Source organism: Haliotis rubra, unplaced genomic scaffold, assembly GCF_003918875.1.
Source record: "Haliotis rubra isolate DU_JTF1 unplaced genomic scaffold, ASM391887v1 Scf647, whole genome shotgun sequence".
Classification (NCBI taxonomy): domain Eukaryota; kingdom Metazoa; phylum Mollusca; class Gastropoda; order Lepetellida; family Haliotidae; genus Haliotis; species Haliotis rubra.
In genome coordinates, this window is record NW_025767354.1 from 99,785 (window position 1) to 171,663 (window position 71,879).

The 71,879-nt window shown below is 41.6% G+C and overlaps 1 protein-coding gene across 1 annotated transcript; it reads left to right on the forward strand.

Moving 5' to 3' along the window:
• Nucleotides 1-8,971: 8,971 nt before the first annotated feature.
• On the forward strand, nucleotides 8,972-53,642 carry LOC124256987. The gene is made up of 24 exons (XM_046690953.1): nucleotides 8,972-9,039; nucleotides 32,972-33,040; nucleotides 34,153-34,250; nucleotides 34,597-34,692; nucleotides 35,157-35,264; nucleotides 36,770-36,927; nucleotides 36,959-37,022; nucleotides 38,688-38,817; nucleotides 39,932-40,106; nucleotides 40,969-41,641; nucleotides 42,323-42,487; nucleotides 43,830-43,942; nucleotides 44,541-44,735; nucleotides 45,221-45,257; nucleotides 45,747-46,013; nucleotides 46,989-47,036; nucleotides 47,322-47,500; nucleotides 48,629-48,815; nucleotides 49,023-49,142; nucleotides 49,617-49,771; nucleotides 50,249-50,377; nucleotides 50,917-51,031; nucleotides 51,663-51,756; nucleotides 52,598-53,642. The coding sequence occupies exons 1-24, from the start codon at nucleotides 8,972-8,974 to the stop codon at nucleotides 52,731-52,733; spliced, it is 3,579 nt and encodes a 1,192-aa protein (XP_046546909.1). The 3' UTR covers nucleotides 52,734-53,642.
• Nucleotides 53,643-71,879: the final 18,237 nt, after the last annotated feature.

The window sequence follows — 71,879 nt, forward strand, 5'->3', positions numbered from 1 at the left end:
GGCTCGCTGACATAGTTGACACATGCCATCGTATCCCAATTGCATAGATCGATGCTCATGACGTTGATCACTGGATTGTCTGGTCCAGACTTGCCGCTATACAGCAGGAATATTGCTGAGTGCGGTGTTAAACAACAAACAAAACTCTGCGAAGGAATAATAATACTTTCCAAAAAGGCGATTTTTCATGGAGACAGGTGATGTGCGATCCCTGCATCAAACAAGTGATAATTATCTTCGAAAAAAATTAGAATTTTTTATTTTAAATGCAATTAATAAAATATATTGCCATTGCACCCTGTCCATATACACTTGAGAATCATAAACTGAGTTCAGAATAAATTCATATCGTAGGGCTAGTCTAGTTCGCTCGTCACGCAGGAAGCCAATGTTCGCTTCCCCCATGCGCACAGTGTGTGAAGCCCATTTGGTGTCCTCCGCCGTGATGTTGCTGGAAGATTGCTTAAAAGTTAACTCACTCACTCACTCACATCGTAATTTCGGGACTGGAACTGCATTGACTGAACTCCGTGCGATACAGATTCCTGTAATATATATGGGTGACTACTGAGGGGAAACAACTACTGCGATAGCGATAGTCTATAACAACATACTATTGCGATAGCCATGCTATTGTGACCAATCTCCTTGACTTGTTTCATTTGAAGTCATTTCCCAAATTAATGTATAGTATATATGAAAAAAAAAGAAGTTGAAGTAGTTTAAATCTCATTTAATAACTGACCAGAAACTTGAAACCCAGATCAAGTAAACAGTTAAAACATAACAGGGGCGGATAACTCTAAATCAAAGTGAACTAATATAGTACTTCCTGTATTTTGTGCTGCGCCTTTATCAACGGAAGTCGATTACTAAACTATCGATAGCCACACATGCTATCAATGCATCGATAGTTTTTTGTTTCTGTCATCGATTAATTGCTAACGGAGACTCAACAATTGCAATCCATCGATAGTTCGATACATCGTTACAGCCGTAGTAATATATGTTCTGAATAAACGATAACGTAGGTTTTGTTGATTGTGTTTTTATGACTAGGAAAATGTGTATTTCCTTGTGGTAGGGCGTAGGGGTAGCCTAGTGGTTAAAGCGTTTTTACGTCACGCCGAAGACCCGGGTTCGATTCCCCACATGGGTGCAATGTGTGAAGCCCAATTCTGGTGTCCCCCGCCGTGATATTACTGGATTATAGCTAAAAGCGGCGTAAAACTAAAATCACTCACTCACTCCTTGTGGTATTTGATTTAATGTCAAGCAATACATGCTCGTAGAACAAACAGCATTAATCAACACACGAGAATCTGCCTTGTATTTTCTTTCTGTGACTCTTGGTCGTTGCTTGTCACGCGTTGTGTTATGCTTGACTAATATCATGATGAATAATAACTGATAGCCGTATAACGAGGGCTATACGTGTCCATATGCGTGTTGCGTTATACACTGTTTTGGCTCGGCGCAAGAGATTTATTGTACCGCTCAGAAATCAAATGTAACCTATTCATTTGTGACGGCAAATTTCAGAGATATAATCACCAGGCCAGAAAACTTCCTCCCAACAGTAACGGTCGATATGTTGACAACGGTCGATCTGCTGATCTTCCTATTGACACTATATTGTTTATCGAGATGTCATAGACCGTCAGTGACAAGTGTTCCTTGTCAGTCAGGCGGCCAATCACAATTTGGTTGGCGTGCACACCTAGTTTTCAGCGACCCATTTATGTCAATATATATTCACCGTTAGCTTGTTTCATAACCTGACTTGAATCTGTGGATCTGAACATTATCGAGATTGTCATTCTCTGGTGTTATGTTTAGATTTGCCGAACGTCCCTTTTTAGGATAAGTTAAAGTCATAAAGTGACCCGTTAAAAGTTTTAAAGTATTTTTGAGTGTAATTACAGTGAAATACTCCAACTTTGGATGTTACTAATGGCATCCTTGTGTGGTATACGGGTGAGATGATAGAGGTTCAAAGTCGCCTTCACGATTCTTGCACATAAACCTCAAGGTAGGAGAATGTGGCACTGCAAGAGATAAAAGATTCCGTACATGCGAATGTTCTCAATTAATTGCCGAATATTATTTCAATTATTCAATGTTTCTACCAATATATATATGCATTCTATGATATTACTCACCTGTTTGTGAACCGACATCCTCGTTCAGCGGAAAGTTCCCGAGAAGTTATCAATCCTCTCTGTGACTAAAGGTGATTGATTACGTCACGGAACTCCGCCTATACATTTTACAGTTGTGAGGCAAGTTTCCCAAATTAATAAAACACATGAATGTATGGGAGTTGAAGCCAATCGGTGCATATGTGAGTGAGTGAGAATGGTTTGACACCGTCTTTAGCAATATTCCAGCAATATGACGCTGGGGACACCAGAACTGTGCTTCACACATTGTACGAACCCGGGTCTTCGGTGAATAGTTAAATAATGATGGTTCTATTACAGGGTACCTTATAGGCTTAGTACTACGTAATTCCGCTCCCAGCGCCTTGTATAAAATAGTGATTTTCGAGCAGAGACATCATTCAATGTACAGCCGAGCTCGCCAGCCAGACCCGTTAAACCCGCAAAGTGACTATAATTTTTTCAGCAACCACAAATCAACTACTGACTAGACCTCGACATGCCGAGTGGAGTTTCTTTTATTGGGGGTCTCGGAAACAGTCGAGGTCTAATCAGTGGTTTATGTGCGTGTGTCCGTACGCGTAAGTCGTGACGGCGTCGATGGCGATCCACCGTTTGGTATCCATCGGCGACATGGAGGTCTTGTTGAGAGTGATGCCATAGATGTTGTGTTTGTCGCTTCTCAACACGTTCATTCGGTGTTTGAACGTTTTATTCTTGAACAGAGCTTGTTTGAAGAGGGCGTGCTGTTGGTGTGTTGTTTCACCACGTATTTCTTGACCCCTTTCGCCTTTTGGATCTCGCCGTTGTCGGCTTTTAGGATGGAATACATCTTGGGTCTCAATCCGACGTATTCGGCGATGGGTGTGCCCGCGCATTCGTCCTTCATCTTGCCGGGGACCTTTTTATTGGTCGTGCTGTGTAGGGCGTGGTCTGGGGGGTAATCGCTGGTATCGTACAAGTGGCTGTTGTTCGCCATGTCCTCGTACGCGTCCTTCGTTTGTATATTCAACAACAAGGAATCGGTGTCGGTATACAGCAGCTTGCATCGATCGCCGTACTGTTGTTTGAGTCGGTTGTAGTAGAAATCATACATGAGATGTTTGGAGAGGTCGAAGATGCTCATTCCCATGTAAACAGGCCGGTTGAGCTTGATGTGGCTTTTGTTCATGTGGAGCGCTGCCAAGTCGATATCGAATAGCTTGCTTCGGTTGAATGCCGGGCTAGCGATCAGTTTTCTGAGTTTTTCCTCCTGGTGCGATCGCACGAGTTTCATGTTGAGGCGTTTCCTCAAGTTTTCCATGTTTTTCTCCGAATACCGAATTGTTCATGAGTTTGTAGAGTTTTTTCTCAAAGTCGCTCGTGGCTCGTTTTCTCAATTCGGTGTTCAACCGAACGTACGGTTCAATCCAGGGATTTTGATCGAATTTGAGCACTCGGTGTATTTTGGTCAGCTTCATACCCAGCGACAGGTACAGCTGCAGGTTGCGATATTACACTACGTACTTGGTTTTGTTCATCAAGTTCGGACGAGTTTTTCCACGTTGGCCAGTGTGTTCTCGCCCAACAAGTCTCGCTGATAGTCATCCAGTCTCTATCGACCATCAATCGTTCGGGAGCCAGCGGATAACTGTTGTGCGATTCGTGCAATGCTTCGGGATAGTCCAAATCCACTTCGAACAGGTAGCCTATCTACCGACATAAACCACTGATTGTTTTGGTAGACCTCGACGTGTTGGGTTTTTCAGAGACCCCCAAAAAAGGAAACTCCACTCGGCATATCGAAGTCTTGTCAGTAGTTGATTTGTGGTTGCTGGAAAAATGATAGACACTTTGCGAGTGTAATGGGTCTGGCTGGCGAGCTCGGCTGTACATTGAATGATGTCTCGAAAATCACTATTTTATACAAGGCGCTGGGAGCGGAATTACGTAGAAATAAGCCTATGAGGTACCCTGTAATAGAACCATCATTATATAACTACTTCGGTGTGACGAGCGAACGCATTAACCACTAGGCTATCTCACTGCCCCTCAACAAAGAGGACATTATCTCTTTACAAAGTTCGATGCAAAGTGAATCTGTGCCGATTTGACAGGACACTTCACTTATAGTTTGGCATGAAATGCATGTGGACCCGTTTTTTGTAAATAACTATTCATCCAATGACCAAATCGATCTCAAACTGTGCATGTGAATGTTTTGTCAGACAACCTCATCAAATTGTAAATCACCGATTTTATGTATTTGTATTAAAGAATCTGTCTATGTAACTGTCAACAAAATAAACAGCAGAACGCAGAATGCTTGCAGAGGGCGGGAGCCAATGACCTGTAACAGCGTCAGTGTTGGGTCATAAAGGTCAATGCACGTGCAGTTCATGATAGTTACCTGTGCACTGCACAGTGATAGATCGTTTGGATCATTCACATTGACTACTTCTACCTGTCATCATGAAAGCTTATTCAGATGATGATTGGCTAGTTTTTCTAATTCTAGTAGTAGAATACGTTGTTCGCAGGCCCCATGGGTTGATGTCTTTTCTATGTTGTAACCCTTTTGGCCTCATGGAACATAAACAAACATAGAGAGTACATCAACCCTCCCCTCCCCCTCCCCATCATGAACGGATCTGTTCAGTCTACTTGGCGGGACTGAGATAACAAAGAGTGGTATTGTGCTTCCTTGTTAGAGGGTATATAGTCTCGATCCAGTCACTCCTAAGTTCATTCAGTATGGAAGCGTTTGTATTGGCAGTTTTCATTGTGGCTCTCGCTGTGGAAGACTCTGTTCAATGGAGCGGGTAAGATTTATGGTTTTACGAAAATTGAAACCAGCAGAATTCGAAAAGCAGAAATCATTTTAACTTTTTTCTGCTGATACAAATCATAGTGTTATTTTGGTCATTGCAAGTGTTTAAAGATAGATTGCTCTCGACTGTCCAAAGAACATTTTCAATTCTAAATGGTTTCATAAATGCCATATATATGCCATATATATGAATATGACTGTGACTGCTACGGGCAATTCAAAGTTGCTTTGTTTTTTCAATATTAGATTTTAGCTGAAACAATCTTGCAAAGAATTGTAATCTATTCAAAGCAGCATAAAGACATCTTTCAGAACCATCCAGTGTCATCGTCATATCATCAGCAAATTGTGACATAATGTATTCAATATTATCAATTTTTATTCCTCTTATATACTTTCTTTATCATTAAGGCCAAAATGTCTACACAAATAAACAATATATAAGGCGATAGAGGCCCTTGACGACAGCCCCGGGTTATTTTAAAGAAGGGTGATGCAAAGCCATTAACCATGTTCTAAAACCTGTTTGTTCTCCGTTTATGATAACCAAACTGTCTGTATGTTCTCTAGCCAGAATCGATGGCACTGGGTTGTACGTAACGCCATTAGCAAGTCAATAACTTCAGGTTTCTAAAAGTGTTAAGAATCCATTAACTTCAGCGTGCTATTACGAAATTATGTAGTTCCCCAAACCGTAGGAAATGGTTTACACTTGACATTAGTGTTGGTTTATAATTAATCAGTGGACATATTGATAAAGGGTGTTGCCTCGAGTCTTTCCCTGTTCTTGCGAACAATTTCCTGGTTGATTACAAACGAGGACCACAGGCTAGAATGACTGACCATTGTATAGGACGCTTTTCACTGGCTTGCGTGTCTCAGCAGGAAAAACTGAATATCGACTTGGTTCGCCAATGGCCGTTGTAGATTTCGATCTGTATCAAGCTCTGTGTTCCGTTGAATTGAGTTGAGTTGAGTTGGACTGTATGTCACATCGGCATTATTCCAGCCATCAAGTCTGCATTCATACAAGTACAAAGTCAAAAGGAGTTGGGTTTTTTTAAAACAAAAACAAAACAAAAACAAGCATATCTATAATAGAAGTTTATTCCACCTAGGAATGTCACAATTCTGACTTCGTCATCTGCACAGTCTTCGATACAGATGTACTGTTCCAGGCTTAATGTGTCAAACAGATGCTCATAAAGAATGTTTCTTGCATCAGCTAAAGCTGTACAATATACCAGTTGGTGTTTTATTATATCATTGCACTCTTCATTGCACATTGAGCACTGACCAGGTGTTATTGGTAGCATTCCTAGTTTCACAGAAGTGCATACACAGGTCTGGTTGGGATATTGTATAGTATACACATATTCCAAAGTCTATCAATGGAACCAGTTTACTGTGGATTCTATAGAATCTGTCCAGTTCAGGGCGACCTTGCAGGCATGTATGCCAATGAGCAGTTTGATGCTCTGTAATCTTGGCCCGTATAGTTTTGTTCCACGCCTCCTTGGATGGAAACTGGTTAGTTTTTCATAAAGAGATCAATTGCATTCCATAATTCATATTTCTTGGCTACATTGAGAAGATCGTGTGTTACAGACTCACATTTGTAGCCGGCTGCTATATACTGAGCACACTTGAAATAGAATATCTTTTTAAAAGGCATATCTGTGGTTGCTTCGGCACAACCTTCCAAGGAACATCAGCTTCATTTTGTCGATAGTAGCTGTCATAGTCCACAGTCCTAGAGTTTGAATAGTTTGCAGCGGTCGGAGATCTTTGATGAAAATTTTGCACAGTTCGTGCAAAGTAGCGCTAGGTATTTTCAATGGTATTTATTTCTGTGCGTGACATATTTGACCACAGCTCACTCGCGTAGAAGGCACAAGGAATTATTACTCTTCGCCAAATGTTAACACAACAGACTGGGTTTAGACCACCAGCTTTAAGTCCAATATCTCTAAAGTGAGTTCAAGGTTTGTCTCGCCTTAGCACACGCTCTCGTACTCCTTTCGGATTCCAAATGAGGAATTTATAAAGGAACCTGCGTATATTGTGTTCGGACTTAATGGACAGTATGTGGTTGCCCAGGCTGAAAGGTGATGACTGGTCAATTTTGTTTCCACCTTTAAATATTAATACACAGCTTTTTGCTTGCATTATATGTCAGCCTCCATTGGCAAGCATATTGATGGACAGTTTCTAAAGACATACGCAGGCCACTACTTGTCGGGCTTACGAGTGTCGTGTCATCCGCGAGTAGGACTACTGGATAGTGGTCACCTCCAAGGATAAGGCCTTGTCTCAGCTGATCAAGGCGACATATTAGCTCGTTTATATACACAAAGGAACATCCACGCGGATAGCACACGCCCTTGTCCTACGCCTTGTCTGATTTTGAACGTCCGACTTGTCTTGTCATCATATCTGACACATCCGGTTGATTCGTCATTACGACTGTCGTATTATATGCCAGGCTTTTCCTTTGCACACCTAGGTTAAATAGTTTTAGTAGTAGACCGTTGTGCCAGATCGCGATCGAACGCTTTCTCATTGTCGAGAAACACAGTGTATACATTGGAGGATCTTTCCGTATAAAATGATATCACTTCTTTGAGTATATAGGTAGCTACGTTTGCACCATGCTCTGGTCGGAATCCACACTGTAGTCTATGGGGAAGTCAGGTTCCATATATTTAACATACCTCTGAATTCTTTCTAACAGGATCTTCTCAAACAGTTTCCCGATGGCCGGAGGTGAGGGTTATACCTCTGTAATTGGCAGGGTCCGATCGGTCCTTATTGTTTCCTTTATATATTGGTATAATTGTTCCAGATCTTAGCAATGCAGGGATATAGCAGGTATGTGTCATCATGTTAAACAAACTTAGTTAAATGTTTGAGGAGCACATGCGCCATTGAAATAAATGTGTTCATTTGTGATTTGGTCCGGTCCAGGTGATTTTCTCATTTTTAGGCATTGTTTCAATCGTTTTAGTTCACTGATTTCAACGTCCGTTTTGAGTATAGGGTCATCATCGTGTGGTGGTATTCTTGAGACCTGGTCTTACTCTAGAGTCTGTCTGATTCTTGAAAGTCGTTATCAAACTCCGGCCGTTCAAGAGGTGATAATAGATCTGCATAGTAGTCTGCCCACAAGTTGCACACTTCAGCTGGTGTATTGCAGGAACGCTCCTTATATTTCAGGTGTCTGCTAACAGTCTTAGTTTTCCTTTGTTTTTTTACAATCCTGTAGAATTCAGCAATATCTACTTCACATGCTGAGTTTATTTCCACATACTTTTCTTTATTCCAAAGTGAATCTGCAAAGTGAATCTGTGCCGATTTGACAGGACACTTCACTTATAGTTTGGCATGAAATGCATGTGGACCCGTTTTTTGTAAATAACTATTCATCCAATGACCAAATCGATCTCAAACTGTGCATGTGAATGTTTTGTCAGACAACCTCATCAAATTGTAAATCACCGATTTTATGTATTTGTATTAAAGAATCTGTCTATGTAACTGTCAACAAAATAAACAGCAGAACGCAGAATGCTTGCAGAGGGCGGGAGCCAATGACCTGTAACAGCGTCAGTGTTGGGTCATAAAGGTCAATGCACGTGCAGTTCATGATAGTTACCTGTGCACTGCACAGTGATAGATCGTTTGGATCATTCACATTGACTACTTCTACCTGTCATCATGAAAGCTTATTCAGATGATGATTGGCTAGTTTTTCTAATTCTAGTAGTAGAATACGTTGTTCGCAGGCCCCATGGGTTGATGTCTTTTCTATGTTGTAACCCTTTTTGGCCTCATGGAACATAAACAAACATAGAGAGTACATCAACCCTCCCCTCCCCCTCCCCATCATGAACGGATCTGTTCAGTCTACTTGGCGGGACTGAGATAACAAAGAGTGGTATTGTGCTTCCTTGTTAGAGGGTATATAGTCTCGATCAAGTCACTCCTAAGTTCATTCAGTATGGAAGCGTTTGTATTGGCAGTTTTCATTGTGGCTCTCGCTGTGGAAGACTCTGTTCAATGGAGCGGGTAAGATTTATGGTTTTTACGAAAATTGAAACCAGCAGAATTCGAAAAGCAGAAATCATTTTAACTTTTTTTCTGCTGATACAAATCATAGTGTTATTTTGGTCATTGCAAGTGTTTAAAGATAGATTGCTCTCGACTGTCCAAAGAACATTTTCAATTCTAAATGGTTTCATAAATGCCATATATATGCCATATATATGAATATGACTGTGACTGCTACGGGCAATTCAAAGTTGCTTTGTTTTTTCAATATTAGATTTTAGCTGAAACAATCTTGCAAAGAATTGTAATCTATTCAAAGCAGCATAAAGACATCTTTCAGAACCATCCAGTGTCATCGTCATATCATCAGCAAATTGTGACATAATGTATTCAATATTATCAATTTTTATTCCTCTTATATACTTTCTTTATCATTAAGGCCAAAATGTCTACACAAATAAACAATATATAAGGCGATAGAGGGCCCCTTGACGACAGCCCCGGGTTATTTTAAAGAAGGGTGATGCAAAGCCATTAACCATGTTCTAAAACCTGTTTGTTCTCCGTTTATGATAACCAAACTGTCTGTATGTTCTCTAGCCAGAATCGATGGCACTGGGTTGTACGTAACGCCATTAGCAAGTCAATAACTTCAGGTTTCTAAAAGTGTTAAGAATCCATTAACTTCAGCGTGCTATTACGAAATTATGTAGTTCCCCAAACCGTAGGAAATGGTTTACACTTGACATTAGTGTTGGTTTATAATTAATCAGTGGACATATTGATAAAGGGTGTTGCCTCGAGTCTTTCCCTGTTCTTGCGAACAATTTCCTGGTTGATTACAAACGAGGACCACAGGCTAGAATGACTGACCATTGTATAGGACGCTTTTCACTGGCTTGCGTGTCTCAGCAGGAAAAACTGAATATCGACTTGGTTCGCCAATGGCCGTTGTAGATTTCGATCTGTATCAAGCTCTGTGTTCCGTTGAATTGAGTTGAGTTGAGTTGGACTGTATGTCACATCGGCATTATTCCAGCCATCAAGTCTGCATTCATACAAGTACAAAGTCAAAAGGAGTTGGGTTTTTTTAAAACAAAAACAAAACAAAAACAAGCATATATATTCATTACACTATCATTATGTTTTACAAACAGAAATGTCATAGCACCAAATTCAAAACTTCATAATAACATAGTTACAATTTATTTGTGTTTCGATCACCCTGCAAAGGCAAATGTTTCAGTATGTTTCAACTGAAGTTTGCTTTATTTACAGAGTTGTTTATAGTGCATGCTATATATTTGGTTGGCAAATGCATCGTATCCCAAATGCGTAGATCGATGCTCACGAAGTCATACAGATGGAATATTGCTGAGTAAAACAACAAGAAACAAACAAACAAACAAACAAACATTCTGTATACCTCTTTTACATACCATACATGTTCCTCTATTTTATCGGCACCTATATTCCTACCTTCAGTGATGACGAATCTGACAATCTGAGTCTATGCTAACTTTGGTTAGTAACCGTTGTCACCTTGACCACTATCTCATTGGCTTTATAGACTTTTTGTTGATTCCCGCTAATGTTTCATTTGCGGTTAAGTAGTAGAGGGAATGATTGTCCGGGACCAGGTCCAACAAAAGCCTCTGCAAAGCCTTATTTGGGGAATAAGGCTTTGGTCGGACCCTTAGCTCTTGCTACCATTACCCCTACTATAAAAAAGTTTGGGACGCTAGCGGGATACGAACGCCCACGGCTGAAGTGTGTGGGATTGCGTATAACGTGCCGCTATGCCATGTTTACCTCGACGAAACAGTTTAATGTGAATCGCCTATGATCTCTTTGGTGTTCGTAATAAAGGCTTGCTGGGCTTTTTTCACCCCTTGTTCTATGTACTTTTTTTTCTCGTCCTCGCTTATAGCAGACTTACGAGACTTGGATCGAATCTCTTGTTTCATTCTATGATATTTTGCGAGTTCAGAGAGGACTAAACGAAACTCCTCCTCTGAGATCTTACTGTCAGTGAGTGCAGTGGAAATAAGATCGCTTATGGTGTTAAGCTTTGCTTCAGCTAGAACCCCGATCTCATTATGCTTCAATGCTTTACGATGCAGTCTGCGGGATACAAGCTTAAGCACCACCCCAACACCCCTGTCACCCCAGCTGTTATTTCGAGCCCCATCACTATAGGTGCGGCCACGATGGTAGCTAACAACCCAACACCTGCCACCCCTAGGCCCATGCTGGCTACCATAAGGGTAGTATCAGTCCCGTCCACGGCATTGAAAGCTCTATGGTACTTCTTATATAGTGCTTTCCGCTTGTCGCGGTCTTGTTCTAGTTGGCGTTTTACATCGCATAACTGCCTCAAGCGGAACCCGTCTACGGTTTCCAGGGTCTTCACTACTTCCTCTACGACTGGGTACAGCCCCATCCTGTGTGCCTATAATATATCTTATAAGATATTTTTTAATTGGGCTTCAGTTAACAGTCGATCAACGTACTTGAGGCTTATAAGGAATAAATCCTCATGTAGGAAAATAGGTGAGAATTTAATAGGTAACTCTGCATCCACAACAGCCCCCTCGTCAGGGTTTATTGAGTGGGTTATAGAACCCCTTGAGGGGTCCAGTTGTATGATGATACGGTAACGTTTACTATAGGTTCGGGGATACCAGAGTACTCTGACCCCAGGTAAAAGTTGTTGTAATTCCTTATTACTGTTAACTCTGTCGATATAGACGTCTATGATAAGTGTGGAGCCTGGTACAATAGATGGAATCCCTATGTGCCCGTAGCAGTCATACCTTAACTCGCCCCCTTGGAATGACTGTAACATATTGGGTAAAACCGGCCTTAGTATCATCCTTGTATTAGGGGCCGGAACGAAACACGCTGGTAAGATACCGCTGTTTTTAATTTCAGAGATATAACTGTGTTCCTTTAATGTGATATAAGGTGAGGCGAGGGTTAAGTTGACTATCCATTCAGGCTCTTTAAAATCTGATAACGACACCCGCCTATACACGTTGTCTTTCAAGTGCAGGATGTATAAGGTGTCTTCCTCACCAGGCTGGTCGAATCCCTCCGTGTCCCCTAGGTCGTTAAGCGTGGTGTTGGGACGATGACTGGTCATTGCTATAATACTACTACGATATAGTTTCCAACTGGTTTTCTGATAATAGTTCAGGGGTGCACTTCACCCCCATGAAGTGTATGTTGTCGGGTAGGAAGATCTTGGTTAGTGATATCGTGTCTTCCACGATCACGGTGACACCCTGCAGACTGGTTTTGGAGTCGACACCCACCCGCACGTAAACGTTGCAAACGTGATACTGTTGTTGTTTCCCCCACCGGAGTTTGACCCCCTTTACGATTTCGACATCATCCCGCGATGGTTCCCCTAGGTAGACTTGGATGATCAGTGTTGAGTTCGCCGGTAGACTCTCTAGGATCTTGACCACGCCTTCGAATTCAGACACCAACTGCAATACCACGTTTTGCATCCCGGGTTTACCCGATAGCATGTGGGCTGCCATACTGGCGAGTGGGCTGATGACTACGCTACGTCTCTGAGTCGGGACGTAAGCCACGAGCAGGGTTCCGTTGTTCACGACTTTGTTTAGGTGGTTGTCTTTGTTATCCGTGAACACGTATGGGGAGCCGAGCTTAATATTGAGAAACCAGTCGGCTTTATCGGGTAACAACACCCACTTGTCATCATCGGTGAAGACGAGTGTATATGGCTTATTTTTGGTGATAGCCGTCACGTTGCTCTCAACATCGGTTAAGTCGAACAGTTTGCCTCCGAACGATGGGTATATTATCCAGTTATCGCCGGTGTTGACAAGGGTGTACTTAGTGTTGACTGCCGCTCTTGTGGTATCTACTATATCACTTAGGTTGCTAGTACCACCGGAGGGGACTTCAACGCGTTTGTAAATGCTGTTTTTCAGTGCCGAGGTGAAAACGATTCAGTTCTACCGTCGTTGTATTTCTCCGTTTTCACCGGTACGGCTCTCAGTATAGTGGAAGGGTGACCCCCCTTGAATGTTGTCAGTTGTGCTAACCTGGCTGAGATGAATGCACAGCTCTCGATACGGTACTAGGTCGGGTAACTTAGTGCCTGTGGTGGTAGTCGTTGGTTTTATCTCATCAGGCTGCATACCGAGTGTCCTCGCCAATGGTCGGCCAAGTCTCAAGGAGTTTCTTCCGTTGTTGATTAACACCACTGTGCCGTTTGAGTCGTTCATCTTGAGTTCGGCTCCTAGGGGTTTGAAGACCTCGTCGCTTAGAGAACACACGCTGTAGTAGCCGGCAGTTATCTGGTTGCGAGCACCACCTACGAACAGTTTATTGTTGCTAGCGTTGATGTTAGTCCATCGCGGTAGGTAGGTTATATCGCACAGTGCTACTTCGAGTTGCCCCGACGTATTATCGATCGCGTGCGTCAGCTGAACGGCCTCACCGCTCGTTATTCCTGGAAGTGTTATGTACATGTTAGAGTATATAAACTCATTATATAATAGTTTTAAAATGTACTCCCCTGGAGTGTTTTACCCTAAACTGGACGTAGATTTCCCCCCCACATGAAGATCGTGGTCGCTGCCGGGTTGTATTTCGACGCCCAGTTCATAGATGTGTTTGATAAGTATAAGTTTTCGGTGACTAACGCTAAGGTAGTTCACGCTTGGTTCAACAAACCGATGCAGTTCTGGCAGAATCAACTCAACTTCGCCGTGTGGTGCGCTACAACGGGGTGTGGTGTGACATTGACCGACACTCGGCGTGGATCGCTGAGTCAGTCTGTGTTCACGTTTCACGTGTACTACCAGGTCAGGCGTATCCTCAAAGAGATCAGCGCCCCGCTCCCACAGGAAAAGGCGTGGAATGCAGTAAACAACCAATACGATAGACGGGCCTACGAACGTATTTGCAACGAATTCGAACTAAACACGAAGACGGATTGGCGTTTGCCGGGACCGAACCACGGGTTGGGTATCCCCATCGTTCACAATATGCCCCTCGTGGAAGCCAGCGAGAAGTTGAAAGAATGGGATTACGAGTCGTATCATCACCTCACAACCAACGAGTGGGATGACCGTTACATGGCTTTCGACAACAGTAAGGATTACAGAGTCTGGAGGTTTGAGCAGGGGGGCAGCGGATGACTGGAAAAAGTTCATGCTGGACACATTGAAAGGGTTCACTCGTGCTGGGGTAATCAGGTTAAACGACTCTATTCGAACGTACGTGTGGGCGCTGTTGGGTGCGCAGACGCAAACGCGTTCCAATATCCTTGGTAAGGGGACTGCTTACGACGCTCAGAAACAGTTCGTTGTCAACGTTGAGGATGCTATCAATGCTCCAGTTGATCTCCCGAGTGCCATCAAACGCTACCAAGACGTGTTGGAATATGCCAGGTCGAAAGTCGACTACGTCTTCGACGTGGGGTTGTACATGGCTCCGAGCGATATGCAACTGAGAGTAAAAAAAGTGGTGGGCTACAACAACGAAATAGTCATAGCCACGGCGGGCCAAAAGTTGGGCGTCAACCTCGATGTTAACGTCCCCCACGTCCCACCACCCACGACCGGTGAAACGGGTATAGTAGCGCCACCCCCGGAGCCTAGGGTTCAACACACACACCCTGTGGGGTCACCCACTGTGGGTTCACAGCACATCGATCGTAAAACAGCCCTGGTGGTTGGTGGGGTAGCTTTGGGACTTATTTGGTTAAAAATTCCTTAGCCGCTACGTACACCAGACCCACCACGGCGACGATGGCTGCCCACAGGTTTTGACTGAGCCACGTGGCAGTTTTAGCCAGAGCGCCCAACAACCACGAGACGATGCTACCCAGGATGCCAGGCAGGGCTTCGGCAGCCTTACCAGCCAGTTTAGCCAGGGCCTCCCCGAGTTTTTTTATCCAGGCTTTGACACCCCCACCACTTGGTGGTGTGCCGCCACTTGGGGGTGTGGGGGTACCCCCACTCAATGACACTACCAGGGTTGATATGATGAATCCCAATGCGGTCAGAATGCTGGCGATGGTGATCCCTTGCTCCCGGAACAGGATCCGAATCCTGTCAGCTAGCGTGGTGTCCTGGTAGAGGACTCGATCAATGGTTTCCCGCACACGGCTGACCTGGGATCGAAGCTGGTCTCGGAAGGAGGATGCTGTTTCCAGCCGGGTCTTTCTTTCATCTTCCAAATTACGTATTCGTTCCTCGATGGTGGCTTTCAGAGACTCGTCCTCCGTTTCACCGAGTTTGGCCTTTTCATGGGCGATGTGGTCGTCTATCGCGTCCAGTTTGGCCGTGTTGTTCACGAGATGTCCGCGAATGGTTTGCATGGCCTTGTCCAGCCCCCGTAGTTCCCGAGCGGTAAATTCGAACCCGGGTAAGGGTTTGTTATGGTATGTGGCCAACAGCTTTTCAATGTTATCAGTCATATCTTGATCCGATGTGGCGCCCCTGATGTCTTGCAGATCTTGAAGGGGAAGGGCTTTAGGCCGTGCGCCCCCGTAATCTATGAAGCCTAGTTCATCGCGAATAAAGTCACCCCCATGGCGACTGCCGAGTGTTGATAAGGCAAGCGGTTCTCTCGTGCGCTTATTCATGAGATCGATCTCCGGGCGACCCCTCAGTCGCAGCGTGCCATTGCCATCAACAAAAAACTTGGAATAGTCTCGCCCCAACGGCTCTACGTAATTTTTATCCCCTTTTAAACCATCATAAAACCCGTTGACGGCCTGCTGCACGAGTTCGTTGCCTTGCGAGAATGAGGTTTCATCATCCTCGAATGCCTGGGTATTATCCCACATATTATCCATAGGTATGTCTTCATGACCGCCTTCAGCCATTATTTAGTATTAAAACTTATATATTTCATTTATATAACAATGTACGGTAGAAAACTAGATCCTTTCAGAAGATCAAGAGAGCCTCTAGGCACCAGAGCCGTGCGCCAGTCGGTGACCATCACCAACAATCCCAGCAAGATAGACCAGAACCAAACGCTGCTGGTTAGATTCCCAAACCTTGGCGAGAATGACCTCATTGTACCAGGCACGGTTCGACTGGCGTTCAACCTCACGTTGACCTCCGACAACGACAAACGTGAGCTAGTGCGGAACGTAGGTCGAGCCATTATCAAAGAAAACCACCATCCAGATCAGCGGTAACGAGGTGCTGAGCATCGACGACAGCGACGTGTTTCACTGCTACGGGGATCTCTGGAAAAGCGAGGGAGAACGCGTCAATGACGTGTACCAGGGTATCAGCAAATCGACCCGGTTGCGCATTGGGTATGCCTTCACGGCAGACCAGTTATCCAAGATCACGGACGGTGAAAAGGCCATCGCCCAAGCGTACGGGAACAGGTTCTGCGTGCCGCTCGACTTCGAGTTGCTCACGGGACACGCGCCGTTTTACCAGGCCGCGCTGGGTGATAGGCTTGAATACAAGCTAACGTTTAACGACTACAGCAAAGTAGTGCGTACGCCGAACGGTGATGAGGCCAGTTACGCCATAGACAACATCTCTCTGGAGTTCGACATGGTCACTAGCCCGGAGCTGGCCAGGCAGGTTCGAAGCCAGTACTCTGGGAAGATGGCCATCCTGTACGACCGCATACTGAGGCATAGATCAGTCGTGCGAGATAAGAGCGACACTGTGTGGAATATCAACCTGAACGTGCCGGCGCGATCGATGAAAGGCATCCTGGTCGTCCCCGTGGAGGATTACGAGCCGTTCGGAGGGACAGGCGAAGTTTTCAACCCGAGATTGAAAAGGTGGAAGTGACCATAGAGGGCGTGCCCAACCAGCTGTTCAGTCATGGTATGAGGCCATACCAGCAGTGGGATGAGATAAAAAAAGCTACCGGTCATCAAACAACACCCATACATAACCAAGGACCTGGACCTATCCTCCGTGCAAATCGGTGAATACCTGGCCACCAAGTACGCGCTGTGGTTGGACATGCGATCCACGGATGACGATAAACTGCACGGTAGCGGACGCCGCATAGACAATGGCAGCGAAGGGATTACTATCCAGATTACCAAGAAGGCTCAACCCGCTGGCAAGTTGAAATTATATCTGTACGTGATTATGGACGCGCAACTTAATATAGACAATGGGAGATTCGTGCAAGCCATCTACTGATTTGCCCCGCGACCCACACTGCGCCATAGTGTGTGGGCAGACTGGCTGTGGGAAGACCGTTTTCGTGTTGGATATGTTGGAGTCGTACTACAGGGATGTGTTCGACCACATCGTTATCATGTGCCCTACTCTGAGCATGAATAAAACGTACACGGAAAGACCTTGGGTGATGACGGACCCGGACGTACACAGAGTCGACCCCCGGGACCACGTCTGCAGGACTGGTTGAAAGCTTACCATATGAAATTTAAAGGGGAGTCGACGTTGTTCATACTGGATGACTGCAGCGCTAATCGTGAGATAACAAAAAAGAGAGACATGCTATCGTACCTGGCCTTCTCTGGCCGACACGCAAATCACAGCGTCTGGGTACTGACGCAGAAGTTCAACTCGGTGTTGAAAGACCTCAGGGAGCAGACGCGATGGGTGGCCTTATTTCACTGCAAGGACAGGGATTCGTTCGAGGAGTGTTTGAGAGAGAACGATGTGATGAGTAAATTAGAACGGGAACGGGTGAAGAAACAGCTCGCTGAAACTAAACACGCTAAGCTCGTGCTCAAGACCGACCAACCCGTGGCCTATAGGGTGTTTTAGCTTAGCAATGCTTAGTAAATGCTTAGCAAAGCTAAGCAAAGCTTAGCAATGCTTAGTATAAATACTTAGCATTTAGTTATAGCTATGGTATTTGAAGTGTTTGTCGTGTGCAACTTAACCTTCATTTCCCCTGTGTTTTGCCTGCATCGGGTATTATATTGTTAAAACTAAAACTTACTTGTTACATTATAAGATGGAGTGTGATGAACTGCTCGAACAATTGTTGGTACCCCAATCACCACAGGTGGACGATGATAAGCGAGAGAAACTGGTGGCGTTGGCTGTTGGCGGAAAAGCCAAACATTACTTTGGGGAGTACACTCCAGATAAAATTCCCAAAATGTCAGCTGAAGAAATCGATAAACTGTACGCTAGATACGAGTCCCGTCTCGGAGCAGAGATGACAAAGACAATAGGATCGGCTATGACCCAGATATACACTGGTATTGCGTCATACTTCCTTCCCATCCCCCCGGAGCGCCGACTTTACCTGTGGGAAGACCTTGAGAAAGACCCTTTTATCGAACACGCCTTGAGCTCTATTAGCTGCGAGCTGTACCACAAATACGGTATGTTGTTAGCCCCCGGTGACGGCGGCGATTATTACGGCAAAGCATTGTCAATTTGAGAGGAAAAATAATAATAATAGTATAGATGGATGCTGCACAGGAGACCCCCAAGGAGGAGACCCCCAGGGAGGAGACCCCACCCCAACTGGAGGTGAACCCTCCCACAGTAACCAGGCAGAAGAATCCTAAGAGAGTAGCTGCCGGTAAAAAACGGTGGTGTAACCAACATAAAATTATCAGGGTGACTCACCCGGAGCGACTCTTGTTAGTTGTATGCGCAACTGCTGCCGTGGCTATCTCGTGGTTATATACACGACACAGGGATCCCAGGGAGGGAAACCCTCCCCCACAATTAGAGGTCAACCCACATATCATGTTATAATTTAATATATTTATATCATATACATAATGTCTGAGGGGAAAACGTTCGTCAACGACGCATACCACGCCACAGTGGTCGCCAGTCTAGCCGTAGGATACGCTCGGTTGACTAAAATGGTGCTTAAACAACCGACTATCAAGCTAGATTTCAACCTGCAGGATATGGGTATGCTCATAATGAACCTTGGTATGGCGATGGCTACAAAAGACATCCTAGTAAAACAAGGGATACTACCTGAAAATATTATGAAGTAAATATAGGATGGCTACGATTGCCATGATGGTTGGTGGGGCGTTAGTGAATGCCCTGGCATTTTCCGGGAGTAATTTCCTCTTCTCGAAACTACGAGAGTCACACGCGGCTGAAATACAGGAAGAAAGAAAACGGCACGATCTCGCTATTGAGAAATTATAAACAGCACAGACTGAGTACGCTAAAAAACGCCTCCAGAGGATCGATTACATTAACGAACAACTCAGGCGTGAAAACCATGCCGTTCAAACATTCCATGATGTCGACGATGCAGCGAAAGAATACTACTTATTAACTGGTAAACAATTGGAACCACTGAATAAACCCACACTCGCTCAGTACTACACACCATCCAAGGGGCAAATGGACCGTGAACTGGTATTCATAGCGCTGGGTATTGCAGCGACTGCGTTGGTTGCGAAACAATTAGACTAAATACTCATATAAGTATGCTAAACATGAGACCTGCTCCATACCGATGCGAATACATACTTATGGGGAAGAAAGAAGCCTGTGATAGGAGATGCAGGACTCAGGGGTACTGTTGTTTCCACATGGGAAGCCCGAACTACACGTGTTCTGTGTGTGGCATAGGGGTCAAAGGGCACTACTGTTTATGTAAAGCTCACGGAGCGAACGTAGTCAGACATCACCTCATCTACGAGAATAAAAAGGCCTACATAAAAGAACGTAGGCGGCTTCTCAAGATAACAGTGTAAGGCTGGTCCCTTTGTCAGTGACCCAATTAGAGATTATACACACATACGTATAGCTATGTTTGTGGAAATTGAGCCCACTGAGAAGCTGGCAGATGGATGTGGGGAAAAGTATAGATATTAGTGCCCTCAAACCCATGACTATATAAGGGGTGCTCGTTTACAATCATGGTAAAAGTAGGGTTTGATGTGCCATGGGCTGGGCACACTTGGAATTACTTTGATGGGGGGGCGAGTAGATGTGCATGGGGATATAGATATACTTGTTGATGACTCGTTGCAAGTAATACAAAACACCCTACTATGCTGCGCATGTTCCGGGTGGGTCGATAAGGTGTATCTTGATTTTTTACCTTACGGTGGTCCAATTAGACATTAATTCTCTTAGGTGTGTACGTAATTATGACTACTATACGCGAGCTTAAGAATATCGCAAGACAGAGAGGTGTTATTGGGTATTCTCGAATGCGAAAGCCAGCATTGTTGAGATTACTTAACATACAAGCCCCTCCCACGGTAAAACAATTAAAAGCTCAAGCAAAACAGCTTGGGTTCACGGGTTATTCAAACCTGGGGAGAGCAGGGTTAATCGCATTGTTATCACATGCCCCCGTAGCAAAACCTCCCACTGTAAAACAATTGAAAGCTGAAGTTCGTGATTTGGGGTTAGGTGGGTATTCCCGTATGACAAAACCACAGCTTGTAGAACTGTTACGGCAGAATAGAGCTATTGACCTACAGTTCATACCCACTGAGCGCGCTGTAGGTAATTATTTAAGAGGCTGGCGCATGCATGTTGATAGGAACATAGACATTACAGATATTAAGCCACTGATAGCTGATAAAATAAATCAGGAACTAACCAGTCTGGGAAGCATCAAGTTTCAGATCACAGTTAAAATGTCACTCGATAAGAACGTAGTGGGGGAGGGTCACTGAGTACGTTCGTTCAGCCTTACTTCAGAGGTAGGCAAGAGGTTGTCACGCATACAGAGACCATAGACGCATCGATCGATACCAGTTTTCAGCAGATACGGGAATACCTAGAACGCTACACACACTTGGGGTCCGGGTGGGCTGTAGATAAAATCGATAATGTCTATCTAGACATAGCTAACTACGTGCCGTTCAGAGGCGGGTCATACCTAGACTTGCCCCCCTACTATAGGAAAAAACAGGCCATGGTAAACGTCAAGAATAGAGGAGACGATTGCCTGAGGGTAGCTATCAGGTCAGCCTTGTTTCCAGCTGACACTCATTCAGACAGGCTTTCTAGCTATCCCCAAGATGATGGGCTCAACTGGGATGGTATAGATGAACCAACCCCCATATCCCAGATCACTAAAGTAGAAAAACAGAATAATCTAGCTATAAATGTCTTTGGGCACGAAGGTAACACAACAATAGTACACAGGGTCAGCCCATCGTTGGGGGTCCAAGTTATCAATATATTCATGATCCAACGAGGTGAAAAGTATCACTACACGTGGATAAAACATCTCAGCCGGTTGTTGCACGACCAGTCGAAACACGTTGGGAAAAAACACTTTTGTGTGCGATGCCTACACGGTTTCAGCCGAGCTGATTTATTAGAATCCCACCGGGAGGATTGCCAAGGTGTGGGGCAGACGGCCATACGGGTCGACATGCCCAAGGAAGGTGACAATATCCTAAAATTCGACAACCACAAGAACCAAATGTCTGTGCCTTATATCATATACGCCGACTTTGAAGCCTTGGTCAAACCTATTAAGGTTGTTGGGGATACCCCAACCACACTCAAAACACAGGAGCATGAAGCCTGTGGGTTTGGATACGTGGTCGTCCGTTGTGACGGGGAAACGAAAGCTCCGGTAGTGTACAGGGGTCCCGACGCGGCTGAAAGGTTTCTAAAGTGTTTGCAGGAGGAAGAAAAAATTATTAGGAATGCACTGTATAGAGTCGCTCCCATGCGTATGACCCGAGCCGACCGACTAGCTCACGCCTGTAGCACTAATTGTCACGTGTGCGACTCACCACTGAATGGTGATTCCGTGAGAGATCACTGTCACGTAACCGGTAAGTATAGAGGCGCCGCTCACAGCGTGTGTAACCTCAAGCTTAGAATCAACCCTAAGATAATAAACATCCCCGTTGTCTTTCACAACTTGAGAGGGTACGACTCTCATTTGATCATGCAGGCCATCGCGAAAATCGATGGTAATATAACGTGCATCCCCAACAACATGGAGAGATACATCTCCTTCAGCTTAAACGGCCTTAGGTTTATAGATTCAGTACAATTTCTATTGTCTTCATTAGACAGTCTGGTTAAGGCCAACGATACCTTCCCTATCACCGACCGATACACAGACGCCGAGACTAGACCCTGCTTATGAGGAAGGGTGTGTACCCCTATGAGTACATGGATAGTTGGCCCAATTCGGCGAGACCAGACTACCTCCCATCAGAGAATTTTACAGCAATCTGACCGACTCGGAAATATCCCAAGACGATTACTCGCACGCGATTAACGTATGGAATAAACTGGGTTGTAAGAACCTGGGGATTATCACGACCTGTACTTGAGGACAGATGTACTGCTGTTAGCCGACGTGTTTGAGACGTTTAGGCGGACATGTTTCAAGCAGTATAAACTCGACCCGCATGGTATTACACCAGCCCAGGTCTGTCGTGGGATGCCTTGCTTAAAAGACCGGAGTTAAGTTGGAATTGCTTACAGATTATGACATGCACCTATTCATTGAGAAAGGCTTGCGAGGTGGGATCTCCATGGCAACCAAACGATACGCGAAAGCAAATAATCAATACGTGAAGGGTTACGACCCTAGCAAGCCAACCAATCACATTCTCTACCTCGACGCCAACAACCTGTACGGCTGGGCCATGAGCCAGTATCTACCCACAGGGGGGATTCGAATGGGTGCCACAGGAGGTCGATGTTATGAGCATCGCACCAGATTCAAACAAAGGTTATATCCTCGAGGTTGACTTAGAATACCCCAAGGTATTACACACATCACACAACAGCTACCCCCTGGCCCCCCGAACGTATGAGGGTTAACCCAGACTGGATGTCTGAGTACCAACATAACTTGTTAGGTGGGCGGGTGGCAGACGTTGAAAAACTCGTGCCTAACTTAATGAATAAGACCAAGTACATAGTTCACTATCGCAACCTACAGCTGTACCTGTCGCTGGGTATGAGGCTGACCAAAATACACAGGGTGCTCATGTTCGACCAGAGCCCATGGATGGAACCCTACATCAGAATGAACACAGACCTCCGAAAGCTTGCCACCAGTGACTTTGAGAAAAACCTCTACAAGCTCATGAACAACTCGGTGTTCGGTAAGACTATGGAGAACCTGAGGAAACGCGTGACCGTGAAGCTGGTTCGGTCGAATGAGGAAGACAAGCTCAGGAGACTGATAGCCAGTCCGGCATTCAACCGTAGCAAGATATTCACCGATGACCTAGTTGCCCTACACATGAAGAAAAGCCACATAAAATTCAACCGGCCTGTTTACGTGGGGATGAGCATCCTCGATTTATCCAAACACCTGATGTACGACTTTTACTACAACGAGCTTAAGAAACAGTATGACGACAGGTGTGAAGTGCTGTACACTGACACGGATTCCCTGCTGATGGAGATTCGAACCGAGGACGTGTACGAGGACATGAAAAAACACCTCGATTTGTACGACACCAGCGACTACCCCAAGGACCATACCATACACAGCACGGTGAATAAAAAGGTCCTAGGTAAGATGAAGGACGAGTGTGCTGGCACGCCCATAGCCGAGTACATAGGGTTGAGGCCTAAGATGTACTCCATACTGAAAGCCGACAATAGTGAGATCCGGAAGGCTAAGGGTGTTAAGAAGTACGTGGTTAAACAACACATCAAACACGCCAGATTCAAGGAAGCCCTGTTCAAGACCCGTACCTTTAGACATAAAATGAACACACTTAGAAGTGATGGCCATAGGATATACGGACTGACTATAAACAAGACGTCCCTGTCGCCTATGGATACTAAACGTTGGATAGCTATTGATGGGATAAACACGTACGCGTACGGGCATGAGAAAATTGAACCAAGAACATAGATATATATATATGTCACGGAACCAGAAAAAGTTTGAGGCTATTTACTATAGCCCGCGTGGGTACTGGAAAGGAGCTAGCGCTGTAGATAAGCTGGCTAAAATGGCGCGAGTACCGCCGGAGGAAGCCAAAGCGTGGCTTGAAAAACAAGCCCTGTGGCAGATCTATTTGCCACCACCACGCTACGTGCCTAGAAGGAAGTTCGGTATTAACATACCTAATAGCGTTCACCAGGCAGACCTACTGTTCCTACCCCACGATAAAAGGTACAAGTATGCCTTAACAGTCGTGGATGTAGCCAGTCGCTACAAGGAAGCCGAACCCTTGACCACGAAAGATTCGGTCCAGGTAGCCAGAGGATTCGAACGTATATACAAACGCAGTCCGCTGACGTGGCCAACAGAGCTGCAAGTTGACCCAGGGCGGGAGTTCATGGGTGCCGTGTCACAACTGCTAGCCAAACACGATACAAAGGTCAGGCGTGGCACGGCCGGAGCCCATCGCAGCCAAGCCATAGTTGAGAGATTTAATAGGACTTTGGCTGAGCGCTTATTCGGACATCAGTATGCGAGAGAGATGGCCACCCCGGGGAAGCGATCGACTGAATGGGTCACGAGGTTACCTAAGGTGGTGTCGGCAATCAACCATGAAGTCACCCGTCTCACCGGTAAAAAGCCGGCAGACGCTATCAAACTAAAATCAATAGTTGCACAGTCGGCCGCTCCTTTGCGTGGGAAGGAGAAACAGATACCAGACAGGGTCCTAGTGAGGTATCTATACCAGCCGGGGGAACACGAGGGTGATAGCCGTAAGCGAGCCACCGATCCTATATGGTCAGTCAAAACTTACAACATAGATAAAGTGGACATTAAAGCAGACGAGCCTAACTTGTACTACTTGAGGGATGGGCCGGGCAGAGGTTTTGTAAGAGAAGAATTATTGATCGTACCGTACGGCACAGTGTTACCGCATAGTGTCACGTGATCAGGAAAGTGCTAGTTCAGGATAGACCCGTTAAACCGAGATGATTCAGCTATGTCCCCGGTAGCTCAATCGGTTGAGTGGTGCGGCCCATTATGTATAGTTTGCGCGAGCTATACATGTGGGTTCGTATCCCGCCGTTGCCTCAGGAGATTCCTTGCAACTTTGTGTGATGTGAGGTGTTTCGGTAAGGAATCAAGATCATATCAGTTGGGTCGCTTAAAAGCACTTAGCTGAGAGGGGCACTCTCATGGTGAGAGAAAGGCAGCCGGCACAATTCCCAAGGGGAGGAAGCGCAACATCATCTTTCGATTTCACCCTTGGGGAATTGTGGCTGCCGGGACATTTTACTACTTTTTAGAACCTTTCTATCTTTCTATGTCATAGCGGCACGTTATACGCAATCCCACACACTTCAGCCGCGGGAGTTCGTATCCCGCTAGCGTCCCAAACTTTTTTATAGTAGGGGTAATGGTAGCAAGAGCTAAGGGTCCGACCAAAGCCTTATTTGGGGAATAAGACTTTGCAGAGGCTTTTGTTGGACCTGGTCCCGTACAATCATTCCCTCTACTACTGGTTATATACTCTTAGAAAAACTAAAGAAAAAACTGTTAACCACCACCCCACCCCACCCACCCCCCGTGCATGGGGTGTCATTCTGGATTTTGGTCGATAAATCACTGTAGCCCATTAGTTTTGACACTCATCTCGCATCACACACTCATTAGTGTTTGTTTCTAGCCGTTTTTCTTTTGTTTGAAAACGAAAATCGTACACATGCAAATTTCAAGTCATACACCAATCATCTTTCAAGAGCGTTTTCTGTACAAACACCCATGGTCATAAGGAAGTGCAAGTGATGATGCACTCTCAAAACATTCATTATTATCATATCAACATTGATTATTTCTCCCAATTTGTTCAGTCGTAAATTTAAAATTAAGGTCCCCTACTTTTTAAAACAATATACATTAAATATGACACTCGTTATTTATGAAACGTGTGAAACTGGTAATGAAACAGACGCGGTGGTTTAATTGGTCACTTGGTCACAGGTTCAGATGGATGTGTAAGTGAAAGGACATTTAGCTTTTCGATCGTTACTTAGGAAACAAACGTACTGTGTTTGGAAATTAAATGATTGTTAGACCGAATTGAAAGTCTCTAAGCATCCGGCTTCAAATGAAATTTAGAGACTATAAATTCAGTCTAACATTCATCTAATTTCCAAACACAGTATGTTTATCTCCATTCTACCATAACCGATTTAACATCGAACTTCCTCGTCCTGTGGAAGGCACTGCGTCATCCGACCCGGGACGAGAGGCGAATTGAACTCGTCTGTGAAGGGAGTGCTAGGTTCCGTTCGTATTGCAACATAAAAACTATTCTTTCCAAAGAAAACAAACTACTGTTTATTTCAATGCAATAATTTAACACCGAAGAGCTTGGTTTTTATAATCATAACTCCAGATGACCGAAAACAACCTATTGTTTAGTATGCCGTGTTACTGTACACCCCTGGACACACTATATTGGAATCGTCTGACCTACTTATTTTCTTGGAAGTAGACAGATACGCAACAGTTTGAAATGGCGGGCAAGCCAGTGTTTACATTTTGCGAAAGGTTGAAATTCGATGTGACAGTGGAAAATGCTTGACTGACTGTCGAACCTGAACCCTGCAGAATCGAAGAATAGATCCTTTTCTGATCGACCTATGACCTGTAACTTATCAAAGATTTTTTTATGACCGGCGAGTGTCGATCATGATTTCACGTACGTGTGTCCATCCCCGGCATGCGACGAAAGAGTGGCAGTGCTGCTTTGTGTACATGCGACTAACTTGGGATTCCTTGGAACATTGTTCTCATCATTTGGGACAGGATTGTGACCAAGCTTTTTAAAGTGTACGAACATAGCAGTGACAGCCTTGCGGGGAAGGTGGCAGGGAGCGGAATTCTCATGGTTCAATTTTTGACATTTTGAACGATGCAACGGGACATGATTGAGTATGAGTGGCAAACTTTTGTGTTTCGCCTGACCGTCATCTTGCGAATTTCCCATTATAAACGGAAACAAATATACCATTTACCAGATACGTAACTGTTTACGAACGTTTTGCCGCATAATAGGGATAGCTAGGGATGTATTTTTACAAGGTTTCCTGATTTATATGTTAGATATTGTTTGTTTATGTTTGGGGCTATGTATTGTAATTGAGTTTGAATATTTGTATAATAGAAGGTAATAATTATGATAGTGAGGTTCCCAAATAATTGTGAAGGAGAAATCGTATAATTGTATTTTTCGAGTTTTAATATATGTTTTCTAAGCATTTGCATATATCTGGTACGATGATGTTTAGCAATTATTGGTTGTAAAGATGAATAATAGAGAGAGTTGTATATGGAAACAGGTGTGTAACTGACAAACACATAATGTTGATAAAGCAAACACAATAAATTTAAATAATTGAAAATGAAATCATTAATGAGATTCATCAAAGTGGTTAAAACAGGCTACCTAAAGAAAAGAGTCAATTAAATCTTTTATCTACTCAATCAATTGCCTTTCAATACTGTATGTGTCAGTTTCTGTAACCTAAATGACGATTTAAACCAATTGTTTCACAATATATTCGCAATTCAGTATCACAGAAATAACAATGCATATTTACCAGTTGAAGGCCTCCAGAAATGTAGAGAGAGAGAGAGAGAGAGAGAGAGAGAAAGAGAGAAAGAGAGAGAGAGAGAGAGAGAGAGCATTTTGTTCTGGGGAGATGGGGGGTCAGCAATATTGCACATAAAAATATTTAAATATTATGAAGGGAGATGGGGTCATTGAATTTGTACATGACGGGTGTGTGGGGGGGGGGGCTTGTCTCTTACTTTGTATATAAATTTATTTTTGAGGGGTGTCTTTCACATTGTACATGCTTCTCTATAAAAATCATCGTCAGCCCCCCTGACCATAATTTATGAACGGTCCCTAGTCTCTTTATTTGCAATAATGAAATGTTTCCGATCTTATTCTCACCAGCCTCCTTTATCAGTACCAGGACATTAAACTGAACAAGGAAACTAAATATGAGCAGCCATATTGAAAAACCTGTTGTAGTTATAACTTGGCCACTTGTTTAAAATGAAATAACCTTTGGCATTTGTGTAGCTGTCAATGGTACTTACTTCTGAGGGTTTTTTTTATCTAAAATAAAAATAAATATTGATCATGATCATTGACCTTCATTTTTTTACCATTATGTCCATGCCCTTTCAAAATGCGTTTGTCTCTGTAACAGTTTCTCTTCCAGAAACGTTTGACAAAAGATGAACATTGGCACGAAAGGGCTTTGTATGCAAATAAAGCTGGCACCAAGGTATATATTGTCACTGATCGGGTCTTAGCATTATATCCTTTTATATACAGCTAAGACCCAGGATTGCCACCTTCACGTGGTTTGTGGGCTTGTGCACTTCAGTGATGCAGAGAGCTATACCGGCAGGAGACTAGCTATTACATCCGACGACTCATTAAGCAGCAAGCCAACACTGATGTCATCTTCCAGAGAGGCAACACCATACAGAACCTCCAGCAGGCCACATGCAGACCCACCGACAAGAAGCCAGATCCCGCAGGTGTCGTCTACCAGATAGAATGCCACTGCGGGGAATCCTACATTGGTGAAACCTCAAGACCATTCACCATTAGGATCAAAGAACACCAGGCCTCAGTAAGAAACGAAGACTGTAAATCCGCCATAGCTGACCTTAAAGCCAATCCAAACCACAATATCAGACGGAACACCACCAAGGTCATCGAGAGGAACCAGGCTGACTTCAAAACCCGCAAATTACTTGAAGCTGTCCACATAAAGAAGATTTGCCCAGCTATCAACAGAGATGAAGGATATTTCGTCCCCAAGGCTTATCATCACTTGCTGAATTAATTTTCATGTAAACCTACCCAACCACTGTACATTATCCCTTGTGTCATTTAACATTATCCCTTGTGTCATTTAACATTATCCCTTGTGTCATTGTACATTATCCCTTGTGTCATTGTACATTATCCCTTGTGTAACATTACTTCACTACTAGCTTCCCAACAGTCTCTTTATCACCTATGTAAACAACCATCAACATCCTTAATCTCTTATGTATACAACCATGTACATCTTCTCTACTGGCTTCCAATCAACCTATTTAATCCATTTCCATCACGTCTGTTGTGTTCAAGCTGAAGTAGTCATGTTGGTGGCCAAGCTGAAGTAGTGCGGCAGTGTAGCGCCGTGAAATCAGACGCATTTTCAATAGAAATTCATACCATCTGATTCTATGGATTGACCAATCAAATTCGAGCATTTCACGTAGCCATGGTAGAATTAACGATCGTTGATATAACCGGAATTAAAATGAAACTTCTTGCTGGAATGTCCTTGTGTTGATATTGCCATTCACAAAAGAAAATATTGGTCTCAGGTTCAAAATAGAAACATATTTCAACAGTGCAAGCAGGACCAAGAAATCAAACATGGGCGAAACAGAATTTTGAACCAACGATCATTGGCGTCAAACATGCGTAAGGGACACGACTCTATACGGCTAGTTCGTACTTCAGTTATGGTTAAACATACGTTAAGGTTGAATCGGTGCAGACAGCTCTATGGATATCAGCGAATCTATGGGTCGAACTATTAACAGCGGAACATGGTGCGCAGGGTTGAAGCGACACACAGTTTGTCCCCGACGGGGTCGTTGGGGAAGCCTGGTGTCTAAAGCGTTCGCTCGTCATGCCGAAGATCCGCGCACGATTCCCATTGGATACAATGTGTGAAGACCTTTTTCCGTGTCACCGATATTGCTGACATATTGCTAAAAAAAGCGTTAAACTAGACTGACTGACTGACTGATCTGACTCCGCATTGATCAGACTAGCAATGCCTGATTTACCGGCTTCCCCCGTCCGTCTTGAAATAATGTTCCTGTTTACACAAGGTGTGACCTGTTGTCGTTGATAAGAGGGAGATAGATTTCAAAGCATGTAAGATACCACTGCATGTCATTTTGAAGATACAATATGCAATCAATTTACTGATCTGTTATCGACAACTTAGGTTAAGGAAGGTGGTGCACATAACATACCAGGAGATCGAAACGTGAGCAAACACGGAAAACAAATTCAGAGACAAAAGTAACAATATTATATACTGATGTAGAAAAGAAAGTACACACGTGGTGTTTTGAGACTATTAAAACAACGTAAATATTTTTTGCTAGCAAAGTTCCAATTGGGTACAATATCTATGGTGTTATTGCAACACGTACACAATGTTTGTGACTTGTGAGTCACAATCAAAACACTTTTCTAAATATTACGCTGTTTTTAGAAAAACATATTATCAAAGCATCAGGCGTGTACTTTCTTTTGTACGTCAGTTTAATTACCAAGTTGTTTTGCAGGGAACATATTCACACAGACGAGGGTCAATCAGTTTGTTTTTTGTCTCAGACAACATCTCAGCCTTGTTAAATGAGTTTGCCAGTGTTTACCTTATTTGTGTCCATCCGTTTCTAAAGGCCTAAATCTTCTCTTTGTCTCTAATTTACTCCCTAAATGATAATGAAATAGTCCATGCGAATAGCAAGGCCAAACCATCTCACCAAATCACGTCTCGAATCCAGTATGGGACTCAACCCATCAAAGGTACTATAATATGTACCTAACTGAAACAGTGTAGTCACAAATATAACGTGTTATATTTGACAACTTTCTAAATGGCATTGTGTATTGATAAGAGACGTGTGATTTGGTGCACATCTCGCACATCACTTCCCTTAACAGAATCCATGTAATAATAATAAAAAAACATCATTGTTTTACAATCCAAAACTCTGTCGTATAAGAATCGTCTAATATTCTGGGCCCCGATCCATTATACGTTCTACAAACAGGTCGTAACGTTACGAATGCTTTGCGGATCAGAACCCAGTACTGTGCATACTTAGTGTGAGGCCACATGAGTAACTGAGTTTGGGTTTTACGCCATTTCGAACATTATTCCAGTTACCACAGGTCCCGTAACCTTAGTCTTCAGTGATTTAGGTCTCAGACATGTCCTAGCTTGGCAACTCAGTCAAAGGTACCCAAGTCTGCACAGCGACCTATGAATATTGACTGACTTTCAATATAATACCTATGGTCAGGCTATTCTTACCAGAGAAGGAGATATCCGCCCACATCGCTACGCCTGCATCGCCAAATTTGTAGAGTTCCCGGCTGCATCTGTCTGCAGCAAAACGTTTATTGTGATGACGGTTCTCACATCAGGTTTACAAAGCATGAATCTTAATTCAAAAGTGATTAAACCATGCGCTATGTAAAATAACGCTCAAAGGGAACTTGGCAGCCGATTTGAAGCTCGATAGCGAACAAAAAGGCAACAAAACATATATTACCATAATAAACGGTATTGTAATCCTCAGTATTTGCTGAAACCTTTTTCAAACAGTCATAAAGTATGGCTGGTAATGTCCATGTGAGGTACACAAAACAGTTTTTCAATTCATGTCCAAATGGTCAGTTCGAAACAACATAGGTGGTATTATGTGTCACCCTGATAGTGTGTGTGATCTCCAGTGGCTTGAATGCAGGCACTCTCCTACGCACCGATGACGTCACGTGGGATGCGTCGCCATTCTTCATGGAAGACCACAATGAGTTCATCCCGTGTGTTGAGAGGTTGTTGTCGCCGTTGAATTTGTCTGTCCATGATATGCTCTTTGGGATTACGGTTTGGCGAGCGAGCTGGCCAGGATAACGCATAGACGTTGTTGACGTCAAGGAAGTTTTGCACGACGTTAGCAGTACTATTATTATTTTTATTATAGGATATTTATATAGCGCACATATCCAGGCAACTATTGCATGCTAAAGGCGATGGTATTATTCCCTCGATCATTGGATGTCAATCTCAACGGCACATCGTATTATCAATCTCAACTCCCTGGGGAGTATACAACTCTTGCAGCCGCAAGGCGCACCGTGTTACTGTGGCTTTCTCATCCTAACGAGGTACCCATTCACAGCTGGGTGGACTGGGACACATAGTCAGAGCACTTTGCCCAAGTTCACTGTACTTTGCTGTACCCGCAACTAGGTGTTTGCACATATTCATGTGGCCACCATCTGGTCATATATCAACGGATTCGTGGGTTCTTTAAACTGCACAGGGATGTGTACTGTACACTAGGGGTTGTGACAATACTGAAGGAGTCTGCACACAAAGTTGATCCATACACCTCAACCTCGCTGGATCACTAGCCTGGCGCCTTAGCCAGCTCGCCCACCGCGCCCCGTCAGGCATGGCAGTGTCCTGTTGATATCCTGCGGCTGATGACGAAGGAATGGAAGCAAAACAGGGCGTAGAATCCAATCTCTGTATCGTACGGCATTCAACTTACCATCAGTTATGACAATGGCATCCTCTCGTCACCACAAATGCCTCCCCACACCATGGTACTCCTACACCCAAAGGGGACGAACAACGAGGAGCACGTTCTCCACTTCGACGATAAACACGTTGGCTGTCATTAGAAAGAAACATACAGAACGGGCTCTCCTCGGTGAAGAGGACGCGCTGTCCAATATGACGTCGCCAACGCCTCGCTGTTCTTGCCAGTCACAGTCGTTTATATATTCAAAACTGATGACCCCCCTCTACCTCCCCAGAGTGCCCCCTTCTTAAATCATCATCACAACAACCACCCCACCCCCACCCCAACAGGGTATGAACGGTCCCTAACAGTTGCGGAAACTCTGCCAACTAAAGGCCAAACACAACTATAAAATCTGAACCAAAAACATTATTATTATATACAATCTTTTGTTTAAGTTTTCGTCACCTTCACTTACACTTTAATTTTATTCATTTTTCGTTGGCTATTTACTTTTTTAGTTACATGGAGCGTTACTACCCTTGCAGTACTTCATGCTGCTCTATCCACTGCTGATGAAATAGTCTGTCGCAACTAATTCTTATGTCAATTAGCGTCAAGTCCCATCAAATTATTAAAGTTTTAAACAATAATATAAAAACTTCATGACAAACAATCATCTTACAATTATAGTATTTGGGGAAATAAATATATTTCGTATTTCTTTCAGCAATATATGTCCCTACACGAAGGTCACCTACACATCAAGCTATATCTGCATTTCTTCTTGTTGGTGGACGTAAGTCTTTGCTTCCATATTTAACTCTTACATACAATTAAACACCGTTGTGTCGAACATAAGTGTATGGAACTTCCGGTTGTCTCGAAGTATAAAAAACACGACCCCTGCGTATGCCTTATATAGTCATCATTACCTCGGATAACTCGAAGTATTTACGTAGATCCCTTTGACTAAAGTGCGGACGGTGACACTCATAGGTTCCAAAGTAGACAGTTTATCCTTTGACATTTTGTGCAGAACACAGTCACCGTTAAGCAAACAACTGACGAAAAACAGTATGCAATATTGAACACAATAAACGTAACAGTTTGTGAGCCTGTGTCTATAATATAACAGGAGTATGCTTTCAGCAGAAACTATACCGTTTTCTTTATGGTTTTAACGCTTTCTTTGAAAGCTTGCAATAATGAGACCCCCCTCGACTTGTGCATATAATGGACACTTTGATGATTATGTGGCGTAGTGTTTATAATATAGTCGGAACCTAAAGTGGAGTATGCTTTCAGCAGAAATCATCCCTTTTTCATTACAGAAAGATGTTTTGACGCTTTCTTTGATATGTTGCAATAATGAGAACCCCTCGACTTGTGCATATACTGCATACTTTGATGTTTATGTGAGGTAGTGTTTATGATATACATGTAGTAGAAACCTAAAGCGGAGTATGCTTTCAGCAGAAACCATCCCTTTTTCATTACGGAAAGATGTTTTGACGTTTTTTTTGATATATTGAAGTAAGGGGCCGTTCATAATCGCTAGAGGGGAAGATGATGATTCTAAGGGGTTGTTCTAGGGGCGGGGGCATCAATTGTGTACGCATGTATAGGGGGTCAGCAAATTTGTACATAGATATATTAAAAAATTAGGCTTAAGAATTATGGGAATGGATGGGTGTCATTGATTTTGTACATGATACGCAAGGCGGGGTCACTTACTGTGCACATACATTTTAGGGGGATGTCATTCAAATCGTACATGCTCCTTCATGAAACTCATCATCAACCCCCCACCCCTAGCTATAAATTATGAACGGTCCCTAATGAGAATCCCTCGACTTGTGCGTATAATGCATACTTTGATGTTTGTGAAATCAATATTTCATGTTTCAGTTGCTGTGCTCACGCACTTATACACGTGCCCGTTTATACTACGGCTTACAAGTGTTGTCCCGGGTGGGCTGAAAATGGAGATGGAAATTGCAATACCGGTGAGTATTGTTTTATAGAAAATATGAATAAGTCAGATATATGCATATTTGCAGTGAATATGGGCTTGACTTCATGACGATTATGTGGAATCTGTACTCCTAAAATATTTTAAGATGACTAGTTACTCTTATCTTGCTTTTCTTTCCGATTCTTTTGTTATATACTCAATACAGATAGGCATACTGTCTCGAAAATGTGAGCTTGGGTCAAAGACTGGAAAAGAGCAAGAGGGAAGAATTGATTTTTAAGAAAATGTTGGAAAATACATCATCATTTTCGTCATGAATTGTATTGTGGTTTTCCACTGGTAATTCCACAACAGACTCTCTTCTGAACTGCTTTCAGCACTGTGTTACCCCTCTTGTGCTAATGGTGGAACATGCTCGTCCCCAGGAAGATGTAGTTGCAAGGATGGATATACTGGAGCGACATGCACTGGACGTAAGCTGCTTCGTGGTTCGTTTAGAATAGGTCTTCAGCAACCATGCTTGTCGTAAGAGGCTTCTGGTGGTAAGGCATGTCATCGCATGTTACAAGTTTAGACATTGATCACTGGATTGTCTGATCCTGACTGGATCATTTGCAGACCACTGACATATATCTTGAATACTGCTGAGTGAGGCGTTAAAGAACTTAAACAAACGTTTATAGCAAGTCAACATCTTATTGTGTAAGAATGCATTGATTACTCAAAACGTTATATAAAATATCGTTTAATGTTGTGTTATTGTAAGGGGAAATGTTGATTAACAAAGAGTCACTCGATTGAATTGTCCATGTTTTTGGACACGTACCAATTTCACCATATGAGGCACATGGATTTGTAGGATCTGGTATTTGATCCACAGCATTATGTTCCCTCAAGGAAACATTATACACACTGACCTGAAAGTAACTGTTTCTAGATGACTGTAATAAGGAGCGACCATGCTACCCAGGGGACTGTCAAGAGAATGGTGCCAGCGTTGTTTGCAACTGTATGGATGACTTCGATGGGGATTTTTGCATACATCGTAAGTCAACTAAACGTTTTCCAACATTTGAGCTCCTCTATATTATTGATAAATGTTCATTGTTGTGAGTGTTTTAAACTAAACAGTCTCAGTTTCAATTAAACTAATTTCAAAATGTAGTTATACATGTATATACACAGGAGTAAGATATTCTGTTGAACCATGGACTTGAATTGCGTTTCGCCAAACATATGATGGAAGTTTGATACGTGAATACATGTACATCCATTTTCGTTTTGTTCACTTTAAGTATTTACAAGAACCATTGTTGAAGGTGTGAATTGACACATAACAGAGGTTGTGATCATCTATTTGGAGTAAATGAGTTAAGATTTTAAGTCACATCGGCAGTATTTCAGCAATATCGTGACTATAATAGTAAGTGAGTGAGTGAGTTAAGATTTAAAGTCACCTCGGCAATATTTCAGCCATGTCGTGACTAAAACTAGTTCTAAATGCATAATACATACATATAATATATAAAACCCTGTCAACGAAGGACAGTAAAACCACTAGATTATCACAGATTGAGTTAAAACTAACTAGCATATATCTTTAAAAGTAGAAAATTATTTCTCGACAATACAATGTAAAAATGGGCTATAGATCGCCAACAACTGAAGGTAGATCACCATACTAAGGACCATGGGGACTTACAGTGCCTTTGCTACCCCTGACTATAATAAGTAGTAGATCTATAATAATTAAAACCAAGTTATAAAACCCTGTCAACGAAGTATAGTAAAACAACTAGATGATCACAGATAAAGATATAAAACTAGTTACAAATCTAAAACCGTTTAAATATAGAAGACAATACAATATAAAACCGGCTGTAGATCACTAACAACTGAAGGTAGATCCCAATACTAGACATCATGGGGACTTAGATTTGCTTTCTGCGTGGACCTCAGCTGAATTTAGCCCATCCCTTCAGCTGTTAGCAATTTAGAGAAATCTAGCCATACATTAAAAGCACACATATTCTACGACTAAAACATTGGTTACATTAAATGTACTTGACTATTTGGGGTGAGTGAGTTTTTATTAAACGTCGCATCGGCAATTTTGCAGCCATATTGTGACGAGAACAAATTCGACGTTTATAAGCAATATGTATATATTATAACACCTGTCGGCAAAAGACAGTAAAACAACTAGATTATCACAGTCAGAATTGAAACTAGCATGTGAAGTTAAAGTTAATAGCGCTATTTGAGCAATACATAATATCAAAACAGGCTAGAGATCGCCAACAGCTGAAGATAGATCACCATACTAGGGCCCATGGGGACTTACAGTACTTTTGCTACCTGCATGTACCCTAGCTGGATTTACACCACCCCCTCAGCCGCTGGCGAATGTACTGAGGTTTAGCCATTATGAAAAATATCAAATATACTATGATTATAATTCTGGTAAGTTGAAATGGACTTTGAAGTTTTGGGACTTATGTATCCTCTCGGGCGATATATTTGGATTCATTTGAACATTCCACCAAACAGTCAAGAAGACACAAGTGCCAGAGGTGACGCAGATACAGGCACAGTTTTCATACATTAAGGATGGCAAGCACATCTATAGTCTCATAGCAGACGGTACAGAGCAAGCTGAACAAGTCATTGTATGGACAAATCAAGAGCGACTCAACAACATCAACGTAACGGCCAGTGCTATTTAAAGGCAGAGCTCTGCCACATCCCCCAGCTTATATCATCGAAGCCAAGACTGGAATTGCCAGAGCATTTGTCAAGATGAGTAAGTAATCGGTAGTGAACGTATTCCTTTTTAGTGATACATTCGTATAAATTCCATCGCTGTTTTACCATTTACTCTCAGTGGAATCTGTTTGCTTGGATTACCATGTTATTGTCGGACACAAATCGTTCGTCAAAAATGTAAGGATGGAAACTAAGTGATACTACCCACTGAGTCGGGGGGGCTGTGGGGAAGCCTAGTGGTTAAAGTGTTCATTCGTCCAGCCGAAGTCCCGAGTTCAATTCCCCACATGGGTAACTTGTATGAAGTCCATTTCTGGTGCCCCCCGCCGTGATACTGCTTGAATAGTGCTAAATTAGTAATTAGTAATTTTCAGACCCTTGTAAATGTTAGTGATGTGTGTACAAGTGTGTTATTCTTCGTTGTGTTGTTCTGTAGTGGAAGTGTGAAGTTTTGGTGTTTACCAATCTCCAGTGTCTTCAAGCGTTTCATTTTTTTTGTTCTGTATTGAAAATGTGCAGTTTTGGTGTTGGCCATTGTCCAGTGTCTTCAAGCATTTTTTTTTGTTCTGTGGAAGTGTGCAGTTTTGGTGTTTGTCAGTCTCCAATGTCCTTAAGCACTTCATTTTATGTTCTGTATTGGACGTGTGCAGTTTTGGGGTTTGTCATTCTTCAATGTCTACAAACATGAAATTTTCTCTTTTGTTCTGTATTGGACGTATGCAGTTTTGGTGTTCAGAGATGTTGTTTTTTTTAGTGTCGCACTCCAGTTGTAAGGCCGCGGTCTGTATTACAAAATATATTTATTTCCCCAATGTTAATAGTATAATTAGGATATTGTTTGTCATGGAGTTGTTATATTATTTCTTCAAAGTTTCTTTCATTTTTCGGTATTATGACTCTAATTCACATAAGAAGTAGTTTTTACAATCGGTTAGTAGGTTGGTTAGTTAACTTAACGCCGCACGCAGCAATATTCCACTTATACGGCGGCGGTCTGTAAATAATCGAGCCTGGAACAAACAATCCAGTGATCAACAACATGAGCTTCGGTCTACATAACTGGGATACGATGACATGTGTCAACCAAGTGAGCGGGCCTAACCACCCGATCCCGTTAGTCGCTCGTAAGACGAGTACAAATGTATGGGATGCTGAAGACCAATTCTAACACGGATTTCTTACGGTTCTCAAAGATATAGCCAAAGCACAAAGTTCTTATATACTAGGTACGATGGGCCTTCAAGAAACGATTCAGTTGGAAACATTACATTTGTAAACAGTTAGAGGCCGTAACTCTAAATTTCATTCGCTGCTGCGCAAAGGTAACATATATTTTACTAACCCATCATTCGCTGCCAATTCTTTAATATTAAATGTGACGTACTGCTTCATGAGCGATTGAGTGAGTTATGTTTTACGCCGCACTCTGCAATATTCCAGCGATATGACGGTGGTCTGTAAATAATTGAGTCTCAACCAGACAATCCAGTGATCAACAGCATGAACAATAATCTACGCAACTGGGATATTGTGACATGTGTCAACCAAGGTGAGCCTGACCACCCAACCCCGTTAGTCGACTCCTACGACAAGCATGGGTTAATGAAGATCAATTCTAACCAGGACCTTCACGGGTCTACTCCCACATAACGATTGTTATCTAAATTGATGCAGATCCATGTAAATTATCCGTTTTACCAAGGTGGACCTGATATTGCTTCGACGGACAAGGAATACGCTTGTGGTGAAGCAGTCAGCTCCGAAAACCCAAAGAACACGGTCAGCTGTTCATTTGTTACAAAGTACAATAACCGTTTGGCTGATGGTGACAAGTAAGTTACATACGTACATTTACTTTTGTCTTGCTATATGCTATATTTTCAGCCAACGAATGAACACTTTTGAATATTGTCACCAATTTTGTGAATACCACCCACAATGGTATAAAATGTTGTTATGATTAAAAATATATTTGGTTCCACAAATGTACCGAATGAGTTCCTCATTAGTACCAGGTTACGTCCGTAGCGTAACATATCACGGCCTTCAAGAAACGATTCAACTTGAAAGCCTCTCGAACGATCAGACCTGCTGTTTGTCAGTCAGGGGCAGCAGTAACTCTATATTTCATTCGCTGCTGCCAAAGGTAACAGATATTTTACTAGCGCTTCAACCATTCGTCTGTAGCTTAACATGTCGCGGTCATTCCGCGCGCATTTCCTGAAGTGTGGTGCAGTAAGGCTAGGAAACAGACTATTGTGAGAAGTGGTGTAGTTCATTGCACACAGCTTGTAAATCATGCTTGGAAACTGATGATTTGATAAATGTATATGGATATGTAAATATGATCATGGATAAAATAGGCTCCAAATCGAGGATTCCAACCCATTATCAAAGTGTCCCGGTATGCTTATGGGTTGCCACTAGGTTTGCCACTAGGTAGTAACTGTGTGAGTGAGCGAGCGAGTGGGTGGATGGGTTTTCAGTGAGTGAGTGAGTGAGTTTAATTTTAGGCACATCAGCAGTATTTCAGCCTTATTGTGATTTGGTCAAGTTAGTTACACAGTTATACGATAACTTAAAAACTGTCAGTACCAACTAGCAAATATATCACATACTTGTTTTAAAACTAGTTATAGAACATTAAAACTGAGTATATTTGGCAGGGCGCTAGAGGGCGCCAGCAACATAGGTATGGGGTCATGGTGAATTACGGTACCTCTGTAACCTATATGGTTTCCCAGTCGGATTACATTTGTCATTAGTTACTGGCGATTGTCACAGCTTTAGTCGGATGATAAAAATAAGCAATTATTATTAAAATTCAGATAGATAGATAATACAATTTTGTCTTAGATACTGCAACTATCAACAATGGATTGTGGTGAAGACGACATTTTCTCTGATTATAAAAGTCCTTCATAAACAGACTTTACGTTAATCTAGGTTGACCTTGACATTCCGAGTTTCAAGTGGTGGCTACCGGAGTCTGAGCGGAGGAGCCACAGAACACTATACCGGGGAGGACGCTGTCAGCATTTTAGCATTCCACGTTGACACGGTTAAACCCGTGTTCAACAACCCCAATGACGGTTTTCAGATTCACCCAGAATTCACAAAGGTAACCCCGTTTACAATACTCTTAGCTTCATAGTTTGTATGAGGAGACATCTCAGGTATATTTCCAACAAAAACATATTGGAATGGGTATATTATGACGGTTACAAAGTCAAATATACACTGAAACGATAAAACTGTTAGCATTGAAATGCAGTTTAAAATGTTGGGTCTAAAATGGGGAGATTGTATGACACTGAAGAGATTGTAATGTACTACTGATGTTTCGAAACTACTCATGATCACAAACAGACGCATAGTGAGTGTGTTTAGTTTTACGCCGCTCTCAGCAATATTCTAGCTATATGCCGGTGGTCTTTAAATAAATCCAGGCTGCACCAGACAATCTAGTGATCAGCAACATGAGAATCGATCTTAGCTATTGGGATACGATGGCATGTGCCAGCCAAGTGAGCGAGCCTGACCACCCGATCCCGTTAGTCCCCTCTTATGACAAGCCTGGGTTACTTGAAGATCAATTCAAACTCTGATCTTCACTGCTTCACGATGTCATCATTTCGATGGTGGCCGTCTCACTCGACATTGTGGCATTGCAAAAGTTATAATTGCGACATAATTGTCAAACGCTGACCCAGAAAATCAACTGTATTTTCCTTTGTTGAAGAGTACATAGTATTAAGTAGATAGAAATGACTGTTACACAAAGTGCAATTTCGTTCAGATTCCAATTACTTGACTTGACAACAGAAAGTTTCATTATCATTTACTCTGATAATTGTAAATTGTGAAATTACAAGAGTGGCGAGCATTATTTCCTATTATCCAGTTTCGGAGGAGAAGTTTGATGACAATTTTCTCAACTTCCTCGGATAAAGAAAGAAATAATCAGTCTTTACATTACATAGCAACAAATCGTCATGAAGTGGGAGGGTTGGACCGACACTAAATCTGGAATGGACAAGTACACATGGGAAGCATTCAAACTTGAACCAAGTCAGAACGGAAGCTTGACGGAAGTAGACAAACTGAGACCTGTTGTTGACAGAGAAGTTGACCATACCGATCCTATCTCCTATCCTCTTCCCTATGTCCCAGCCAGACCAGGGATGTATTCTTTTGTCCTTGAAGCTGCCGACAAGGCCAATAACTCTGTATACATGAGAAGGTTTGCACTGTATGACAGAGAGTCGGCAGTGACCACGGATCCAGCCAATGCCCTGTACATATCGTCAGCTGTGCAAGACCATGGCTTCCAGTGGATGACCGATGCCTCCACGCCACTTGTCATTAACTGGCAAGATCATTTTCTTAATTATGTCCATGAAAGTGGTAAATTCCTGAACAGCATCCTCCCCTTCCGTGTGAAGGTTGTAGAAGACCCACCAATCTACAAGGAAGTACCTCATACAAATGATGATCATTATGGAAGAAGAACTACAGCGGCTATCCCCAATGTACGGGGCATTGTGAGGTTTGAGTGGACGCACGCTGTCAATACGACAGGAGGTAGCATACAACAGATACCTCCGAACTGGGATGAGATCCATGGTCTGAACACTTCAATTGAAAAAAGACTTGGTGAGTTCAATTTACATAGCTGGTCATCAATAATTATTGTGTAAGCCCTGAAGGACTGTTCGCAGTTCAAACATTAACAACATATTATGTTCGTATAGGACAGTAATGTCATATTTGGCGGTCGCGCAATATGGATCCAGAAATGGTTCTGGAATATACGCTTTTCACCGAAAATCTGGTACCGGAAGCAAGCTGGGCCCCGTCTCGCATATCGCAAGTTGGCGCGCACAAAGGGTGCTGGGAACCAGCTTAGTATCTGAAGTAGCGCCTCGCAAGACAGGCCCTATTATTGTCATGCATTTAGTGAGTACATTTAGGCAACGAAGCGAAGACTTTCTTCAATCGGTTCTTCGATTCTTCAAGTGCAAGTGTATTCTCGAATAATCAATCAATTTTGAATAATCAAAACACATGAGTTCGCGAAATGATGTACTGCAAATATTCTTTACATTTCTTAAACTTGCTGTTACATATGGTATAAGATGGATTCCATTCCCCTCATGGGTATAATGTGTGAAGCCCATGCTGGTGGCCCCACCATGATGTTGCTGGAATATTGCTAAGAGCGGCGTAAAACAAAATCACTCACTCACCCAGAAGATTCCACCTGGAAGTTATATGTCCGGATTATGATTTTGCATTTACATCTTACATACAGTCTTAAATATTTGCATGTTTCAGACAACGTTACCAGCGGGAGTACCGTCTCGGTGTGGATACGAGCAAGGGACGTCCTCGACAACAAGAAAGTGGACATGACAAGAGTCACCTTTGATTTCACTAAACCTCAGTTTAGTCAGATGATATTCCATCAAAACGAATCATCAAACATCCCTTCAGTTCAGGGTAAGCAAATGATGAAACAATATATCTGTGGTTTAGCTGCATGTAGAACAATCATCTTGCATTTCCTCCTTAGAACCCGGGAAGATAAGGGTTAAAATTGCTTGTCGTATGGATTGTCTTGTCCAGACTCGATTATTTACAGAGCGCCGCCATATAGCTGGAATATGGCTGAGTGCGGCGTAAAACGAAACTCACTCACTCACCTCAAGAATGATCCCAAATGAATTTACAATGAAAGCATTTCTTTATCAGACAGTAGGGTTTTGAAACTAAATGAGTGAGTGAGTGAATTAAGATTTAAAGTCACATTGGCAATATTTCAGCCATATTGTGACTAAAACTAGTTCTAAATTCATAATACTGAAACGAAATGAAACAAGTGGACACTTAAGTATAAAAGGTTTTTGCAAGGCATTTAGAAGTTGCACGAACATGAATACATGTCACGTTTTATGAATAACAAATTTTTTTTTCATTCTATATACGACGTTTCAGAGCTAAGTCTTTTTTTATTCGTTATACGACGTATCAGAGCTAATTCTGAAAAAGAAGTTGTTATTCATGTATTCATGGGTGAGTGAGTGAGTTACGATTTTAGGTCATGTCGGCAGCATTTCAGCCATATCGTGACCATATCAAATTGCATTATTAATAATAATTATAGGTAAAATATAAAAAGCCTGTCAACGGACAGTAAAACAAGTAGAATATCACAGATATAAATGTAAAACTAGTAATTAATTCTGAAACATTTTAACTAGAGAGGACAACACAATATAAAAACGGGCTATAGATCGCTAACAACTGAAGGTAGATCACCATACAAGGGACCGTGGGGACTTACATTACCCATGTATTCATGGACACTTAAGTATATTTGGTCAATGGTTAGAGGGGAAGCATTTATCTTTTAATCCCGATAATACCTTTACTATCTTTCAAAACCCTCTTCTTGCTGGTTGTTGTTTTACGCCGCACTCAATAAATAATAGAGTCTGGACCAGACAATTCAGTGATCGACAGCATGATCAACGATCTACGGATTTGGGATATGACGTCATGTGTCAACCAGATCACCTGATTACATTAGTCGTCTCTAATCCATTATAGGTTGCCGAAGTTCCTTGTAATTTGGTTGGTTGTAGTGACGTTTTGAACGTATTTAAGCAGAGATAGCAGGGTCCATGTTCACAACGTCTTTGAAATCTATGATGTTATTTTGTTGTGTGTAATTTATACGAGAGGTCGTTGGGCTTGACAATTCAAAGAAAAATATAACGCTTTGGACCTTTTGGTCATTCATTAATAACGGTATTTAATGTTTCAACGATTCCCAGGTTAGAGGTGACCGTGTTTGACCCGGAGAGCGGGATTGATCACCTCGAAATCAAGGTCACAGAGATGGGTGACGGTCATTTAATGACCAGGAAGAATTTAACGATTGCTTCCATTCCGGTAAAACAGCCTTGTTAATATATGTTCGGTCGAGCTTTACAAATCACTGGCGTAAACGTATTTTTGAGACATTACAGTGACATGATTATCATACAATTTGCAGTTGTGTTAATTATCATCACATTGCAATAAGCATATAACCATTTTGACTTAAATCACGTCAATTAAAAATGATCTTGCGTAAGCCGCGCAGATATGTCTAAATCTGGGTCATCTTGCTCTTCTCAATGAGTAAATAACATTGAGGTCCAACCAAACAACTGTTCATTTAATGCTACGTAATTGTTTGAGATTTTTTTAATTAATGAAATATATTTAGTAGGTACATGTGATACATGTGGTCGCATCTTAGGCAAGTGAGTTTGTTCAAAATTGCCTCTGTTCATCCAGCCGAAAAATAAGTACCAGGTGGGATAAGTGGGATATTAACCTTCTAGCGCCTCACAAGCAGTTTGGGTTATCCAGGGTTATAGTAATCAGTTTGTGCGCTTTGAGCATCCTTTGTGCGCTTTGAGCAGGATATAAAGTCTGGAAAGGCGCGTTATAAATATCCTTATCACATCAATATTATTATTATAATATATAAATGCCATTGCAGCCGAATAAATGCACAGACAGGGTACACGACTGCTACTGCCCCAACTCCTTGAACGTGTGTTATAAACGGGTCAACAAAGTCTACATCAGCAACTGCTGGCTAATGGTGGCCAAGGACGCCCTCGCGATTGCTCATGTTCGGATCGAGGTGGGCGTTGTCAACAGGGCGGGGCTATCGACAACTAAGAGCCACGTGGTGCGTACCGGTGAACATTTTGACAATGAAGAGTTGAGCTCAGTTGAGATTTACGTCGCATCCGCTTTGTTTCAGCCATATAGCGACAAGACCAAGTCCGCACATATACACATTTTAATAAGAAAACTGTAAATGAATTTCTTAAATACATGCCGCTTCATTGCAATATTATCCACAAAGAGGAAACATCATAGGACCGAATTTAAAAAGAGACCAGAATTTTGTATTTTTTTATTTGCTTTATCAGATTGTGAAATATATTTAGTGAGCGACTTCAACTGGAAGCTCTCGTATATTCTCAATGTGATTGTATATTATCAAACGAAAACTTCTTTCAACCATTGTAATGATGTGATGCAAGTACATATTTTCTTTACGAAATTAAATCAACCCTCCATAGTAATATAGGTATTCTACGAGTTGCTCTTTTACCTCAAATCAAATCTGGTAAAACGAATACTTATAACTGTATGGACTTATCATAGATACGGGATCTCATGCAGCTCAACGGAACGGAAGCATGTAAGTGCAATCATTATTCAAATTTCAAATTTGATTAGATATTTGAGCTTTAAGTCACTTAGCAGTATGTTTTACTGGGGTGCTATACGTCTCTATAAACTCACATTTAATAATGATGACACACACACTAAAACCATCCTCCAATCAGTGAACATACAGACTAAGAAATATCGGTCCTTAGCAATCTCAGAAGGTATTAAAATGACTGGGTGGCCAGGCTTTGTGGCATAGTTGAATGTCGGGCATTCTGGGTTTCTCGAGAAACCACCAACGTTGGTACATGAGGCAAATAGATGCAAATAACTACAACAAAATACCAAGATCGCAAGAATGTACAAAGAAACATCGAAATCATGTATAATACATGTACAAAGATGGATCTAATTAAAAATGCGGAAATGTTACAAATTACATTTTTATTTGGATCTTTTTCTACTTGGCTCTATTCGATTTGAGAAGGTTCGACGATTGTTGAACATTTGTTTCCAGACTCTGGCCTTGAGAATGTAAAAACAGAGAGGGTGAAGGAAACGACGGTGCGTGTGACATGGGACCACGCCCCCAGCTGCTACGAGAGGACCGCCATCTTGATCAGCTACAGATGGAACACTGGGGCTTCTGATACAGTAAAGGTGTTCAAAGAAGCTAACTCGTACGACATCGTAGGCCTTGAACCCGACACTGAGTACAAGGTCTTTGTTACAGCAGAATATGGAGAGATGAAGAGTGTACCAAAAGTTGCTTCTTTTACAACGTGTAAGTACTACGTTTTCGAACTGCCTATTGTTCATCGAACATCTAACGATGGATATGGTGCAGTTTAACCATTAGAATGGAAGGATATAACTTTAAGTTCGTAAATATGTGTAATTTACCTGTTAATGCCTGATGGACGTGGAACACATGAAATTAAAATTAAAATTAGACATAGAAATAGGGCACACTGTCCCTCGCATTCAAAATGAAATAATCAATTCATTACTACAATAACACCTGTCATCGATGAAAAGCGTCAATTATAACATGAGACAAAATGAGAACATCGCAAAGAAACATAAGGTACTGACATCAAACCAAAACGGCTCTCTTTATCTGTAGAATTACGCCACAAAGGGCGACAACAAAACTCTTTTAAAAAGTAGGGGAACTTCATATATACGACTAAAAAATGGGGAGATATATCGGAGTCAGTAAATATTGATGCGATAATAATGAATGTTTTGAGTGCATCACCACTTGCACCTCCTTATGACCATAGTTGTTTGTACAGTAATCGCCACTGAAAGATGATTGGCGTATGATCTGACATTTGCAGTTTCATTTTCAAACATAAAAACCCGACTAGAAACAAACACTAACAACTGTGTGATGCAAGATGATTGCCAAACTTAATACTCTACAGTGATTTATCGACCATCTTGAAAACAAAATCAAGAATGACACACCATGGACGTGTATGGGGCTACTGCATTGTGCACGTGCATCCCGTGCGTCGTGTTTAGGGGTGGTGATAAAGAGAAATGACGGTGCGTTCATAAGATGTCTATCTTTGAAACGTTTGGAAACGTTTACACTTCCTATCCAAATGGGAAGTTCAGGTTCCCCTACTTATTTTAAGAGTGTATATTGTACTGTCTTCGGGGTACTCCAGTGCACTGTGTGTGACTCCTGTCAGTTTTGTCAGTAAAACACACATTACAACATTCAAATGCATCACCTGTATTCTTTCAGTGGATCTGTCGGGCATTGGTGCTGGAGCTATAGCAGGGATCGTTATATGTAAGCTGAGATCTTGTTTTGTCAACGTATAGAAAATTACTCTTAAGCATAATAAATTTCGAATTTGAAATGGACATTTGTGGAGCAGCCGGAACATAAAACTCGTCAGTAGCCATGAAACATTGATTAGGCAAGGACACATAACTCCTTAAATACGGGGACATAGGTATAGATTTGTGAACACCTTAAACGATCCAAACCACGATGAGAAACATTTGATTCTTTTCCCCCCGTATTTGACTGTTGGTACCTTCTTTGAGTAATGTATCCACTTGCACCCACCAGTGCTTCTTCTGATACTGGCGGTGCTTGGAGCTGTGTTCCATCTCTGGAGGACGGGCAGGCTTGCGCTGCTGATCAAGCAACGGGAGGCCAGACAAAGTCGACGTGAAGAAAACGTCACCGGGAGGATCACAAACAATCTTAAAATACCCAACAATAGAGGTGAAGCAGTGTCCTATATGGTAAGTAGTCATTGTGGGTGATGAACTAAAGCATATATATATAACTATTGCCATCAATATGTCCCAGGTAGGTAGATACTTGCGTCAGGATCGGGTGAGAAAAACGATATTTGAAGGTCAAACCAAATTCTGTCTAGTAGCAGGGAATGAATTCCGGGCCATTCATTGAAAACTCCTGACATGCGATAGCTTATAACGATAGAAAACAAGGGCAAACCATGCCAGAAATGACATTCTAAGATGCTAAAGACGGTTCTATATTTTGCTTATGTCAAGAATAATTTGATGATGTCCTGGGAAATTACTCCATGATCGTACCTATCCTTGGTAATACACGTCTGACGATCATGTTTATCAAGATAGGACCTTTGCATCAGGTATCGATGGGAAATTAGTTTCAATACGGGGAAAAAGAACATTATTCCCTGAGAAGACATACGACAGGATGATGTCAGCTGTCTCCCATACCATATCCCAGGTGTAGAGGAATCACAGCAGCTATTAAGTTTCCCGTGGCTCGCGTTGGTTTCCAGTTTATAACTTTATGAGTACTGAGAGGCCTCATTACGTGTAACTGAAGCATGGCACCAATATTATTGATATCACAAATCAATCCTCTAAGGACAGTTACATATATCACTCAATTGATTCTGTACTGTCCAGTACCAGAAAGCAACTATACCAAGTATAGTATTGTGCCACTTGTCACAAAGCCTAAAGTACTCTCAGTTACATTCTGTTGTCCTGTGTACTAGCTTGCAAGTGGGCAATGGTTGGCGTACCACTCATACATATTCCTCCCTGAAGATAGAAGCTTGCGTCCTGTTGGTGATGCCTTAACTCGACATCAGTTCCTCCTTCACCCATCAACTGACCTATGAAGATCCGGGTTAGAACTGATCTTCAGAAACACATGCTTGTCATAAGAGGCGATTAACGGGATCGGATGGTCAGGCTCGCTGACTCGTATCCCAATTGCGTAGATCGATGCTCATGCTGTTGATCGCAGGGTTTTCTGGTCAAGACTCTATTATTTACAGACTGCCGCCATACAGTGGAATATTGTTGAGTGCGGCGTAAAACTAAACTCACTCACACTGATCGTTTGAATATTTGTATCTCACGAAGAACAATGACGACGAAGACATCTACCTCTACGGATGCATGACGTTCGCTTCTACTCAGACATGGCATATATCCATGGAAGACCTCACGTTGGAGGACAAGCTTCACACCGGAAGATTTGCACGTATATATAAGGCTTCGCATACGTCCGGCAAAACAGTGAGCGAAGTGGCAGCAAAGGTTATCAAAGGTATTCACGGTGGACAAATAACACAATCAGTGAAGATGTATTAATGTACCAAGTAAGATTTTGCTGTGAATTCATCTAAATTAATTTAAGTTTTCCTGCTTCACTCATCCACCGATTATATGAATATGTATGTATCACCAAGAATAATGAAACGACGAATGTCCAGATTTAACTGAACTGCTTCAAGGGCTTTAACTATCATTACAGACACACCAGATGAAGAAAACAAGTTGCTGATGATGGCTAAGATCAACTTTGCAGCAACACAAGTCGGTGAACATCGCAATGTGTTGAAATTTTTCGGCGCTGTTGTCAACAATGATGAACGTGAGTAATAGTTGTACCAATGAAATATGTTTGCCCTATCTGATAGACCCCAGTTCATCTCACATCGGGCCATCTATAGCCTGTTTTTATATTGTATTGTCATGTATAGTTAAAATATCTTAGATTTGATTACTAGTTTTATGTTATATCTGTGATACTCTAGTATTTTTACTGCTCCATCGTCGACAGGTTTTACTCACCAAATGTTTTCTTTTTTATTGTATACATTGTTTACGTCACGATATGGCTGAGATATTGCCGATGTGACGTTAAATATTAACTCACTCACTCACTCATCTCACATCGGTTGATCCTGTACCATGATCGTGATGCTAGTTTGCCCTAGGGCAGTTTCGATCTTTTTCAGACAATGATGCAAAAGGTTTGCGTGAAACAAACTCCCTCATAGTCTAATACAGCTTTTATCATCTGGTATATCAGTATAGCAGGATAACCAGTCCCTCTCTCTTTCAGTCGGTCCAGTGATGGTCTTGGAGTACTGTGAGAATGGTCAGCTGGACACGTGGCTCAAGGACAATCAGGAAAACGTGGATATGGACCTTCTGGAACGAATTCAGATGTTTGCCATGGGTGTTGCTCGAGGAATGGAATTCCTGGCCTGTAAAGACGTACGTGCTAATGTGTCTTCTAATGCTTCGTTCTTAAAGCTCATCTGTTACATAACAGGCATTCAGTTACAGTTGTGAGGATCACCCTTCAAGCAGTTTCTGCTAATTATCATTTACTTCAAGACTATCCTTCAAATTATATAACCATATGACTAAATTGGAGCTAAGATCTTGACACAACGCTGGTTAATTCGGGTTAGCCCGACATATTTTCGACTTTTTAACTGTGTTCCAGATTAATAGGAATGTAACCAAAAAGTGATTTAGTGGTGGATCCTACCAATGTGCTGAAACTAACGACTTCGCGTATGCCACTGAAGGGTCATAATCAGCGCAACTCAAGGAATCCGACCTCTGACGAACGAACTCTGGCAAGCCAACGTACAAGGACTGTTACCGTTGTGTCGTCCGTGCTCATTCATACAGAGAAACTTGCACAGGGGTATCTTCCAATAATATGTTTATTTTATTGTATAGATTGTTCACCGCAAACTGGCTGCTCGGAATTGCCTACTGACATTTACATACGAGGTGAAGGTCAGTGGATTTGGCCCGAGCTGCATGGACGACGCCAACGACGATGACAACATAACCAATCAAAAAGCGGTAAGCCGACTGATTCAGAAGCCATGTATTTCATTTTTATGTTTGATAAGTGCAACAGTTCACATTGGAAATCCCACGGGCTTGGATGTGGATGTGGGCGTGGATGTGGATGTGGGCGTAGATGTGGATTAGATGGGGGTGGGGGTGGAGGTGGGGATGGGGGTTGGGGCAGGCATAGCACTACGCGGTGAATCAAATCGACGAGCGAATGTTTCTCACATTACCCCATCGTCCACATCAACGTCACGATGACTCAAATGTATGTATGGATGAAGACGACACGTGGACGTGGAATGGAACGCTACGCAAAATTGATCATGTGAGCTGAACTAGAAGTCTACGTTGATGTGGATGTGGGTGCGAATGGCAAAGAGGACGAGGGAGAGAATGTGGACAAGAAAGAGAATGAGGACAAGGACAAAAATGTGGATGTGGATGAAGATTTTCTCTGTATTGTCCCATTCGTAGGGGACTAACATTAATACATCTTAAAACAAACCATGCAGTTAATACTCTCAAAAATCAAACTGCTTTCACAGGATCGAATCCCCGTGAAGTGGACTGCTCCTGAATGCATTCATTCTCTGAAGGAAGCCAATGAGAAGAGTGACATCTGGTCCTTTGGGGTGACTATGTGGGAGATCCTCAGCATGGGTAGGTGTGACAAATATATTCTTGAAATTGCATTGACACTTCTTATGTAATTAGGTAAATTCCTAGGTGTGTATGTACGGCAGTGTGTTATCGTGGACGTAGACTTAATGGATGTGTTTGTGAATGTTAACCTAGGCATGTTAGTTTTGTCCTGTTATAACAAATTTGAAGCAATACCACTCCAGGAATATTGTAAAATCTGACCTGAGTTCTGAACCTGTTTGGTTAATCTAACTGTGAAGCTAAAATTCGGAGCTATGAAATCCCACTAGAAGATGAACGTAGAGGTGGACTTAAATGTATATCTCGATGATATTGATGTTGAAATGGATGTGTATGGTGGATGTGTACTGAATCATCAATACATTCAGTCCGCGAGATGAAAATGAAACAGTTATGGTTCGGTCAGGTCCAAGTAACATGCTCACAACACTTGGAACTATCGGTTTGAATGTGTAATGTGTGTGCTTACTAAGATACAAAACAGCTTTGAATACAATCATTAATGTATGTTTAGAAACACTTTTGTTAGAGCAACCTTCAAAGACCTCTTTACAGCTGGACAGAAATGCCATTTTTGATTCATCAATGTCCTTGTGGTTGTTATACTACTAATCCTTATCAATACCAGGCCAGGTGCCATATCCTGACGTTCGCAGCAGAGATCTCCCTGCCAAAATCAAGAACGGTTACCGACTCCCCAGACCTGAGTATTCTGCAGATATGTGAGTGTTTGATGAAAACGTTGTTTGCAATGTGCAATGTGTAATGTGTGTAATGAGTAAATGCTATGCGATGAGATGGGTTTTACAACACCTTGACTTAAATTACGGTTACATTCGGTTTTAACCTTTATATTGCACAAGGACAAAGAGGTGCAAGTCACATCTTTGTGGCAAGCCCTTCTTGAAATGATACACAAACTCAAATGGAACTCGTGAAACATTCTGTTATGTTGTCCTTTCAAATAATTACTTCAATTTTCTTGGTTTGTCATTTTTATGGTTTATATTTAGCGTCACATCGGCAAAATTGCAGCCATATCGTGACGAGAACATTTTGCATCAATATTCAAATCAATAAATCTAGAACGTAAAAACCTGTCATCGAAGGACAGTAAAATACTAGATTATCACAGCTCTTAATCTAAAACTAGTACGCTAGTATCACTATAAACAACAGTACAATATAAAAACGGGCTATAGATCACCAGCAACTGAAGGCTGATCACCATGCTAGGAACCATGGGGACTTACATTACTTTGGCTACCTGCATGGACCCTAGCTGGATCTATATCAGATCTTCTTTAGCTTGCGATTATAGTCAAATTTATCCAACACTAAATAATACTTACACTTTTAAAAATCTGGTAGATTTAAATTTACGTTGAATGTTTTGGGACAATAATTTTACGATTAAATGAAAATTAACAGTTGTAAAAAGATCCGTAGCAGTTTTTACATGGAAATACTTATCCCTTGTGACGGAAGATGGATGGATGTGTTAGAGATGCATATTTATACACGGACCTGTCATGCGTTTCTAATATTGGTCATTGGTTTCAGCCATTACAACATGATGGTCAGCTGCTGGGAGCTGCGTCCTGAAGCGCGTCCTACGTTTGCGGATGTTGTGGGGAAACTGGAGGAGTCCTTTGGCCTAAGTCCAGCCCACGATGAATCGTATTATTACCTTCGATAGCTGTGATGACGGCAAGCTTCTCCGACCATTCCTCCGTGGTGCTACAAAAGGAGAATATATTTCACAACTTTGCAAAGAGCTTTAGCACTGATACAGACTAATACATGTATAACGTTTTTTTGTGTCGAGAAATTCATTTATTGTCTTGCGTTTGAATGTACACTCTTCCAAAAAGGTAGGGGAACCTGAACTGTCAATTTGAATAGGAAGTATAAGCGTTAACAAACTTTTCAAAGACAGATATCTTAAGAACGCACCACCATTTCTCTTTATCACTATTCCCAAACACAACGCATGCGATGCACGTGCATGGGGTGTTATTCTTGATTTTGACGGTTTTCAAGAAGCTCCATAAATCACTGTAGACTATTTATTTTGACAATCATCTTGATCACACAGTTCTTAGTGTTTGTTTTGTACACATGCGAATTTCACGTCATACACGAATCATCGTTCAAGAGTGATAACTGTACAAACAACTATGGTCATAAGGAAGTGCAAGTGGCATCGCACACTCAAAACATTCATTATTGTCATATCAACATTGATTGACTCCGATATATATCCAAATTGTTTCAATCGTAAATTCAAAGTCAAGTTCCCCTTCTTTTTTAAGAGTATATTTGAGACTGGTCCCGCGGAATGTACTGGGTACGCTCACCCTTTCGCAACATGTTATCAAATCCCGATAGTGATTCTAAACAGGGTTTATTGCTATAGCCGTTCAATGGACTTTCAGTATAGTTTTCGTTCTTTTGATTATAGTAAGGGTTTTATCGATTTTATTGGTCTTAACATAGTGTTTAGTTTAAAAGTCACATGCAAAAATAACAAAATACCAACATAATTAAAACAAAATTAAAACAAGCGGGTGGGCGTGCACTCAAGTGTAACGAAGCCTTTCATTGGCTGGTTCATTTGCCGATGCACTCAGGGCTCTTTGTGTGTGTATAGAGATGTTGTTTTTTGTAAATACATGCTCATTTTTGTGTATAACATTTTGCAGTCAACAGACACCATAACATGTCATGTGTACAAGTATCACACCTGCCTGTCTGTGTACTTACATAATGTGGCAGAGACAGAACTTGCGTGCATGAGCCATAAATCAATGCGTTTTGTTTTTGGTGTATAGCCTGATAGGTGTTAAGTTCAAATTGCATGTGGTCAGTGATCGAAGTTGTGTATTGCATATTGTCATTAGAGGACAGGCAGGCCGACACATTTTCACTGCGCATGCGCCATGAGCGCAGTGCAGCACAGCTATTGAAACCACTTGTCATCCCAGCTGGGGTGAACTTAATGAATCGTTTGAACTCCGGTTTCGCGGGATTTTTTCATCGCGTTACTTTTCAACTATATAAGTTGAATTCGCATTCTTGATCATTTGTTACTGTAAGTCCATACCAAAAGGTATCAGAATCTGCAGAGTTGTGTTTTACGTTGCATGTGACCTTTAAGTGTATGTGTTGTCTTCGCTCTGTGTGGTGTGGGAGAAAATCATGTTCAGAATCTTTGTGTTTTAAGAGCTTTATGTCTTTTACTTGCATCAATAAAATACCTACAGTACACTTTGATTTAAATTGTCACGCAGTTCTAGCATATGAATAGTTTTGACTATAAAGATGCATACATTAATCTCAACTTTTGTAAAACCATTTAAAAGTGATCAGTTTCTATTGCGTTATCTTACATGTTGATTAATATACACCTTCGCCTTTCCTTAAAAGTCAGATGTTGGTTAGCGAATGCAGCAATGCAGTGTTACAACATTAAGCATGTTGTTTGACAACATTAAGCATGTTGTTTGACAACATTTTTTGTAACTGAATGTTGCTCTACAAATGCGTTATTTCAATAAATACCACCGGGTGGTGACTGTATGACTGAGTGTTGTTTTACGCTGCTTTTAGCAATTTCACGGCAGGGGACATCAGAATTAGCTTCACACATTGTACCCATGTGGGGAATCGATCCCGGGCCTTCGGCGTGACGAACAAATGCATGACCCACTAGGATACCCCACCGCCCCAGGAGGTGACAGTTTCAAGATTTGATGTTACATCAGGGTTATACGTAATGGATTTCAATTGTGGCAATTGAATTTGAATTATGAGTGAATGGTTGAGTTAATATTTATCATCACATCAGCAATATTTCAGCCTGTCAACGAAGGACAGCAAAACAACTAGATTATCACAGATATAAATTTAGTAACTAGTATTTAAATCTATAATATTTTAAGTATAAATGACAATACAATATTAAAAAAAACAGGCTATAGATTGCCAACAACTGATGGAAGATCACCATACTAGGGACCATGGAGACTTACAGTACATTTGCAACATGCATGAACGTACCCTGAAAGAGTGAGTGAGTGAGTTAAGATTTAACGTCGCATCAGCAATATTTCAGCCATATCGTGACGAGAACATATTTGACATTGAAATGAAACATGTGTTTATCATATAAACATGTCGTCAAATGACAGTAAAACAACTCGAATATCACAATTAGAATTAAAATACAATATGAAAACAGGCTATAGATCTCCAACAACTGAAGGTAGAGCCCCATACTAGGGACCATTGGGACTTACAATACCTTTGCTACCTGCATGGACCCTAGTTGGATTTACACCATCCATTCAGCTGTTGAAATAACAAGAAAACTACGTCTAAAAATCCTGGTTGTATAAATTGACTTTAAAAGTCTTGGGACTTAAGTACCCTCTCAGGAGGACAATCATTTTACGATACTTCAACCCCCCTTTGAGGGTACAGCCACTAACAATCTCAGTTACTAATCCAAGCTACCAATAATATAATACTTATCTATTTACAAACCATATTATCAAAATGTATCTAATAATTCTATTTCTTTTAAAAAATCAATAATTAATTGATAGTTAACTTTAAACAGATCCTTCACTGTTTTGACATTGAAATATTTATCCCTTGTGATGGAAAAATCTATACAGTCAAGCAGGACACCCCGCCGCGACAGATAACAACTTTTGCGTTTTCAATGATGATAGTTTCTTAAAGAACGTTTTTGGTGGAGTCCGGAAACTTTTCAAATATAACAAAGCTGTTGGGTATTAGTAAATGATAAACATATGTCCTATTAATATTTCTGTGGCAATTTTGTACAATGTTAAAATTTGCAATTCATCGGTCCGTTTCTGACTCAAACGGACTGTTTTTGTAGTTATAGTTACGATATGGCTGAAATACTGCCAATGTGACTTTAAACCTTAACTCACTCTAATTTCTCGTAATCAGTAGATAGTTCATATTGCTTCTCTTTCAACAATCCATATTCCATTTCCAAATTCTAATTCTTCCTTATTTCATGTTCCAATATTCTTATTCAAATTCTTATTCATGTTGCCTTTACAGTAGATTTACTGAATAAAATAGAAAATCTAAATACGTTATAGGAAATAATAAGTCACATAATTACCAACAGAATTTAACTTTAATAAATTGAGCAAATGACTCTACTGCCAAACTTGCAGAAATATTTATGAGCGCTTTAAACAATATATTCTAAAGGCAAAAGCACATGGCCTACAAAATATTAAAAAATGCTGCTTAAACCATTTGAAATACAATGAAACATTGCGAGCATTGCGAAAATTTGTACAAAAGTACTCTGAACATGATAACCTTATGCCAAGAAAGTACGCATTTACATAATTACTTTGGCAAACTTACCACTTGCCACGAAACTCAAACAAAAATACAGCAAACTTCCTACACAAAAGTTACCCTGATTTACATGAAAAGATAGATTAAATGAGTGAATGAGTTATAATTTAATGTCACATCGACAATATTGCAGCCATATCGTGACGAGGATTTGAATTCATTTGAACAAGGCTTGGTATGTATGTGCTCCATGGATGATGGCGCCTATATTGAATCCTACCCGTCCAAATGAACAACGGTATAACATCTCTCAGCGTAAAACCCGAAACACAAGTGAAAGGACAATCGGTGTTTGAAAAATGAGATTTCGTTGTCTTCACAAATTTGGAGGGTACATGCTATTTGAACCTTCACAATATTGCAAAATAATAGTTGCAACGGCAATGCTGCACAATATGTGCATTGCAAATGGCCGTAACAGCTAGTCTCTGAAATGAACATATTTTACAAATAATACAGTTCATAATAATAATGATTGAGCATCTTGTGGCAGATCAGGCCTACACCTATCTTGGTATGGAAGTTCGAGACAAGCTCCAGAATGCCCAGATTCAAGACAAACTTCGGGCCGAGTACAAATCTCTTTCAAAGAAAATCTGGAGCTCAGAGCTAAATGCTAGAAACAAAGTCAAAGCCACCAATACTTATGCTGTGCCAGTCCTTTCCTATTCCTTTGGAGTAGTTGATTGGACAAAACAAGACATCCAGAGTCTTGACCGTCTGACCAGAAGGATCATGTCTGATAACAGAGCCCACCACCCTCGTTCCTCTCTTAACCGTTTATATATGCCAATCAATTCTGGATGTCGGGGTTTGATTAATGTGGAGGCTCTTCATGATAGAATTTTATTGTGTACTTTTGCACATATTTATTTATTGGATGATCCTCTAGTGATGCATGTGAAGACTCATGATGAAAGCAAGGAATTCCACAGCTATTTTAAGCGTGCCAAGGTTATTGGACAGAATCTGAGATTTGAGGTTGATTTTGTTGATGGCGATGTACTGCTGGACGGTACAGCGATGGGAGTAAACCAGGTGAAGTCCTTCACCAAGTCTGCTCAGAGTCGGTCTTTTGTGGAGAAGCTTTCTGAGAAGCCATTGCATCGTGTGTACATGTAGTGTGTGGAACAGAACAGCAATCCCACCGACTCCTTCGCCTGGATGAAGTCGGCTGGTCTTAAATGTGAAACTGAGGGCTTTCTTTTTGCTGCTCAGGACCAGTCACTTCCCACTCGCAATCGCCTAAATGTGATTCTTAAAGAAAATATCAATATGAAATGTCGACTTTGCAATGAATTCACGGAGACTGTCAACACCTTGTCAGTGGATGCCCTTCCTTGGCACAAACAGCATATCTTAAACGACATGATGGCATGGCTCGTTGCTTTTACTACTGTCTACGACATGCCTGTGGCTTTGACTCCGAGGTTCATCCATGGTACGACCCTGAACATGTCCAGGGCGTCATGGAAAATGATGCTTTCAAACTTCTCTGGAATAGGCCCATATACAGCCTCAGAAGAATTCCAGCCAAAAAACGTGATCTTGTCCTTTTTGATAAAGCCAATGAATTTATATATACCAGCCACATAAAGAAACTGTGCATTGTCAAAATATTATCCCAGTTGCTAAGTACGATAACAATGTGAAAGGTACATATAAACTTTAATGGAGGGATTATGAGACCATAACAGGTCGGGAGAATTTTCAATTGAAAAGTCAATCACAATGACGTCACGAGTACTAATTCGGGACAGGGGTCAAACGACCATGTCACAACCTCAATAACAAGTATGTCCACCATCGGCATTGAGAACAGCAGTGCATCGACGACACATAGAGCCTATCAAACGTCCAAAGAAGGCCTGTGGGATGTCACGCCAGATTCTCCCAAGTTCTGTTGCAAGGTCAAGGACGTTATCTGGCGGATGAGGAAGACGGCGTAGACGTCGATCCAACTCGTCCCAAACATGCTCTATCGGGGAGAGATCCAGTGAATGTGCAGGCCAAGGTAGTAAGTCAACGTTGTGGTGTTGCATTGTCCTATTGGAATGTTAACCCAGGGCCATGACGTTGCAGAAAAGGAATTGCCACAGGTCGAAGAATCTGATCCCTGTAGCCCACACCAGTTAACGTGCCCTGAACAATCACCAACGGAGTTCTTTGGCGTGCTGTTATTCCACCCCAAATCATTACAGAACCACCATCAAAGCGATTCCTCTCGAAGACACAGGCCTGTGCAAAACGTTCTCCCACGCGTCTATAGGCACGTGGACGTCCATCACTATGGGAAATGTTAAACCTGGACTCATCTGTAAAAACAACATTTCTCCACCAAAACAAGGGTCTGCGGACATGATTTCGGCACCACATTCGGCGAGCTTGTCGATGACGTCGTGTCAGGATAGGCCGTATGGCGGGACGTCGTGGTATGATCCCGTGATGACGTAAACGTTGTCGAACTGTGTTGGGGTGGATACGGTGAAGTCCTGGGATGGTTCGGGCAGTCATCACTGCAGTCTGAAACCTGAGGCGAAGATGGGTCACCCGTATCCATATGTCCTGTCTTGGCGTTGTTACACGTGGACGTCCAGAATGTGGCCGATCGATGACGTCATTTGTGTTCTGGTAGCGTCTCACCAGTGCAGAAATGGTGTTCCGGTGGCAGTGGAAATGTGCAGCCACTTGTCGTTGAGACATTCCCCCACGGAGCATCGCAATGGCCTCATGACGTTTTGCAGACGTGAGCCTTGGCATGCTATGCGTTTCATTAGCTTTAATTTTTTGAACGATCGCAAGGGCAGGGTGTTGAGCTTTCCAAAGTGACAGTATTGTGTGGCATTCATTTGCTCTGTTTCTCTTTTCCGGAATGCACGTGCAACAACGTATTGCACGTTTCAAGGACGAACCCACTGACGTCACGGAACGTGGCACGTGCATGCATGTTGGATACATGTCACTAATCTCTGAGTTTAAATGCTTATGTGTCTACACAGGTTTGATAAATTTAGATTTTAAATTTTTGTATGCACAGTGTCTCTATGCGCCAAGTATATATCATTGAACTTTCTGTTCCTTTTGACACCAATGTGATTGGCAAGATTAAGGAAAAGCATACTAAGTATGCGGACCTCGCCTTTGAAATGTCTCGCTTGCATCCCAAGCACACTGTCGTCAGGCTCCCCATTTTTCTTAGTGACCTTGGTTTGGTACCTCCTGATCTCTTGGCGCAGATCAGGAGAGTGCCTGGGTTCTACACCGGGAGCACAGCCCTTCTGGCACTCTGGGTAATGCAGAAGGCTGCAGTGTTGGGGAGCCTTCGTATTCTCTGGAAAGTTCTTGGTGGGTTCGACTAGGCAGCGTTTCCTGGGAGAAGTCCCATTCGCTGTCTGGGCTGCGTGTAGAGTGGGGCAAGGGCCCTTAGCTGATGATGAGCCTTAACAGCCTGACTGTGCCAGGATCACCCGAACCTTCTCTGCTGCATACTATCCTTAATCTGTAAAATGTATAATAAAAATTACAAAGAATAGGAGCCCTGAGACTTTCTTCATTTTCCTGAAACTATGGAAATCTAGACTTGCTACGTGTTCTAGACTTGCATGGGTTGTTTTGGATATGCTTGGTTCAGGGTCGTTATGACAGACTAATGGCCTACCACTTCATGATGAACCTGATGACAATCAAGACAATGACAATGAAGATGAGGATAATGTTGACTTCTTGATTAGTGGAAATCAACAACAAAGAAATGGTTTTGGAGTTATGAACAATTGCATTGAAACAATATCTTAAAGCAAATGAAAATTTCAACAGAAAAAGAGCAACGTTTAAAACAAAATTCAACATGTCTTATCTTTGTAAATATTGCGTATAAAACGACCTGCTTTCAAAATACTTCATTTGCTATGATTTCAATATATGGTTTTAACAGTTATAGACTAGTCAAATTTCTCAGAAATGTGGATTTTAAGGATGCATGAGGCATTTTTGAGTAAAAGGAAGCAAACAACATTTTCTGGGGTAGTTTTTCGTGCTGAATACGAATCTGTGAACTCAGTTTACATTATATTGATTAATAATGTTACCACAGGATTTCAAAATGTTGGATTTCATGGAAATACTGAAGGAAAAATTTCGTATTTTTGCAAATACGTGTATCTCCCTTATGGAGCGACTTTTAGTATTTGCGTGGAGAGCTACTTTTTACAAGCATTTGTGCTCAAAATGCAAAGCAAGACTGAATCTTTTCCTTTTGTTGACAGAATTATATTCCAGGCAAACTGTTTAGGTCACAAAAATCGCATATTAAGCGCATAATTACTTCAAAGATTAATGAGTGTGACAGGATGCGATAGGCATTTTTACATGTATGCTACACGAATGCGTTTATACTGCTTCACATGCATGTCAAATGAAACTGCTTTCATTCACGCAGTGAGTTTTATTCATGATTTTAGCAACATAATTACCCACAGAACAGTTCAGGAAATCACAGGAACAGGTGGGAACCCTATCTGATAATGGCATTGATGGCACACCTCTATGCTGGTTCAAGTCTTATCTGTCGTCCAGTCACCAGTCGGTACTGATAGAGGACCATTACTCTAATCCAGCTCATCTATTTTGTGGTGTCCCACAAGGATCGGTCTTAGGTCCGGTCTTGTTCAGTCTTTACATCAAAGATCTTGGGAAAATCATGGAAGCCCACCATGTTGATCGCCATCACTTTTCTGATGATTCCTAAAATGTACAAAGTCTTCCTACTCACTATGGATCAAGCAACACCCGCCTTGAATGACCTACAACAGTGCTGTGAGGAAACCAAGAGCTGGATGTTTGACTACATGCTGAAATTGAACAGTTCAAAGACAGAGTGCATTCTACTGGGTCCTGCAAAACGTTGCTCCCAGTGCTCATTGAATGCTCTTGATTTTGATGGAGAAAGTATTCACAGAAAGTAAGAGATCTTGGTGTCATCCTTGACTCCGACCTCTCTTTGGATGATCACATACCACATCTCTCTAGGATCTGTTTTGCAGCTCTACGCAATATCAGTTCCATTAGGCAATACCTGACTATAGATAGACAAAAACTCTCACCTTATGCCATGTAATGGCCTGCCTGGACTGTTGTAACTCTCTCCTAGCCGGTGCAAACAAATCACAAATCCAGAGACTTCAACGAATCCAAAATGCTGCGGCACATGTCGTGACTAGATCGAAGAAGTTTGACCACATCTCTCCCATTCTTCAATCTCTTCATTGGCTTCCAATCGAGAACCGGATCCGCTTTAAACTCCTCTGCCTCTCCTACCGCTTCCTGTCTGGATGCGCTCCTGCTTATCTCTCCAATCTTCTTATGCCATATAAACCAGCTAGATCCCTTCGTTCTCAGGATAAAAACCTTCTGCTTGTTCCAAGAGCAAACAGTGTTCGATACGGCAGCAGATCATTCGCCTACGCAGCTTCAACAGCCTGGAATGATCTTCCCCTCTCTCTCCGGAACACCAGTGACTTCTCTAGCTTCCGATCAAGACTGAAAACTCAACTTTTCCTGATGTCTTTCCAACTTGGCTGAACTCTGAGCATACTTCAGTATGGATATATGCACATTAGAAATGCCCTATTATTACTATGTTTTACAGATTAAAGATAGTATGCAGCAGAGAGGGTTCGGGTGATCCTGGCACAGTCAGGCTGTTAAGGCTCATTATCAGCTCAGGGCCCTTCCCCACTCTACACGCAGCCCGGACAGCGAATGGGACTTCTCCCAGGAAACGCTGCCTAGTCGAACCCACCAAGAACTTTCCAGAGAATATGAAGGCTCCCCAACACTGCAGCCTTCTGCATTACCCAGAGTGTCAGTAGGGCTGTGCTCCCGGTGTAGAACCCAGGCACTCTCCTGATCTGCGCCAAGAGATCAGGAGGTACCAAACCAAGGGCACCGAGAACAATGGGGAGCCTGACGACAGTGTACTTGGGATGCAAGCGAGACATTTCAAAGGCTAGGTCCCCATGTTTATCATGCTTTTCCTTAATCTTGCCAATCACATTGGTGTCAAAAGGGACAGAAATTATTATTATAATGTGTCACATACATAGTATGAAGACGAAGGCGAAAGTGGAACATAAATGCATACAAGCCATGTGCTATGACTGAAGGATCGAGGGTGTACTAAAAGACTTTGCTATCACATATTTGGTTTTAGGAATCTTTGTGTCGGAGGATTTTGTTAGTTGATGCACTGCTGGACACAAATGCAAAATATGTACACAAAGCCTGTGTACGTATTGTAGACGTGAATGATTTAATAGCAGGCGAAGCATGCTATCATATTGACTGTCTAAGTAAATTTCTGTGGGATGCCAAAAGGCCAGAAACTGACAGCAGATGAGCTGATATAGCCATGGCTTGGTTGTGTCAGGAGTTACGTCACAATGCAGAGAATGGACACGAATTTAAATTGTCTGCTGTGTTCAGTGACTCAGTGACAGTGACTCTATCATCCTATCATTTGATAAAGGAAACAAATGCATTGTGGACTCTTGTCCCAGGTGCACGTTGCTCTGAGACTCCACAGTGATATCATGTCACATGTTGTGACGTGAGTGAAGAAGCAGAGTAGGCCAGTGTACATGCTTCTGAACATCTTACTTGGTGGCCAAAGTCATGTTTATAATGAGTTTGAAGAAGGTGAAATAGGCGCATCTGATGTTGAACGGGTTAAGAACACAAGGATTAGAAGTACAGGGCACTTCGCACCAAGGTACCAAGTCCATCTTGTTTGATGTTCTCACAAAAAGTGTGTCCTGCCCCCAAGAAAAATGAAAAAGAAAAGCTCCCAAAGACCAAGTTCCTTGAAAACACTGCCCCAGTTTGTGGATCTAGTGCCTGTAGAACCCGGGTGTAACTGATGATGTGCCAAGCATTCTATATGGTATAGCTCAACTTCTTGACTGTGCATGTTGATTGGTGAAGGGTCATACCAATACCAACATGTTTAGGTGGTGCTTCCTTGTCCCCGCAAACACTGTAGACCATGTCTTGCCCCATACTACGAACACCTGTGTTCTTAATCCATTCAACATCAGATACACGCCTATTTCAAAGAGGAACGAAAGCCTGTCTACAGATGACCGAACTTTGCAATGTTTCAATTTGTGCCTGAACTTGGTGGCCTCAAAAATGGATTAGATGCCCAGTTCTGTCTGGTTGTAGAGGGTATTTTTAGACTGACTGGTTTCCTGACATATGATACAAAGCTCAAATGATAAACCTTGACCTGTGAATAGAAACAAACTTACAGCAGTGCTACGTATATACCGCCACTGATGACCTCTCCTGGTACACACACACTGCACCTTTTGAATAAAAAAGTACCAGTGCAGTGCGTCAACTAATAAAATCCTCCGGCACAAAGATTCCTAAAACCAAACATGTGATAGCAAAGTCTTTTAGTACAGCCTCGATCCTTCAGTCATAGCACATAACACGGATTGTATGCATTTATGTTCCACTTTCGCCTTCATCTTCATACTATGTATTTGACACATTATCGGATAGGGTTCCCACCTGTTCCTGTGATTTCCTGAACTGTTCTGTGGGTAATTATGTTGCTAAAATCATGAATAAAACTCACTGCGTGAATGAAAGCAGTTTCATTTGACATGCATGTGAAGTAGTATAAACGCATTCGTGTAGCATACATGTAAAAATGCCTATCGTATCCTGTCACACTCATTAACCTTTGAAGTAATTATGCGCTTAATATGCGATTTTTGTGACCTAAACAGTTTGCCTGGAATATAATTCTGTCAACAAAAGGAAAAGATTCAGTCTTGCTTTGCATTTTGAGCACAAATGCTTGTAAAAAGTAGCTCTTCACGCAAATACTAAAATTTGCTCCATAAGGGAGATGTTTGCAAAAATACGAAATTTTTCCTTCAGTATTTCCATGAAATCCAACATTTTGAAATCCTGTGGTAACATTATTAATCAATATATTGTAAACTGAGTTCATTGTATGGATGGAGAATGATAAATAGAACACTTTTTAAAAAATTTGAATTTTGCACTCATTGACCTTTGAACCTAATTTGTGACTTAATTAGGCATTTTTGAGCTTAGCAAACAACAGATTCGTATTCAGCACGAAAAACTACCCCAGAAAATGTTGTTTGCTTGCTTTTACTCAAAAATGCCTCACGCATTCACATTTCTGATAAATTTGACTAGTCTATTAGTTGAAAAATCTTTTCAAAACTGCGATATAACAGTAACAATGTTTGCTACGAAACCACGTGATTCACGTGGAGTCCCATTGTCTTTAACCTTGCCTTAAGCTGTCTATATTTCGAGTTATCTTTCTTAAGAAGGGCCCAACGAACGCTTAAGGATTGTTTAGCGAGTGCTTTGTGATACACTACTTAATTAGTTGAACGACGTTATTAAAAAAAACATTCGTTAACCATACGTTAGGAGCAGATTTACGAGCTTCGAGTTACGAGCCCCAGAGCACGTAAAAGCTGAATTCTTAAAGGTCACATGCAACGAGTTCGAGTTCAAACGATTCACTAAATTCACCACAGCGGGGTGAAAAGTGGTTTCCAGAGCTGTGCTACGCTGCACTGCGCTCATGGCTTATGTGCAGTGAATAGGTTCGTGCAGCTTGAATGGGAATTCCCTGATTATAAGGTCGTGAGCAGGAGTAGTCTAGTCTTGGTTGTGTAAACAAACAACAAATAGTAAATAATCTATTCTTTACATAAAAGAACTTTGATAAGGATCTAGATGTACTCAGCTATTTGTCGACCAGTGAGGCGTTATGAGAGGAGATTACCGATTTAACTGTATATATAATTTCATTTGACTATTTAACCACACATTCTTCTTACCGAGTCACTTTCTCAGTTCGACACTTACATCAACGTCATTATTTAACATTGTCAGAATTTCTTACAATCAAATAAGATTAATGTGTCGGGTTCTGACAGTGATTCGAGTTCACCAAACATGGCTTTAGATATGGAATGTGAATTCTTTTCAGAAGATTGACACTCTACCGAGGAGGAAGTTGACAGCAACACACAAGTATACCCTTACATGTTTGAACCAGTAACAGATAAGTAATCGAATTGTTATTTACGAAGACAATACAATATAAAAATGGGCTATAGGTCTGAAGATAGATCACCATACAAGGGACCATGGGGACTTACAGTGCCTTTCTACCTGCATGGACCCTACTTAGCAGTGTATGCAGATGACATGTTTTTTTGTGTCAGGAGCCCTTTATCTATTTTACTAACTAAATCACATCACCACTGGTGTTTTACTATGTTTTACGGGTTTTCCGTAAATTCTAATGAAATTGTTGGAATTTGATTAGCATAAATATCTATAGTACAGGAAAACAAATGCCCAGAGCCGTGTAGAGGCTGTTACCTTGCAATGTTGTGTCAATTCAAGAAGAATACACAACACATAATACATATCTCCCTCGTAGTTTGGTTGTATTAACTGCTCATACAGAAAATCCTTTAGATCTTTCTTTAAGGTAACATACCATTTAGTAATGTTCTCAGCAGATAGAATAGCAGACACATTTACGTACGTCTGAGACGAATGTAACAAGACATAAAACCTTCAGGCCTAAAAGTGCTCATATCATTTTTCTTACACAGAGGCACTTTCACTGCACTTGTTTTGCAACAATATATACCATCACCACATATTGGGATTGGGATGTTAATTTGACTAACGTCTCCAGATATCTGTGTGTCAAAGTTTATTTGTAGCTTTTATTAACGTAAGCAAAAATAAAAATAAAGAAAAAATAATATGAAAAACGAGAATACGAAATGCGTTCTCTGTATTGAAATAAAGTGTTCCGGATATTTTGAAATAGCATCATGTAAATTCTCAATCAGGGATTTGTATTCTCGAATTGGATAACATATCAATTGATTTATTGCATGAATAAACATTTATTGCTATCAACTGAATAAACACTTTTAAATTCCAACTTGTGTATATATAGAACAAGTATTAATATATCACATCTAAGGCCATATACAGTAACAGTCATATATCACAGAAAAGAAGAAGCCGATGTATTGGCCAAAATCTATATCTTGTCCTAAATGTGTGTTTCTTGAATATATGTTGAAATGTTATGGCTGGGAAATTGAACAAACGACTGTTTCCAAATAGGAACATTAAACCGTATCAATGTAGCAATAATACAGGCTACAATATTTAGTTGTCCAATTATGACTGTCAACAGTGATGAACATATCGCACAATAACTGGCTGACGATCAGTATAAACGTGCTTAGTACTGGTTATTGTTTGCTCAATGGCTGCCTGTGATACTGCATCAGTCTTCTTGATACCTTTTATGTCATATGGGTTGGAAAGCTACAAGGAACAATGTCTTCATTATACAATGGTACATTCAGCAGTCAGTCTAAATTCTCACTTAAATAACAATGATCAGAAACATGATAAAATTGTCGTTCTTAGAATACTTATTATAGTGTAGACCTAACAAAATGGCCCTATGGGTTGGAGGTCAACCCCCGTCTGGTGAAGTTGTCTTACCGCGATGTCACATTACATACATAAAAAATTATTTTTATTGAATGGTGAAGATCCTCCTTTTTGTATCCCTTGCAACAGTCCAAATACAATCAAGCACATTTCGTTTTCATGATAATATTAATAGTTTATCTGAACTATTTGCAACACTTTCTAACCACCTGATTTTAGCATATTTAAAAGAAATCAAACTGTTTGATAAAATAATGATTGTTATCTCAAAGTCAGTGTTTACCCTTGAATGTGATGCGTGACTGAGACTTTTACAAATGAAATTCCTTTTTAATGTTATTACTAACAGTATATTTTATGACATTTCTTGCCGCGAATAACTGCAACAGTGCTGATACGCTTTTAGCAATATTTACTCATTCACTCCTGAAGGGCAGCATGCATATTTTTTGTGTTTCTCATCACCCGACCGCCCCTTCTAATTTTATTGTCGACCCCCACAACAAACTTTTTTCCAAATCCAACACAGCTGACTCGAACCTAAAACGTACCGCCTCATCATATAAAGTGTTTATCTATCTAAAAGCTTTTAATCAGTTGCTGCCATAAGTCCAAAGAACGCGAGAAATTGTAATAAGTATTACAATAAATGAGAATCAAGAACATTATTTGGATATTTTTGTCTTTATTACGTTTTTTTTTACCGACCGACCCATGTTCAGAATTCGGTGGCTACGTGAAACACATACAAAAATGCCGTAATGGAAAATATAACACTAACCAGTGAGTCTGAGCGAAAACGTACAAACCTTTATACTTTCCTGAGTAGGGGTTACCTATTTTTCTTTTTAAATAATTAAATTATAATATCAAATCGTCGCTTCTAGTCTATACAAACATATCTGTATGCTTGTGGTAGTGATTGACATTAAACCAATATCAGCTTGTCCAGCCAATAAAAGTATCTGTTTCATGCATTTTTAGAGCAATCGGCATTATATTGTACAGTTGTAACCTTCAATGCGTTAACACGGGTAATCAAATAGTATTATTTCAAGACAAATCAATGGATGGTTGTGAATGCCCTTCTGTACATGACACATGTACAATATATATGTGCACACAATGTATTCACAACATCTGATCTGTTACCAACATGTTACATATTTCCTTTGACATATTGGTGTTTAGTGGTTTGTCAAATTTTAATTTGACAGATGCAGATACCATCAAATAATTACATGCCAGCTGTGATGTTATTGCCCCCAAGTTAACACTATTTAAAGGAGGCGCTTTTCTAGCCTGACCATGTCGCCAAAGGCAACACGGAAGAACGTCTAAACAGAAAGGTAAGTTTGAATTAATTCCTCTGCGTCACAGTGTAGCCCTTATTTCTTCATTATACTTTCATCCTACCTTCGTGATATAAGGGGTGGTGAGGTAGCCAAGTCGTTAAAGCGTTCGCTCGTAACGCCGAAGATCCGGGTTTGATTCCCCACACAGGCACAATGTTTGAAGCCCATTTGTGATGTTTCCTGCCGTGATATTGCTGGAATATTGCAAAAGGCGGCGCAAAACCAAACTCACTCATGATAACATTAGCGTATATTTTTCTTCAACTGAAGTGCTCCAGTGTTTCTATTTATTTAGTACTGATGCCTTCATATATGTTTGTTTGATGATTAACGGCGCGCGGCGTGACCTTCCTGCTGAATGCGGACCATTTGTACAGACAAACAGAGTATGGGTTTACGCCGCTTTTTTTAGCAATATTCCAGCAATATCACGGCGGGGGATACCAAAAACGGGCTTCACACATTGTACCCATGTGGGGAATCGAACTCTGGTCTTCAGCGGGAAGAGCGAACGCTTGAACCACTAGGATACTCCACCGCCCCGCGACCATTTGTAAATAATCATTTATGAAGCGGATAATGCAGAGATATATGCATCAGCATCATCGCCGCAATTTGGAGCAACCAAATAAACGACGATATAATACTTAGCTGTAATGTCATTGTTCGACTCATAAATTGTATTTCATCTTCTCCGTCCTGGTAATAGTGAGTGAGTGAGTTCATATTTAGCGTCAAACCGGCATTATTTCAACCATATCGTGACGATATCAATATTTAAATCAATAAATTTAGGAGGTAAAACCTGTCATAGAAAAACAGTATAACTGCTGGAGTGTCACAGCTCTTAACATAAAACTAGTATGTTATAATAAAAAGATACCACTATAGACAACAGGCACAACGGGCAATAGGTAACTAGATACTGAAGGCTTATATCAACCTACTAGGGACCATTGGGACTTGCAGTACTTTTGCTACCTGCATGGACCCTAACTGGACTTAAATCAACCCTTCATCCGCTGGCGAATGTTGTCAGATTTAGCCATAATTTAAAATCACAAAAAATAATATTTCGAAATATTTACAAAGTTGGATTTGGAAGGACCAAACAATATAAGAAAGAAGGAACACTGCCGTAACACGTGTTAAATTTGTGATTACATATTCTCAGTGAGTGAATGAGTGAGTTAAGATTTAAAGTCACCTTGGCAATATTTCAGCCATATCGTGAAAAAACTAGTTCTAAATTCATAATACATACATATAATATATAAAACCCTGTCAACGAAGGACAGTAAAACCACTAGATTATCACAGATTGAGTTAAAACTAGCTAGCATATATCTTAAAAAGTAGAATATATTTTTGGACAATACAATTTAACAATCGGCTATAGATCGCCAACAACTGAGGGTAGATCACCATACTAGGGACCATTGGGACTTAGAGTGCCTTTGCTACCTGCATGGACCCTAGTTGGATTTACACCATCCCTTCAGCCGCTGGCGATTGTAGGAAAAGTTTAGCCGGATTTTTAAGGAACAAATATACTACGTTTAAAAATCGGGTAAGCAAAACTTTAACTACATATTCTCAGTAAAGTACAAATTCTAGTACTTTTATTGTGTCGAGTGCAATCTGGGATTCAAACCCAAACTCTGAGAGTCAGGCACCTAATTGCCATCTAACACAGTCAGCCGCCTAACCCACTCAGGAAATGTGGAAGTCGGAGTGGCTAAGTTAGAAAGTGTAATCCCACACATAATGTGCTACATTTGACCACTTTCCAAATGCCTTGTGCATTCAAAAGAATCCTGCCGTGGAAGAGTCTGCTGTAAACGAGTCGTAGAACAGAGAGTTAAAAATTGTTCAACATTTTCAAGAGCTCATGTGCAATAAGACTTGCGGACGGCTTTACACTGATCTCAGGTTTGTTGTATGGGGCAAATGGCCAGCTTTACTACTCAAAACGAAAGTAAATATTTGTTTATAGCGAGATATGGTTGACATTGGACTGATGGGAGTACAGACATACGGATGATCCAATGAAATTGTTTTACGTTATACGTATCTGTTGCAGACAATGGCCATACAAGCCCACCTCCTTGTTCTCCTTCTTTTCATGATTGGTGCCAGTGCCGGTAGAATTGGTAAGAACAATACGTTTGTTTTTTGAAATGGTAATCAGAATATTTTGTCATACAGATGATTTATTAGTGAATGAAATTCTGTCTAAGGGTATATGTGTGGGAATATTCCATGTGTGCTTCTAACCGGATGCTCTTTGTGCGACGATGGAAAACGGTAAATTAAGACTTCCCTCCCGTTGAGTTATCTCACTTGAAGGTGTGCAAAGATCCTTGATCTTTGACGAATAACGAACAAATCTTGGCGGTGTACGTTAACTAAACACTACTCTTTGTGCAAAATTACTTTCTTGGTGCTTTTGCCTATCCGAGCAGTATTGCTGATTCATAGTCATAAAGAAGCAGATCAGCAACTGGACAGTTCTGCAAACAGGGATGGGCACTTATTGTCTGCGTCCTATCACTTCATTTCACATTCATTGGTTTCGATTTTGACCAATTGTGTCGAATTTCTCTTTTGTCTACAAAACAAAAATTGTAATTGGCCAGGGATGCACATCTCAAGAATCAAGAAGACTTTTTAATTCTTCATTTTAAATTAAATTCAAACCAAGCACAAAGGCAGTGTCTCTGAATAAATTTGTTTGTTCAACATTTGTACAGCAATATTACACCTGTATGATGGCGGTTTGTAAATATTCGAGTCTGGACCAGACAATCCAGTGATCAACATTATGAGCTTTGTTTTACGCAATTAGGATACGATGACATGTGGCAACTAAGTAAGACTATCCCGCTAGTCGGGATAAACATGGGTTACTGAAAACCAATTCTAACCCTGATCTTTTTAACCGAAAGAACGCAAATACGAGTAATAATTTGGGTTTTACAGGTTTTCACTTTAAGCAATATTCCAGCAATATTACACTGAGTAAGCCTCAAACATTGTATCCATGTGGGAATCGGACATGGGTCTACTGCGTGACAAGCAAAAGCGTTAACCATCAGGCTACCCCACAGCCCCCAGACAGAAAAGGAGATGGGGACGAAAGCTGTTACAGCTTTGGGGATGTTTTTTTCTTGTTATCCTCTCATACTTATTGCTACGGGGTCTGACATCACCATCGGGATTTTCGGTAACAATCCATAACGAGACTAGTAGTTTGTTAGAGTCCACTTATTTGTCATATGCCCCTGCTGGAATACTGCAAAGACCCCACTAAAACCATACGCGCCCACTCACTGAGGCCAGTAGGGTACATGCTGCTGCTTGCCACATCCAACAAGTAAGAGACTAAAATAGCGTTTTGTTACTTAAATGAAGCTCCTACGCAATCTCAATGGTTAAAATTCCATGCCTAGACTAATAATGTTGGTGGCTGTTTGTAGCTGTTGTAATTAAAGTCAAGGGATTGTCACGTCAGCAAACAC

Coding starts and splice junctions, on each gene's coding strand:
- LOC124256987 (XM_046690953.1), top strand. CDS start 8,972: ATGGAAGCGTTTGTATTGGCAGTTTTCATTGTGGCTCTCGCTGTGGAA. Junction 45,258..45,746: donor GCTCAACGGAACGGAAGCAT/GTAAGTGCAATC, acceptor ATTTGTTTCCAG/ACTCTGGCCTTGAGAATGTA. Junction 47,037..47,321: donor TATAGCAGGGATCGTTATAT/GTAAGCTGAGAT, acceptor TGCACCCACCAG/TGCTTCTTCTGATACTGGCG.